Here is a 67,591-nt window from a genome sequence, read left to right on the forward strand (position 1 = left end):
TATCAGTAAAAAAGAGGAAATGTATTGGGATTGGGGGAAGGAAAGGATAGAAAGGTGCTGGGGAAGGATATTCACCAAATTATATTGTTATATTGCGTGCATGTACTAATATGTAACAATAAATCCCACCATTACATGCAACTATAATGCACCAATGAAAATATGGAGGAAAAAAAGAGATCATGCACCAAATGATCACATCGATTTCATTCCAGGATTGCAAGGATGGTTCAACATACACAAATCAATTAACATGCAGCATGTTAATAAAATCAAGAATAAAAATCACATTACCATCTCAATAGATGCAGAAGCTGTCTTTGATAAAATTCAACATCACTTCATGATAAAGGTCCTGAATAAATTAGATATAGAAGGATAATAATAAATATATATTTATTTATATATATGAAAAATCCATAGCTAAAATCATACCGAATAGAAGAAAACTAAAAGCATTTTCTCTAAGCTCAGGAACAATATAGTACTAGAAATTCTAGGCAGAATTGCTCTAGGTGGACCAATCAGACAAAGGAAGGAAATAAAAGACATAAAAGTAGGAAAGGAAAAAGTCACATTATCCTCATTACAGATGATCAGATTCTTACATAGAAAATCTGAAAGACTCCATCAAAAGACTTTTAGAACTGATTAACTAAGTAGCAGAATACAAAATCACCATAAAAATCAGTAGCTTTTCTATACACCAATGATAAACTTAGAGAAATCAGGAAAGCAATCCCAGTAATAACACACACACACAGGACTGGGGTTGTGGCTCAGTAGTAGAGCATTTGCCTAGCTCGTGTGAGGTGCTGGGTTTGATCCTTGGCACCACATAAAAATAAATAAATAAAGGTAAAATAAGAAATTTCTTTAAAATAGTAATAATAACACACACACACACACAAAGAAGAGACATAGGAGTAAACTTAACTAAAGATGTGAAAGACCTCTAAAGAAAATTACAAAGCAGCGAAGAAAGAAATTGAAGAGGCCATTAGAATGTGGAAAAATCTTCCATGTTCATGGATTAGGAGAATTAATATTGTTAACAAGTCCACAATGCTGAAAGCAATTTATAGATTCAATGAAATTCCCATCAAAATACCAATTGCACTCTTCAGAGAACTAGGAAAAAACCCTACAATTCATATGGAAGCACACATGAATTTAAGTAGCCAAAGCAATTTTGAACAAAAAGAGTAATTCTGGAGGCATTACAATACCTGATTTCAAAATACACTACAGAGCCATAGTGACAAAAAACAGCATAGTATTGGCATAAAAACAGACCCATAAGCCAATGGAACAGAATAAAGGACTCAGAAATAAAACTGCATACCTTCCGTGAAATGATTCTCAACACAGGTGCCAAAAACCTACATTGGAGAAAGCGCAACCTCTTCAACCGTGGTGCAGGGTAGACTGGATATTCACATGTAGAAGACTGAAATTAGACCCTGTCTCTCCCTCTGTTAAAAAAAAAAAAATCGCTATTTAAGGGGCTGGGGTTGTCGCTCAGCGGTAGAGCACTCACCTAGCATGTTTGAAGCCTTGGGTTTGATCTTCACATCACATAAAAATAAATAAATAAAATAAAGGTATTGTGTCAAACTAAACCTAAATAAATAAATAAAGCTACTCAAAATAGATCAAAGATCTTAACGTAAGACCTGAAACTTTGAAACTACTAAAAGAAAACATGAACACTCCATTGCCTGTTGACACAGGCAATGATTTTCTGCATAGAACTCCAATAGCTTGGAAAACATAATAAGAATTTACAAATGGGATTACATCAGTTAAAAAAGCTCCTGCAAAGCTAAGGAAACAGTCAACAGAGTGAAAAGACACCCTACAGAATGGGAGAAAATCCTTGCCAGCTATTCATCTGACAGAAGATTAATACCCAAAATACATAAAGAACTCCAACAACAACAACAAAACAAATAATTCCACCAATAAGTGGGCACATGATCTGAAACAAAATTTCTAAAAGCAGTACAAATGATCAATAAATATATGAAGAAATGCTCAACATCTTTAGCCATCAGGGAACTCCAAGTCAAAACTGCACTGAAATTCTAGGTCATCCCAGCTAAACTTGTTATTACCAAACATACCAAAAAAAAAAAAAAAAAAACTAGAGGAAACAAAAGAAATGTTGGTGAGGTTGTAGGAAAAAAGGTAGGAATGTAAATTAGTTCAGTCACCATGGAAATAATATGGAGTCTCCTCAAAAAAAACTAAAAATAGAAACACCATATGATCTAACTATACTTCTCCTTGGTATTTATCCAAAGTAAAATAAGCATACAAAACAAATATCCCTGTTTACTGTAGCACTATTTACAATAACCAATATATGAAGTCAGTTCATGTGCCATCAACAGATGAATGAATGAAGAAGACGTAGTATGTATACACATGGAATACATAATGGAGCATTAGTCAGAGAAAAATGAAATTCTGTCACTTGCAGCAGAGTGGATTTAACTGGAAGACATTCATATTAAGTAAAATAAGCCAGACACAGAAAGACAAATACCACGTTTTCTCACATGTGAAAACTAAAAAGAGAGAGGGGGGAAAATGACCTGATATTAGAAAAGGGACTATTAGGGAATGGAAAAGGGTCAGGAGGAGAGAAGGACAGGCAGGAGAGAGTAGGAGAAGGGAAGTGGACATGATCAAAGCACAATATATGTGCATATGGAAATGCCACAGTGAAATGTATTAATCTGTATAAACAATATGTGCTAATAATTATAATAATTAAAAAAGAATAAAAGTATAAAGAACTCTCAAATAATAGTGACAACCCAATTTTTTAAATGGGCAAAAATACAAACTCGTCACAAATGGACATACATAAATAGCCAGCAAGCACATGAAACGACACTAAAAAGCATCAGTTATCAAGGAAATGTAGGTCAAGACGCCATTAGAATGTCTAAAGATAAAACAGTTGATAATACCATGTGTTGGTGAGACATTGATGGTCTAGTTATTCATACCTGAATGGCTGTACATAATTTATAATAGACCCAAACTATAAACAACTTAAATGTCAATCAGCACTCGAATAGATTACAAGGTATGAGACATGGTACAATGGGAAGAACAAGATGCTGGCATAAGCAACAACATTGGTGAATTTCAGCACATTATGCTGAGCAAAAGAAACATGACCCCAAAGTGTAAATCACTGCAGGACTCCAATTAAGTGAAACTCAGGGAATATTCAGTGTCATCCATAGTGACAGAATGCAGATCAGCAGTCTCCTGACTGTGGAATGGGAAGGGTCAAGAAAGGAAACTTTTGGGATGAGGAAAACATTCTACATTGTGATATTGTTGGCAACATGGGTGTAGACATTGATCAAAACTTTTCAAACTCTACATTTAAAATGTATGTGTTCTATTGTTAACAAACTACACCTCCATCACGTTGATTTAAAAATATAAAATTTTCCTGTACCCTACTCTTAATTTCCTCTGATCCACCCACACCCATGTTATCTCTAGGACTGATTGAAGGCACTGGGGTTCGCCATTATTTTCAAACCTATTCTACAGAAATACTGAGGCCTGGAATATCCCATTACGTATAGTCAGTACTCACCTTCAGATGGTAAATATACTTAGTTGCTTCTGAGCTCTGTTTAACCAAGGAAATATCCCCAGGAGGTAACCATTTTGTAACTATCATGAAAAATCCTAACTCATATTGATTCCCCTCCACTTTCAATCCAGTGTGTGTTTTAGCATGATTTCTGAGGGTAGTTCTATTCTACCTTAATGCAGACACTATACTTTCTACCTGCCCAGGAATAAAAGTGGTACCTAGAAATGCAGGTACTCTCTCTCCGTACTTCTTCTAGAAGGTAATTTTCAGATCAATAGGGGAGCTGGTGAGTTTTGTTTTGTTTCATTTCCAGTTTGCTTGGCCAACTTCACTTGTGGACGAAGTACATTCATCGTTCCCTAAGATCATGCCGATAGAGAGCCAACATGATTCCTTGCAGAGCGGTTTTATTACATTGAAGAATAATGATCTTTATTCTACTAAGAATCTTTCTCTGGATCAATAGTGTGCTCAAACTAACTATTCTTCACTTGCTAAGCAATAAATTCCAATAATTGAACCCCTCTTTCATTTAGCGGTTTGGATTGCTAACTGGAAATTTCTTAGCAGGAAAATTGTTGGGCTTAGGAAACTATTATGGAAACTGGGAAGAATTTAAGTTACTTTCTGGATAAAACAAAAAATAATAGAAAAAACACAAAACCAACCAAGTGAGCAGACCCATTAGACCATAAGTTTCATAGGTGTTTCTATTGTTCAGCCACCAGCTATCTTCATCCCAGTACTTCTTTCAGTCAAACTGTAAGCAGAAAACAATTCAAGGTTTATGTGACAACTTTGAACTTCCTTTCATCATTAAATGATCATAAAGATGTTTTGAGCTACCGGCAGCTGGTATTGATGATCTTGTACATGAGTGTTCCGCTCCAGGTCTCTAACAGCTTCAGACAGGGTACTTCGTGCATGTAATTGCATCTACTTTCATATTTTCCAGATTCTATCCTTCAAACTATTCCACTTCAACACTGCTGTCCTTGTCCTTCCTGAGGTTTTTCAGAATCTTTTAGGATCAAACAAGATGACTTGTTAAAAATCTTTTGTAAACTCCAAAGTTGCAAACAGAATTCGATGATTTGGGGAATATGTATTAAAAACCTGCCTGATGATAAAAGATAAGATATACAAAAGACCTTAAAAATATGAATAATGATTAATTTTACTCATAATAAGAGAAATGGAAATTAAAATTACACTGAGAAAATTATAATTATTCAATTTGCAAAAATCAAAATCAAAAACTTGACAATACACTGTATAGGAAAGCTATGGGAAGAAATTATTTTCTTGTTACTGGTGGGAGAGCAAAAGGGTGCAGTCCACTTGGAGAGAAATTTGGCAATTTCTAGAAAAATTGCATATGAATTAAACCTCTGACCCAGCAATCCCACTGCTGGAAATTTACCCTGAAAATACTCTTTTGCAAACACTGAAAACAAAAACACAAGTTATTCGTTACACGATTTGTAATAACACAATATTAGGAATAATCCAGCTGTCTGTCCATAGGGTATGAACAAATAATGGTTCATCCACACAGTGCAGAACTATGCAGCCATTGAAAATAAGGAGGAAGATCTCTATGAACTGAGATGGAGTAGTTTTCAAGATACACTGTCAAGGAATAAAAAGCAAAGTACAAAAATGTAATTAGTGTAAGCTATCCTTACACAGCTTTTCTGTGTAAAAAAGAGGGGGAAATGTGTATATGTATATATTTCTTAATTTGTGCAAAAATAAAGCCAAGAAATATTTTAAAATACAATGACTATAGCTGGCCGATAGGGGATTAGGTAGATGATGTGTAGGGAATAGGGGTGTGAGTAAGACTTTCTAATTAGAACTATTTTATAATTTTAACTTTTCAGCCACGTAAATATTTTATATAATCAAACCATAAAATCAAATAAAAATAAGGATAAAATAAAATCTTAGTGTTGAATAGAGGAAAAAAATGAATCCTACTTTTTACTAGATAGATAACATAGCTACATAGAAAATGAGTTAACTAAAATAATTTATAAATGATATACTTAAACTATATGTTTTTAATATATCTCAAGATAAAAAGAATTACAAAGAAATCTTGACCCTTACTTAATCGGCTTATTACTGACAGTGTTATTATTTATTTTATTTCTGAAACTATTTTTTATTATAAAAATTATAAACAAGTAATTAGTTTGGTGTTGGGAACTAGGGTTTTCTCTGGAGAATAAGAAAATATATATGTAGGATATGGGAATAGAGGTTTGGATTATTTTTTTATTTGAATTCATGAATCCATCATTTAATTTTTGGTAGCTCAATCTATAAAAATCCCCTTAAGCAATGATACACTTCAGTAGCAATTATCATAGCTCCGACGTAGTTTTTTGTTTCTAAATTCTATTTCCCACTCAACCAGGGCCTCTTAGGGATATGGCTGACTGCAGATCTGGGAGAGGGAAATGAAAGGTGATATTGAGACATCTTTGTGTCAGATAACAAGGAAATGCTCAAAGATTAATGGGATTATATCAATTTTTTTAAAAAAGTATGAGACTGTGTGATACTAAAAAAGGGGGGAGGGGAAGGTCTGCTTCATGAAGAACACCAGGGAAGAGAGACAGATTACCTTCCTGTTTTATTAACTGATTAAGACAAGTGTTATCAATAGATGCCAAAACCCCTGGGTGAAAGGTTTTTGGGAGATGAGACACACTCACATTCTCAAAGCATGGCCCCACAGATGACTTATTCCCAGGGGAGAGTAACCTTAACAATGAAGAGATTTGTGGTCACCATGTTAGCTGACAATCCACCTGCATCCATGTGCAGCTCCATGGTGTGTTTCAGCCAAAAATATCTAAGCAGAATATACTCATAAGCAATAATTAGACAAATCCAGAATGTGGGACCATCTATAAGACAACTGGGCCAGACCTTCCCAAAATGTTGAAGTTGGAGGAGGGGGGAATCGAGTAATTTCCTTGGTTTGAAACAAACTAAAGTGATATAATAAAGAAGTATAATGCATAAACCTTGATTGGATCCTAGATTTAAGAAAATTAAACAGAAATAAAAGACATTCTTGGGCAAAAATAAATAAATTTAAATACAGACTATATATTGGAATATGCTAGAGAATTGATTTTCTTTCATGCAATAATATTATAAATATAGGTGAATGCCTTTGTTCTTAAGAAATGTATGCTAAAGAATTTAAGAGTGAAATGTCATAACAACTGCAACTTATTTTCATATAGTTTAGAAAAAATGAATCTGTACATAAAAGAGACAGCATACACGTGGCAGAATTCTCATAATTTGTTGAATTTGGATAAAGGTGTTCATCACACAGTTGCTTCAACTTTTCTTCTGTATTGAAGTTCTTCAAATAAAACATTAGCAAGGAAAGAAACAACTCCACCTAGTATCTCTCAGATTCCCTTTTGTGTTCCAGAATGAAGAATGAGTTCCATACTTTCATAGTCTAAGGTTAGGAAAAGGAAGGGTGCCCTCTTCAAATGCAGAAAACTCTCTTATCTAATCAGTGGTTAAGTGCTTGGGTTTGGGAATCAGACCCAGGCTAGGGACCTAGGCAAATTCTACTCTCTAAGCCTCAGTTTCCTCAACTAAATGAGGTTCATTATAGTACTTACCTCAAGGGATTGCCGTATGGGTTCATGAGCTATTACCCATCCAGTGTTTGTTTAGCATAATGTCCTGGAATGTTCCACTACTCACAGAAGCCAAATCTAATTTTTACAGGGTAATGCTTTAGGCTTGGTCCAGTATTTGCATGGGGGAAATAGATTAGAGCAGAGCTTCTCCAGCTTAAATTACGTACAGGTCATCTGGCCTCATTATGTAAAAACACAGATGCTGATTCCCCATGCGTGAGCCAGGGCCTGCCCGAGACTCCTTATTTCAAGTCTCCTGCTGCTCATCTGCTCTTCACGTAGCCAGGGATTAGAGGAGATTTCTTGCTCCATCTGTTCTCTACTTTAGCTTAAATACAGCATACCTTCTCTCTGGTGAAAATTACTCTCTCCTATCTGCATATTGATTTTTTGATTAATTGGCTTTACTTATTTTTTACTAATTAAAACTAATCTTAGTGACTTTTCATTAACACTTAAATAATTTTTACACAAAATGCCCTAGGCCCAGATTAGAAATATTCATTTCAATACTTCCATTTATGCATTTGCCTATTTTCCAAAGAGTTTTCTCTGCAAAATCCAGAATTAAAAAAAAAAAAGTAGTAAGAAGATCATTTTGAAAGAACGTGGAAGAAATAAAAGTGTAAGAATGCCAACTGAAAAGAAGGATTAAAGGAGGTTAGTCTTGGAAGTCCAGGGCTTTTAATTTCCAAAAGGTAGGAACAATTTCAGCAGATTCTAATTTTTAGAAGGTCATAGACTTCCTTCAAAATCCAACAGGATTACTACCTAGAAAACTGTGATATGATCCACTCAAGGTAGGAGTTTGTGGACTCCCTAAAACTCTTCCACAGACTAATAATTAGTTGAGTATTATACCTTCATGAATAGGGACATAATGGAAATGAAGAGCAAGACCCTCGCCCTTCAACACTTCCATGCAAGATGTCTGAATTCTATAATTAGAGAAGAAAAATGAGAAGAACTTCAGAGACAAGTGTGGGTTTTGCAATTTTAACCTTGGGAGCAATAAAACAAATTCAAAGCAAGTGATCTATATCAAAAACACTAGGACCTTGAAATAGATTCTTGTAGGGAGCAGAGAGATGTGAAGGAGAACAGAACCAGGTTGAAATGTCCTGCTTATGTAATACAGGGACAGGATTAGATCTCTGTTGAGAAAATTCTGGGATGGGGCTGTTTGCCTTGTTTTCCTCTTATGGAGAACCCTGACTCCCATCCTTTCACAGGGTCCTCTAGGTCGGAAGTCTGTTTTCAATGAAGCAAAAGAGCTTCTTTAGCTCAGAAATTTGTGTAGTTAACAAAGTAATTTATTGGGAGTAACTGAACTTGATCTGCTAGGAGAACTATTTATAGTTGTGGTACAAACTTACCATCCATACTCTACAAAGGATGTACAGTGGTTCTGATAAGAGTTCCCAGCCTTTCCTCCTAAGGATGTGGTAAGTAAGAGAAGTTTCTCAGGCAGCTTTCATCCATCTGTGTACCCATATTGCCTTGTCACCAGACACCTTATTGAAAAGTCTTAGACTTCCCCACCAGCACTTGCTCAAATTACAGCTCTCATGAACTCTAAGTCTCTATCCATGGATTCTTGTAAGAATCACCATGTCCCTCTGACATGCGCTGCAAGATGCTGACTGTGGATTCACAATAGTGGAGCTTTCTATCTCTCTTGAACCCCAGTGTTCTGTCCCTGATTCTCTGTAACTATGATCTCTCAGCTCCAGCATTGGTGTTCTCTGCAATTTGTCAGCAGGAGGAGCATTAGAAACTCTTGTTGGCCAGAAGAGTCACTTGCTACTTGTGGTCTCTCTGAAAATGTATCAATTAAAGAGAATTAGGAAAGTGATGACACTTCCTATGTAGCTCCATTAACATCCCTCAGAGGCCATAGGTCAAGCTGCTATCTTTAATCACTTCATACCCAACATCGTGAGTGCACAAGGCATTACGCTTGTTCTGGAACGGTATCACCATAATTGCAGTCAAAGCTATAGAATATGGGTATTGGGGAGGACAGTAGGAGACATCTTGCACTTTGCCTGGAACTTTTATTAGGCTCAGTTAAGTGTATCTCACAGGTATGCAGGAGCTAGCTCGTATAAACTCACAAGGGCCGAGAATTAATTTCTCAGGAGTTTTGCAATCCAGTTGGTGAACTGTTGATAGCTTGAAATTGGCCTACAGAGAATATGTAAATCAGCAAACATTAAAAATCAGAGTTCTTCCTCTTAACCCCAGCTAGTTAAATATTGACTATTAATAAAAGTAACCTAGTATGCTATGGCAGAGAGTTTAAACACATAGGTTTTAGAGTCAGAATGATTTGAATCACAGTCATAGTTAGTAGCTTTATAGCTAGTATATTACTTAATTTTAGTTCCCAAAGTAAAAGTGAGATTTTAAAAAATACTATTACTGGGTAATATTGATTTCCCATTCCCATGTTTCCATTTAGAGAACTTCTATTAGAGTAACACTTCCAAATTTTCTGTGACCCTTGGGGAAGAAGGAGCTAGTCATGGTTGGGAATTTAGGAGAAGCTCAGCATGGTTGACTGACATTCCAGCACACAGCACCAAAACTCATGCTCCAAGATAGTTATTTGAGTATCCCTATCACATACACAGGGCACCTAGTGAAAGGAGGAAGGCACAAATGACATACTGCCTTCCTTTAAGGACACTTCCCAAATGTTACATATGGCACTTTGAGTTGGCATCCCACTGGCCAGACCTTAACCCTGTGACCACTTGAACAACAAGGACAGCTGGTAATATATTTTTCTTTTAGCCAGGCACATGCCCATCTGACAAACAGGATTCATGTTAGTAAGGAAGAAATAAATTGAATAACAGATATTGGGAGGGTTAATAGGCTCTGCTAAAGCATATAAATATTAGACTCAGAGTTTTGCTCATAGTAAGCCTTCTATGAGTATCACCCATAATATTTCTTGTCAAAAGTATTCACATTGCTGGGCTCAGTGGCACACACCTGTAATCTCAGGAGCTCAGGAGGCTGAGGCAGGAGGATCTCTAGTTAATAGCCAGCCTTAGCAAAATCAAGGCCCTAAGCAATTCAGTGAGACCCTATGTCTAAATAAAATACAAAATAGGGATAGGCATGTGGCTCAGTGGTTGAGTGCCCCTTAGTTCAGTCCTCAGTTATCCCCCCCTCCAAAATTCAAGTTCCTTTGTACATCCCTGCCTATAATTATGTGGAAAGTTCAAATTCCTTTGTCTAAAGGTTTTTAAAGTCCTCTGCTTAAAATACAAACATGCTCTTAAAAGGGGCAACACCCTGAAGGGAAAGAAAGATTGACATATTGGTATTCATTACTCTCCGATGTGTAAACCCTCACAGGATAGGAAGGAATGATTAACATATTAGTATTCATACTCTCCTCTGTGTAAGTCCTCATGGGAAAGAGGGAAAGGGCTCAGGTTAACTGGAGATTAGAGACATGGATTTGGGGAATCAATGTCCAAAGTATGCATACACAGAAGGCCCTGGCTACAGGGGAGGGTGAAGACCATAAAGGCTGGGTATTGAAGAGAAGGGAGATAGTAGGTGCCAATTACAAATACCTTCTGACTCCTAATTTTGCAAAAAGTTGTCCCTGAGTGTTTTAAAAGAAAACAAATCTGTATCTTTGCTTTCTTTTTTATAAAATGAAGTCTTATCCTCTTATCCTTCTCCTTCTATTCACCTAAGACATTTTCTAGGAGTTTTCTTGACTTGTTCTCTACCAGCCTTGACTATCCTTACCTATAGGGAAGGTCTGCCATATGCTATCTTTGTGAACTAGATTAAGTTAAAACTTCTCTCTCTTCCTGTTTTCTCTATGTACCTGGAGATAACTGTAGTATCTATCTCATAAAGTTGTCCTGAGGATTAAATGAGTTAATACATGTAATGCACTTGAAACAAAGCCTGGAACATACTAAGTATCATATAGATTTTGTTATTATGATACTTAATTCTGGCCCATATCCCATGGCATTATAATTTCCTAAAAGCAAGGATTTTTATCTCATCCACAGAATCATGTCAAAATTATAGGTATGGTCAACTTAACACTTCCTCTCAGAAGATTATGAAGATGAGTCCTGTCACTCCATCATAGGAGAGGAGTTGATTTCCCAACGAAAAGTGGGGCACCATTACCAGAAGAAGGAAAACTAGACATTGGGAAGCAAACACTGGAGATGGCCACAACTATAGACCAGCTCATTGATCCTAGAGGATGAGAGGGGAGATGGAGTTGATGTTTGAAATAAGTTCTGAAGGGCATTGAGCATGCAGCTGACAGGCTAGGGAATTCAAAGCAAAGGGAAGAACATGTGTAGAGACCTAAGGACATGAGACTGGGTGGCTTATTTAGAAATGTGTAAGGTAGGAGACAATTCATGGAAACATCACTAATGAGGTAAGGAAGATGGATGAGCATGAAGCAGCATGAAGGGCTGTGTGTGCCCAGGAGACAACGTGGACACACATGTCTTCATGTATAATGGAGACTTGTCCATGCTACTTCATTTACATAATATAATCTAAGCTAATACAAAAGAAAATTAAAGATAGAAATTGCAATTGACTTATCTTTGTATATCCATTGTCTGGCACAAGGGCCAGATAAATACTTATGGATCTGAAGTTGAAATATATGTTGAACTAAATGAGATCTTTTTGTCAACCATACCCACATGGCATAGTGCCTGGTACATTTTAGCTGCTATTATGTCTTAGTGATCAGTAAATCCATCTTTGATAACATATACTTATATTTCATCATATCCCAAATTTTGGCTAAGTCATTCTTACTGAATCTCTGAAAATTGGAAGCAAGACTTTGAGATATATTTAACTCAGATTTTTTTAACGGACTTGTGCCCAAATCAGCAAAAAAAAGGGATAAAAAGAAAACTAAAAGCTCAATACTACTGCCTAGCAACTTGCAAAATAAGTATAAATCAATTGTTTGTATTTGGAAACTCTAAGAGGAAAAAGTACTATGAAAACCATGGAGGAAGTGGGTCTTCAAAATTGGTAAGGATTATTTTTCATTTGAGTGCAATGGAAGTCAGTTCACCTTTTGACAAGTTTCTCAGTTCATTAATCTCATGTCCTTGCTCGTCTACTCAACCCACTCTCCCAGAGTCCCTAGGAATATACAAAATAACAGATAATCATGTAGGCCACTCCTCTCGGAGTTACTGATGTTATTTATATTATTCTATATTGATATTGTTAATGTAAGAATAAGATTATTAAACTAAACTTTAATTAACAGGAAACAATCAAAACCTGGAGAGAGTGAAATGTTATATGAAAACTGAAATCCCATCCCTCCTGAGGATCCCCATCTGCCTGTGGCTGCCCCTTCATGGGCAGTGATTGAAGGGGCAGAAGGTCACTTGGTTTATTTCCATAGAGGTCTCTCCTGCATGTACTCTGGCCCCTCTGTCTGCCTTGATACCTGTTGTGAACTTGTCTGAGTTGTTTTGAAACCTGACATTCGCACTGCATCACAGTAATAGAAGAGAGAGGGGAGAAACCATTATTGTTCATTCAGGGAATATTTATCAGTCACCTCTCACACGTCAGGAACAATTGCAGAAACTGGATTTACAGAATCTCTGTCCTCATGAAACTTAAATTCTCATGAAAGGAAACAAATAAATATATAAAGTTAGGTGGTGATAATATCCAAAGTAGATATAATAAAGCAGAGAAGAGGAAGAAAGCAGAGGGACTGGGTGGTCAGGGAAGCCACCATCTGTCTGTTTCCCCTTCTCTTGCCTTTTATTCACTCAGCAGACATTTCCCTTTCTCTTCCTAAGTCACACTTGCTATTTCAACTGCGCAGAATTCTACCTCTTCCAGAGCCAGCAAGGTGGTTTGTGTTGGGGAAAGCTTCTCCCTCTCCACTGCCTGTGTTAATCCACAGTGCAGCCAGTCGAACCTTCTCTCGGCCTGGAATTAGACTCTTCCCCAGGATGGAGAATGATTGAAGATGCAGCAGCCTGACTATGGTACCCAGAAAAGACTGACCCCTAGTCTCTCATTCCTGGTTCCCCAAAGAGGCCCCAGATTCCATCCTTTCTGGAAATTGTCAGTTGTGCTTTTCTCTCAATCTCATAATCTTGCCAAGGATTCCCTGTAAATTCATTTCTAACTTAATAAAGAAACACTAACATCATAAATCCACCTTAGCCCTTCTTCCTGTCATGACTCATATCACATAGTGTCCCCACCAATGCTACGCTGCAGGCTTGTGGGAACACATCCTTTCACAGCTATAATAAATTTGTCATTATAAACTACAATTTCAATCTGGAAAAAATTGCTAGCGTTATCCAATTGGGTCACCAGGATAGGCTTTTGTAAATTTTTAAGCAAAGCAACCATTTGTTATTGTTGTTGTTACTATGATTTGACACATGAGAAAAAAATGATTTTATTACCATAGAAATATAAAGAATAAATAAATAAACAGGAGGGAAGGATTGGGATATGGGGACTAAGTATACAGGCTCTGGACAGCTTGAGTCTGCAGCTCAGTTTTGCAGCCTGGTAGCTATGCCGTCTTAGGCATAGGACCCTTCTTAGTGTGGTTCTCTTAGAAGCACATCCTGAGATGAGGATTCCAGCCCATTTATTCCAGGGGTGATCCCAGCAAACAACAGTAGGGGGAGTGGCATGGGGGAGTGAAGGCTGCCAAGAGAAGTTACCTCATCAAGACAGGCACTGTGGGCCACTGAAGTGTAGTCCTACCAGGAATCTTGGGGAGCCAGTGCAGAGCATGTACCTCAGTACTCTCCCCTACAAGAAACAAAGGAGTTGGCATATTTATACCCCAATTCCCATCCATTAAAAGCTGCTGGGTGTGTGGTGGGTGGGGAGTGGGCTTAAATTTCCTGGCACTTCTGGCCTGCTGTGGTGACCAGAGAAGGCCTTGAAGTAAACACACGCAGGTCCCAGCAATAGGAAGTCAGCCAGCACCCACTGAAATGAGGCCCTGAGGGACCTGGACAGGGCACTGGCAACCCTCACATGTAATGTCCCCGGTGTAAATTAGGAAAGATCAGAGCTCCTTGCAGGGTAGTTATGGAGATGAAATGATGTGTGTGAACCACATAGCACATGGAACACACGGGGTGCAGTAGATGCAGGCATTGTGAAAGAGACAGAGGGGAAACCCAAGAGGAGTGAATGGGGGAAAAGAGGAGATGGCAAATAGGAAAACAATGACTTTTATATTTTAAACATATGCTTTGGTCATATTTTTTACTGCTGTGACCAAAAGGCGTGACACGAACAATTAGAGGATGGAAAGTTAATTTGGGGGCTCATGGTTTCAGAGGTCCCAGTCCACAGCCAGCCAGCTCCATAGCTCTGGTCCTGAGGTGAGGGAGAACATCATAGTGGAAAAGTGTGGTGGAGGAAAGTGGCTCAGGACATGGCACCAGGAAGCAGAGAGAGCTCTTCTCTCACAAGGACAAATATATACCCACCAGGACTCACCTCCTCCAGCCACACCCTATGTGTGGTAACTACCACATCAGGGGATGAATGCACTGATTAGGTTAAGGCTCTCATAACCCAATCATTTCACCTCTAAGCTTTCTTGCATTGTCTCACACATGAGCTTTTGGGGGACACCTCACATCTAAACCATAACAACATAAAAAGCCATTCTTGTGAAGCAAGAAATGGCCTTTAGCACCTCCCAGCAGCAAATAGGCTTCCCACAAAGAACCCTTAAAAGATCTCCTTCTCTGAGAGTTGAGAAGGTTGATAAACATGTGGAGAAAAGATAAGAAATCTTTTTTTCTAAAATTATGCTTTGGCTTTACCATCTTTACCAGTGAGGCGGGTAAACAGTTCTTTCAAATTTCTGCCATTTCTAAAAAAGAGAGAAAGGAAGTTGTTTCGTACAGCATGCATTCTATTTTAAATAAATAAAACAAAATAGAAACTATTAACTTACCTTTAATGGATCTGGGTTCTGATGGTTTGGTTTGGTTTCCAACAAGCCCATAGCTCATCTGTTTCCCTTTGCCTCTCCTCAGGCATTTGTGTGGATGACTCCCGCACTTCCTACAGGTCTCAGCTCCTTGTCTTAATTCCCTAAATAATACATTATACCAACTATTTATATAGCATTTATATTATGCTAGGTATTATAAGTAATCTAGAGATGATTTAAAATATATGGGAGGACATGCATAGTTACATGCAAATACTCATTTTATATAAGGAACTTATGTATCCAGAGGGCCCTGGGATCAATCACCCAGGGATACTGAAGGACAACTCTATTTAATTTAGAAAGAACATACAACAAATGGGAAGTCCTGAAGCTTAAGATTCACAGTAAATTGGCCTCTGAACTCATACTCTACTTTCTGCAGTGATTGTAGGTTCTCTTGCTATCTCCATCTTTAGACGGTGAGCTCCTTGGGGACAGAGAACATACCCAGTGCATCTTTGCATCCCAGGTACCTGGTACATAGAAGAGGCTGCATGAGTGTTTGCTGATCCACCAAATGAATGGTCTGGTTGGGAGTGATGAAGAACATGATTCTTTGAGTCAGATCCCTGTATTAGTGACATCTGCACTGACCTATTGTGCCTGTTACTTTACACTAAGGATGATCTCAGAGATTGAAGGACATTAGTTGAGCTACCTGTATGGAAGAGCCAGGTAGGGTGCCTGCCAAAGTAAGTGCTTGATACTCTTTTTTTTTCTTCTCCCACCTGGAAGTTCTTTTTGTCTTTCATCAGTCACATCCCCACAAGGATAGAATATAAGCCAGGAAATGATGCTATTCTCTGTAAATACATGAACTTATTTAGCTCAGCTGACTTACATTTCAGAAGTAAGATCAATGTTTTAGCTGAAATATTTTCCCTACCACTCACGAGTTAAAATTACTTAATTGATCTTTTGACCCTCATATTTGTCTGAAGGTCAGAAGGTACATCTCTAATGTGCCATTGTGTGCTTGAACTGAGTCCAGGGTCTGTAAATAAGGATGGGAGAGTGCTGTTTCTGCTATTTAAGCCAATCAATGTTATTATTTTAAAGGAACCAACTTCCTTCCTTGCACATCCAAGTACATAATAAATAAATAATTCAGCTTCCCTAAAATATTTATTATGGGCAGGTGGCATTCTGCATTCTGAGAAAAATGAGTTGTCTAAGAATTGAATGTTTGGGTAACAATAAGTACCAATAATCACAGCCACTCTGTCCCTTGCTTTCTGTAATTTGTTGAGTATCTACAACCTTGTGGGTTAGGTAAAGCATCTCCATTTTAAAGATGAAGAAACAGGAGACATATTTAATAACTCAACCAAGGTTACAGAGCCCATAAGTTCTAGAAATGATATTCTGGTCTTTCAGGCATGCCACCACTTTCTCTATAGAGGAGAAATCACAGTCCATAGTGTCAACTCTTTCAAAGGATAGCAACCCCTAGAACTTCCAGATGAACCATTCTGTTTCTTGGTAGTGACTGCATAGCACTTTTATTACACCATGCACCAGGTCCAACTTGCTGTGCCAATTCAGTGACTGGCTCCCCAAACCAGTCCCTGGACTCACAAGATGAGTCATGTATTTGGACCAGTAAAGGGCTTCAGATGATATTCCTGTGCATTTCTTTTGAAAAATCTCTGCTTTTGAGATTACCTAGCTCACCTTGGTGTTTGCTAAATGTTGTTCAAATGGCTGTTACAGGTAAGCACAGCGTTTTGTTGGGTAGAAATCACCTGGTGGGGAGGAGGAGTGATGGATAAAGCTATCATTTATCCAGTACCTACTATATCAAGGACTGTGCTAGAACTTTAGAGAATCTCATATAATTCTTACATCAACACTATCACAGGGGTTTTTCATATCCTAATTTTTAACTGAGATACCTGAGGCCTAAAAAGTAAGGAAAATAACTAGTTCTCTATCACCCAGGTAGTAAGTAACCAGCCAGCCAGCCAGGATTCAAACCCGAATCTAACCAGTCATACAACACATGTCCTTAGCCACTGTGACACTTCTGAGACAAAATAAGGAAGGCCTGGTTTCCCAACCACATCATCTGTCTTTAACAGGAAGCAGGTTTTTACAGCATAGCCCAGGTTTTTACAATCAGCTCACCTGATTCCTTTTAAGTCCCCCAAACTTGACCTTGCTGGGTGGCAATAGTGAGCACCTCTGTCATCTTCAAACCAAGTGCAAATGGATTCAAGGTGTGGGAGCAGATCACCATGCTGAGCACAGACCCCTGCATCAAGAGCAAAGGTGTGGAAATCCTGAGCTGTGTGCAATGTCTGCCGTTAGGACTGCACCACAGCCTGTCAGATATATAAGCTTTGTTCCTCACTTCCTTGAGGAGCCAGCGCACACTTAACTGTGCACTGCCCCCTTATGTGCAATCACAGGCCCAGTAAAGGCTCATTTGGATGGATTTGCTTGCCTCTTGGTGATTTCTGTCTCTAACTGAGCAGAAGAACTCAAGGCCAAGGGGGTAACACCAAAAGCTGGGCTAATTGGTAACATTTCCAGTGGAAAAAAAAGATTCATATTATTCACTAACTAGCATAAGTTCCAAGCAGATTTTGGAGGCAAATTTATTTCTAGGCAAAGGCCATTCATCCATCCATCCATCCACACAGACTGGTCCCATTTTCTGGAAGGCTGAGCTGCTCTCTTTCTCTCTCTGTGGAGTTAGCCTCCTTATGATCCTTTAGATGTCATTCTTAAGTTTTACTTCCTCCTGGAAGTCTTCCTAGCCTGACATGTTGTCTTACCTCTAGGCCATCTTGGTACTCTGTGTATTCTACCCAGGAGGAGAGTCAGGTTTTGTGGGAACTGATCCACAAAGTGTGGTCACCAACAATGACTTAAAGGGTAATCAAGGGTGGAAATTCAAATTAAAGAGGGAAATAGGGCTTTACTTTACCTTTTCTGATTGTTTTTTAGAATAATCACAATCCTTTATTGCTTTATGCCTAATCCAAGTGTTCAGGCTTTATTTCTTTAGGGTATTAAGCCATCTTGAAGTTCAAACAATTTGAAACTATAATTGCTATAATTCATATTTGAGTTGCTGAGCTTCACATTCAGCATCCCCAGAAGTTGTAGCCAATAGAAAAGTCTAAACAAACAATGTTGACCTACACTGAGGCTTCAAATGTCAACACCTGCCATTACTGTTTTGGTGGTCAGCTTAATTTACAGTGTGTGTTTGAGACCTATTTTTGCTTATACAGATTTGTTGAAATCATATCACAACAAATATTATTTTGTTTAGGGATGCTTATTCCTTGCACATAGTAATAGGAAATCAGCAGGATGTTATTATTCACATTTTATCTGTAAGAGAACTGAAACCAAGAGGTGTGATCTCCTTAAGGTCACTCAGGCTAGTAAAAGGCAGAACAAACCAGGTTGTGGTCACAATGGAAATGTCCTTTGTACTGTGCTATACCGGACCTCCCAAGGACCAAATAAAAAATGTAGAGTTTAGGACTTCAGCAATCAAATTATATATTTATACCTCTGTCTACAAATTAGTCTTCCTAGAGTATAAGAGATTTTACATGGACAATCCAGTACAGTCATTATTTCTGCAAATGGTATTTCCAAAGAGACCATATTAGAGATACATAAGTATTATTTCAATTATTGGGGCTATTGATACCAGTGAGTAGAAAAATACCCTGAAATCTTTCACAGATGGAGATGTGGTTATTCATCTTGCTAATATTCAGCTCAAACCTCCCCAGAATTTTTGCCTACAAATCCCAAGATATTTCTAAAATGAACTCTAGACTCTTGGTCCTCAGGAGGAAATAAAGAAAAGCTATGAGTTGGCATTCAGACATCCCTCTGTGATTCCTTGATATTGGTGCCAGGTACCAGGGCACCACATCAAGCTTCCTCCAAATTCTGCTTCTTTGCCAATTAAGTGAAACAACCTTGCATCCATTCTCATTTCTCCTGTGGCACAAGGTATTTATCATCCGAACCAGTGTACTTTAAATTATGGGTGACACCTATGACCCCTCTCTCCCTCTACCCGAAGTCACATTTCTCAGGAACAAAAGATAACAGTGGACAAACCAACCCCTCACTGCCACAAGGCCACGAGTACTTGTCTCAATGTTTTCTCCGATTCCTTCTGGGAAACCTGAAGTTGGGGCTCACCAGTACATCAACTTCCTGACATCTCCATCATGGAGGTCTTTGCCAAGGTCTAAGCCTCAGCAAGCATGGCCAGAGCAATGCTCCCTCAGGTGCCCACCAAGGGAGCACTGTCTCTTACAGCAGCCTTTGCCTGTCTTTGTTCCTGCAGGCCCTGGGGCTGCCATACTGCCACCCTCTTGTGGCTACTTGTCACCCTCCCTAATATGTTCTGCATGGATCCCTGCAGTCCCACCATAATGCACACAGCTGCTCTGCTAGAGAATGCACTCTTTCCATGTCTTTTGGGCCCTCCCCAAAGCATGGCCCAAAGCAATGCTGACTTGAACTCCATATATTCTCAGAGGTGAGATTTGAGAGAAAAGCTCTTTATTTTTCACTTGTACTGATAGAGTGCCTGGGAGGTAGGTTGCACTGTACTCAAACTACACTTGCCTCAGACACCAGGACATTGCGCTTGGACTGAATTGTGTGCCAGGATCACTGTCCTTAGGACAAATACTCTTCTCCCCTTCTCAGAGGATCCAAAGCTCTTTAAGCAAAGAGGTTCCTGCCAGACCCATCCATCAGTCCCTGCCCTATGAAAGTGAATCCAGGTGTGGAAAGAGATTACTTTTCAACCAGGAACCTAAGTACCAAGGTATCTGCTTCCAGCACTCAACTCTAGACCATAAAGGGAGTCTCTGGGAAACTAGGTTGGTTGACTTGCACCAAGTAAGCCTAGCAGATTCTTCTCGCTTGACAGGGATTTTCCATAGCTACACACTTGTTCCTCATTCCAAATACACCAAGGTGGGGACAGAAAATCCAGGCCAGCAAACACCCAGGCCATGCTAGCAATTCTGTGCTACCTTCACCATCATCTGAGCCTGAACTCTCAGAACCTCTGCTTGTTCCCATCTAGGATGGGCTCTTCTTAATGGCTGCTAAGGTACTTAGATCAGGAGTCAGAAAAAATGCAGCAACTGTGAGAGTCTTTGTAATTCAAAATTCCTGTGAGATGCTTAAGTCATGAAGGTGTAAATGTAAGCCTCATGATTTCTTCTCTGGGAATTTGGCTTTTCTGAAAAACTGTCACTGGCTCCTTTGACAGCAGCAAACAGGAGGATATTGTGGGCTCTGACAGAACAAATTCCCTTTTGGAAACCATTGCAGAAAAGAATAAGTGAGACCCAAACGAGTACAAATGGGTAGCAGAAAATCAACCTACCATCCTGAGGTTTCTTTCTTGCTTCTCCTTCTTTGGGAATGTTTGCTGCCAAAAAATGTCACTGAAATTCAGTTCTGTGTTGTCTCACCCATGGCTTCTCTCTCACCTGGAAAACATAACAATAATTAGACAAATGCTGAATACCCTTCAGACAAGTTAGTGCTTTGTTCATGATGCTTATTGGGCAAATGAAGAAACATAACCAAAGTGTTGACAGTAAGCAATGAAAACTACCTGACGAAGCACTGCTCTCAGCAAAGTCTGACTTAGTCTAAGCAGAGTGAGGGAAACTTCAAGGGCACAGAGCAAAGGCAGAAGCCTGGCAGGAGCCCTGAACTTCACATGTGTCTAGCATTCCTCAGTTCCCTAATGTGCTCCAGGAACTGTGAAGCAGACACTTATTTACCTCCTTAATTTGCACAACAGGTATCTCCCTGGAGGGGGTATTATATTCCTTACTTGTAGCCAAGGAAACAGGCTCCTCTGTAAGTTGCCTTGGCTTCCACAGTAGCAAAGAAAAATATCCCTAAAGGAGTTCTAAGCAAGTCTTTAAATTATGAGCATATTACTCAAGATTCAGTTGTCAGAGACAGAAACCCAACTCAAACTAGCTTAAGGGGTTAGAAAATTTTAAAAGGAATAATAACTAACTTCAGGCATGGCTAGATCCATGGACAATAAAAAAGTCATAAGGACTAACTTTATGTCTTCTTTTACGTTTTTATCTCAGATTGCCATAGCTTTTATATGTGAACTTTATTTTCTTCTCCTGCAGAACATTTCCCCTAAGATTGGGAAGATTGCCACAAACGGTTCCAGCCAACATTATCATTTATCTCATCATCCCAGAAAAAGAGAGAGATTTTCTTTTCCAGAATCCATGTGCAATTTATCAGGAAAGGCACTAGTCCAATTTAGGTTACAACAACCCTCCATGAGCTACTCACCTGTGGGGAAGTTGAGTCTCATGATTGACAACCCACCAAGGTCACATGAAGACAAAAATGGAGGCTCTTCGGAAAAGGGTTACTGGACAAACAACCCAGGTATCTGTCAGAAACAAAACTTACTAGAACTATTTAGGGTTTAAACAAGATGCAATTTATGAACATGGGTCTTCCTATTTTCATGGTGTTGATTTGCTATTGTTCTAGAGCATCTTTATTATCTGAAATATTTTTTATGAAAATGGATCAGAAAGATAAACTGGGAAGCAACAATAAGTTTTCTGTACATGTTTCAAAATTAATTTAAGAGCCAGTGATTTGTGATTTTCTTTCTAGAATAAAAATTATATTGTTAATATAGAGTTTATGGAATTTTTTAAAGCTGATTTTAAGAGAGTACAACATCACATATATGGTATTACCAAAACTGTTTAACCCAAATTTAATCATGGGGAAAGAATGAGACAAATGCAAAAAATCTGTCCTGAACTCTTCAAATATGTCAAGTTCATAAACGGTCCCTCATCAAAAGACTGGGGAACCACTCCAGATTAAGGAGTCTCAAGAGTCATGACAACTAATCACAGTTTGTGATCTTTGATTATATCCTGTATTAAAACTGTATATAAAAATGGCATTATTGGGACAATTTAGGTAATTCCATACTAATAATCTGTGAATTAGATAATGATATTACCAATGTTACATTTTCTGTGTGTGATTGTGATTTCACAACTGTCCTTGTTCTTAGGAGACACATGCTAAAGTATTCAAGGATGAAGTGTCAGGATGACACATGATACATCTTGTTCTCAAATGACTCCAAAGAAAAAAAGGGTTTTAATATATCCATATACATGGAGAGAGAAAAGAGAAACAAGACGTGGAATCAGTGAATCTGGGTAAAAGTACATGGGATTCATTATATATTGTACCATTTTTTTTTTAATCTTTTCTCTAGGTTTCAAATTTTCCAAATAAAATATGGATGAAATACATATATGCAAAAAATATGGATAGGAAAAGGAAAAAATATAGGTATTGCTTCATAACAATCTAAAATTTAATTCCACCACTCATAATACAAAATTAAAGTGCAAAAAATTCAATCATGCAAATGTGGAGTCATTATTCCTAGGTTAATTAACTGTCAAGTTTTAACAGTCAAAGTTGCTAAGATCCATTAATGTGGCTGTGTCCCTGTAATATACACAATGGAATGTTATTCAGCATTAAAAGAGAATAAAATCATGGCATTTGCAGGTAAATGGATGGAGTTAGAAAATATAATAAGTGAAGTTAGCCAATCCCAAAAAACCAAATGCCAAATATTTTCTCTGATTTAAGGATGCACTGCATGGGAAGATTAGATGAACTCTAGATAGGGCAAAGGGGAAAGAGAGGAAGGGAGGGACATGAGGGTAGGAAAGATGGTGGAATGAGATGGGCATCATTACTCTAAGTACATGTATGAATACACGAATGGTGTGACTCTACTTTGTGTACAACCGGAGATATGAAAAATTGTGTTCTATATGTGTAATGTGAATTGTAATGCATTCTGCTATCATATATAACAAATTAAAATTTAAAAATATATTCTTTTTTTTATTGGTTGTTCAAAACATTACAAAGCTCATGACATATCATCTTTCATACATTTGATTCAAGTGGGTTATGAACTCCCATTTTTACCCCAAATACAAGTTGCATAATCACATCGGTTACACATCCACATTTTTACATAATGCCATATTAGTGACTGTTGTATTCTGCTACCTTTCCTATCCCCTACTATCCCCCCTCCCCTTCCCTCCCATCTTCCCTCTCTACCCCATCTGTTGTTATTCAATTCTCTCCCTTGTTTGTTTGTGTTTTTTTTTTAAGTTGCTAAATCCAAGTCTATCCAGGTCTGGGGTGGTGCAGTGGGCGCCACCTGGTGGTAGTTCTCTGCCTAAGAATGGGGATCGTTCTGGGTCCTATCAGTAGCTTATCAGTTTTCAGCTTCCAACAGGGTTGCGTGTTGTGGGCAGGGGTCAAGAATAGGCAATCTGTGTCCAATTTGGTGGGAATCGCTGGCATCCAGAGGAATGCCCAGCTGTGACAGTAAATAGCAGGCTTTGCCAGTCGCCCTGCAACAATGTCCCTATATATGGGACGTAATGACCCTTCATTAGTTTCAATGAGAAAGAAAGTTTCAATGGTTGAAAGGAAGGGTTTGATGCTGTTCTAGGTGTAAAATCACGGCTCAGAAGTGACATCATTTAGTCATGACAGCTAGATCAGATGAAAGATCACATCAACCGTGTCTAAAAATCAACCAACAATTTAGGAGTTATTTGATGATTTCTTTGCATTCCAACTTATGTCATTTAAAGCAGTCTTAATGAGAAGTTATACTCCATATATGTATAATATGTCAAAATACATTCTACTGTTATGTGTAATTTGTAAGAACAAAAAAAAGCAGGCTATTAGAGACTAAAATGAAATTGTTTAAAATTTTTCTTTATGTGATTATTTATATATTAATCTAGATTATTATATTGTTTTAAAATATATTTTAATATCACCTATGCACACATATAATATTTTGAATACAAACCTGTTCACATACATATATATGGCTATATACACATATACGTAAGTATACACACACACAGTGATATACACACACATAAATACCCAGAAAGTTTTGTTGTTTTTTTTTTTTAATGAAAAACTGGTCATACAGTAACACTTTTAGATGCCTTTCCTCCACTGCTTCATCTTTTCTCTTAAATGTTGTTAATCTGTATAGAACATCCCTAACCCAAAAATCTAAAATCCAAAACTTCTTGAGTGTCAATATGACACTCTGAGTGGAAAATTCTACTTCATGAAACTTTGTTTCATGAACAAAATTATTTAAACTATTGTGTAAAATTGTTTTCATTCTATGTGTATAAATTGCATGTGAAACAAATGTATTTTGTGTTTAGACTCAGGTCCCATCTCCAAGATATCTGATTATATGCATATCATATGCATACGCAAATATTCCAAAATTTGAAAACATTTGAAATTTGAAACACATCTGGTCCCAAAAATTTTAGAGAAGCGATACTTAACCTGTGCTATATATGGCATGACTTATTTAATAGTACTATTTGCTAATGATTTATATCTTGCTTGCTTTAGGAAAAGAGTTGAGATGGTTTGTGATACTAAATCATCGATAAAATAAAAGAATTAAAAAACTAATAAAATTGAGAAGACATCAAAAAAGGAGAGATAAGCACGGAGAAAGTTAAGTATTCATAAGCTTAATTTTAAATTTGGAGAAGAAATAGGCTATTGCTTCTGGGTCCTCACCTGAGGAGAGCCAAGGTTTGTTTGGAAGGACTCCCAGGCAAGCAGGACAAATGGAGAAGTGTTTCTCCTGCTACAAGAGGTTTCTTAAGGACCTAGGTGAGAGGCCGATCTGTATAAGCCATGAAGAGCACTCTGGGTGGGTTGGTGAAGCCAAAGGATCAAAAACAGGAACTGGAACAACAGGGAAACAAATCAGGAACAGCAGGTGGGGGTCAGAAAAGAGCATTCTTGAGCAACAGCTGTTGACAACAGCTGGAATTATAGGGTGGCCTTGGGATAGGCCGAAAAGCAGTATTTTCTCAAAGACAAGGCTATAGAGGACATAGGTTTATCTCTATTATAAAAGAAATCTATCCTGTGTTCATTTTTTCATATAAAGGGCATTGAATAACATGGTTGCCATGAATTTTGTAAATGATACAGAAACATTCTTCTCATGAATGCTTCTCCTAATGCTCTGCAAGGAGAAATAGATTGTGTACTTTAAAAAAGCAGGGAGGGAGGGCACATAAGAGCTAGATGTATTTCATGAAAACCAGCAGCATTTCTGCATACCCCTGAGAAGCAATTAGGAAATATAATGATAAAGAGATTCCAGCTCAATAGCAAGAAAAAGATAAAGTACCCAAAAGTAATTTTCATCCAAATTTTTACTGAAAGCATTAAAATGGTTTCCATTAGTTCTCTCATTAATGGAATAGCATGCTATAGTGGAAAATCAAATATTTTAAGATGTCAGTTTAACAAATTTGACACATTTATTTATAGATGAATGACACCCAAACAAAATTCCATAGGATAGTTTTTAGGGGAAAGAAAGAAAAGGAAAATAGTTTAAAGTTCATGTGAAGCAGTATGCAAAAGTGAATACAAACTAATTTCCAAAACCTCCGTGCTGGTGCTGTTGGGTGACAGAGCAACACTGAAAAGCTGTAGGTCCCAGATGATTCTAAAACAACATATAAAACAGTGTGATGCTCCTTCAAGAACAGGGAGGACCCTGCACTAGAATAAACATAAGAGATACAGACCTTATCATATATGAGAATTTAATATTTGATCTTTCAAAAAGGCACTGCCAAATAATGTGGATTAGTTGTGCAAGATCTCTCTTGGTTAGCAATCTGTCAAAAAAAATAATTAATTAAATATTTATGTAACACATGCATCCAAATACCTTTCAAATGAATTAGACCTGATGAAAAAAAATCAAAGCATGAAAAAGTAGAAGAAATATTTATAAACAGGAGACAATGCAACTTTCCAAACTTGGGAGAAATTGAAGAAATCCCCAAGAGTAAGAGAATCTACTGGATGCCATTTGAAACACCTTCACATAAAAACTATAACCAATCAAAAGATATATCAGGAAATATATGTGCCCAATGACAAAGGCAAGGGTTGAAACATTTTACTTTTATGTAATAACAGTTATGCAAATTAGCAAGAAGTTCATCAAGACTGCTAGGAATGAAAACAAGCAAAGGACATTAATAACTAACTCAGTAGTAGTTAAAGAAATGAGGATGAAAGAACAATGAGCTAGCATTTTTTTTTTATTTGTGAGTTTTAAAAAAGAAAATTACAGGGTGGGATTATAGCTCAGTGGTAGAGCGCTTGCCTAGCCTGTGTGAAGCACTGGGTTCGATTCTCAGCACCACATATAAGTAAATAAAATAAAGGTCCATCAACAACTAAAAAAAAGTTTAAAAATAATAATAATAAATGAAAGAAAAGAAAATTATTACCCAGACTAGGAGAAGGGGAGAGGCCTTGGGAAAGACAGATCTTCGGCTCTGCCAATGGGGCTGGAAACCAAGAAGACACCTTTGAAAGCAGGTGGTGAGACCAATATCACACATTTTATCTTGTATGTGGCATCTAGAAGAAGAAGAAGAAAAAAGACACCATTAATGTAGGAGGGAGACTTAGTGAAAAGGAAGGGGACCCAGGGGAGGAGAAGGGAAGGGCAAGGGTGGTAATGGTATGTGAAAATTATCAAAATATGTTATATGAAATGTACAAATATCTATTCTGTATAACTAATACACACTATTTTTAAAGCCATTGGTGCTATTTACCAAGATCTATAAAAACATTCTTTAATATTGGTCAGAATTTTTTTTTAAATTGTGATATTCTGATAAAACTATTTTTAGATTAGTTGCTCTAAAGAACTTGTATTTTGTTTGTAGCCACAAGCATACATTTTAAAGTCAACCTACAAACTTCTAAAATATGTAGAGAAAGTCCTGTTGCTGGATGTTGCTCTGCTCAGCACATCTGTGGAAGTTAGAGTTCATTGGTACATCTCTGGGTGGCTTTGAGTTCTTCTCTCAGCGAAGTGCCTAGTCCTTCATCTAACAAATATTTACTGAGCACAATCTGTGTGCAAACCCAGGGAGGGCTACATACATTTATAATCCTGCTCTGGGAAGCCTCTAGCCTGGTAGAAGAGTTTATACAGGATGTTTAGCAGCATGCAAGCACAAATCAAAACAGAAAACCCCAACCACTCTTAGAAGCACCAGGTGCTTTGTAAAACTTAGATTTTGAAATCTGTTCTGCATGCATATCACAACAACTTGAATGCAAGGTTCTAGAATGATATATAATGCTGCTCTCATATTACTCTATTAGTAAATGAAACAGCAGCAGAAACTCCAGTAGAGATTCCTTGCAAATAGGGTGAAAACCCTTGTCTCAGGGCTCAGACAATGAGAAAGAGATGAGCCATTCGCCCCCATGCTGACAGTTCTTGTAGAGAAGCAGGAGAGTTGGAAAGTTGGAGAAAGATACTGAGATGGTCCTCTCCCTTCACTTTGTTCCTAGTCTGACCTGAACAGCGATGCCTTTGTTATTGAACCAGAAATCCACAAGAAGGAGGATCTGCAGCTACATATTCATAGGCTCTCTAACCCTGATCCAAAGTGAAGGCTCCCCTCTTTCATCAAAACTTCATCATTATTCCCAGCTGAGAAGTTTGCTAAACTTCTTTCTTCAACAAGGAACCACATTCTGCTTTCATCCATATGCTTGTGTGTATTATGCAAGTACATGTCTGGAATATAATAAGCACTAAATAAAAAGGGGAAATAAGGTCAATCTGGGAAGGCTACATTTTGAGATTTTTTTAAAGAAGTAAGCTCATGAGTAAGCTATTTTTATATAAATTGTTTTTCCCCAAAACCTATGCTTCACCTGAGTTTTCATTTCTGGTGCTATTTCTTAGAACTACTGCATACTTAGTACATATTGATTTTATTTTCTCCTAGTGCCTTAAGCACTTAACCTCTATGGTTAATTTGTTATCTAGTCCATTGATTTTTTCCCCCTTAAAAAATGGGTTTCATTTTCAGTATTTCCATCTATTAATTGCTACTTCTACTCTAAATGTGTTCTCCAAGTTCACTTCTGTTAATGTCTAATGTATTTTCTCAGTCATGGAACATTCCTGTGGTTATTGCAGTATGTGGCCATGATTGTTGGAACTTTATTCTTATTTCTAAACTCTCCAGAGTGTTGCAGATCTGTAGAGATTTCCAAGGGAACCCCCAATAAATAGTAACCCTCTTATCTTCCAAGGTGAAAGATCAAAGTTTAGATTGCTGACCAAATGGACCTGCCAACAGAATTAGTCAGATTGAAACACCAAATTCCAGGCAGAAATGAACCAGAAAAGTCACCCCTCTATCCTCACTCCTCCACACTCTGCCTGGCTTACACCTCCTGGAATTGAAGAGCAGAGAATTTTGCCTGGTCAGGCAGGCTCCCTCCATAAAGAAACCAAGGCAGAATTCTCCCTGAATTTACTTACCCAGGAAGTTCCTGGGGCAGAGGGAGAAAAAGGAGAGAAGACTGCTGAACAAGAGCCCTTCATGGGAGGGAAACATCTTGAGATGTGCAGAAGGATCTCCACTAATAAGATGCATATTGTGAAGCAATAACAAGAAAAGAAAAGAGTAAGGAAACAGTAATCAAAATAGTTGACATTAGTTCTGCTTTTGTCAGATTTTTTAACCATGAGAACTTGAACAAATAACATCTCACCGAGCCTCCATAAAAATGGAGATAATATCTGTTCTTTGGTGGCAAAGCTATTCCAGTGGCATAAAATAATACAAGCTAAAAAAAAAAAAAAAAAAAAAAAAAAAAAAAACCTCTTAGGCACAAGGGTATGATATGAGCAAATAGAACTTACATAAAACCCAAAGTGAAAACCGTGGGATCGAGAGATTGATCCCTTGTCTGATGATTTCTTTCCCTCTGCTTTTAAGCAGGTGTGGCTATTTATAGATTTGCTTCCTAAAATGTTTCCGTTTCCTTCTGTGCATTTCTGTGACTTTGAAGTGACAAGAGATTCCCCAGGGACTCCTAGACATTTCTGTGTCAGGCCCTACACTTGACTCCCTGAAGTGGTATGTCTATACCATGAAGCTCTGGACGAGTTTGTCTAAGGAAGCAGATGCCCACTCTTTGAGTCCGTTATGCCTGTTCTCTCACGATAACTTGATTCTTCCTATTTGATGGACAGGAAGAAAATCTGAGGCAAATCTGTTCTTTCTCGAGGTCTCTGTCTCCACCATTGCAGCAGAAATCTCTGAGCTAGAAACCTGGCTACATTGCTATCCCTGGAGCAACCCCCATAACCAAGTCTTGAATATTTCCCAAAGGCCAGTGTGTTTAAAGCATGGTCCCCAGTGTGACACTGATGTGAGGTAGTGGAACCTTTAAGAAGTGGGGCTAATCGGGGGAGTGTCCTGAAGTCACTGGGCATGTACCCTCAAAGGGTATAATGGGACCCCAGCCTCTTCCTCTTCCTCTTGCTTCATGGCTCTGAGATGAATGGTCTTGCTCTACCACAGGCTCCCACCATGATGCGCTGCCTTACCACAGTCCCAAAACAACAGAGCAAGCCAATCATGAACTGGAACCTCTGAAGTTGTGATTGAAATAACCTTTTTCTCTTCATAATTTAACTGTTTCAGGTATTTCAGTATAGTGACAGAAAGCTAACTAACACAGTTATCATTTATTGAGACTCTGTATGCATTGAGTACTCTTTTAAATGCTTTATGTGTCTTCTCTCTTTAGTTCAATACAATAAAATCTCTTGGTTTACCATGAGCTTCAGATAAACTTTTTCCTCCTCTAGAATTGTTCTTGTCAGGTCTTTTGGTCACAGTAGAAAGAAAGCTGACTAAACAGTTATACATTTTTAAATTTAAAAATATACACAGTCATGATAAAAATGAAAGTTAAAGGAAAAGGTACAGGGAAAGAATCCTTCCTGGTAAATGAGTGAGGGGCTCGGGCCACAAACTTACAAACTCAGGAGGTAATCCAAATGCATGAGAGATGCCCAAAAACCCAACGAGTAGGAAAACCTATACCTGAAGAAGTGGAAATACAGTCCTCCTAGAAAGACTTGTTGACTTATGTTTAACATCTTGAAAGAAATAAAGGCAAGAATTACAAGAATGGAAATTATAATCAAGAACAATGAGTTATGATAAAGTACAAATAAAAATCCTAGGAAATAAAAAAATAGTCCTTTGCATAAAAAAAGTATCCATACATGGGATTAGATTCAGTTAAAGAAAAAAAATAGTGATTGAAAGTGAGGACACCACCAAAAACACAACATATGGAGTAAAAGTGAAAAAAGATGCAAAAGTGAAGTAAAGTGACACAAAACATGATAATGTTCTTACAAGTCTTCAGAGTAAAAATGTAAGTCTAATGCTGCTGACCAGGATGAATTCCAAAAACACTCTCTTAGACACACTGTAGAAGCAGAAGAGGAGAACATCAAAGAGAAAAGGAAAAATTGTTAATGCCACCAGAGAAATATGAAGAGTGACAGACTGATGCAAAATTTCTGATCTGCAAAAATAGATGCCAGAATAAATAAAGGGATTTCTCCAAACTGCCACAAGAAAACAATACCCAATCTCAAATTCTATGCCTAACCAACATTTAACTCACTTGAATTTTTGTATTCCGTGAAGACATCCCCAATTCACTAAAGTGCAATTAAAAAGAATGAACCAAGCACAGTAGTTTACGGCTGTAATCTCAAGTGGCTTGGGAGGCTGAGGCAGGAGGATTGCAATTTCAAAGCCAGCCTCAGCTATTTAGCAAGGCCCTGAGCAACTCAGTGAGACCCTGTCTCTAAATAAAATGTTTTAAAAAGGGCTGGGGATGTAGCTCAGTGGTTAAGCACACCCGAGTTCAATCCCTGATACAAAAAAAAAAAAAAAAACCAAGAATGCAGATAAAATACATTTATTCATACAAAGACTAAGCTAGTTTATTATCCAAAGATCTTCCTGGTAGGGGAAGAAGAAAAATAAATCCCTGAGAAAGAGGAAGGAAGCAATTGTTGATTATAATGTAGAAATAATTACTGACTACAAAAATAGAAATAATAATTATTTTTTTCTTACTTAAAGACATGAAAGAGAAACATGCTAAATTCCTAGGTGGTTAGCTTTTTTTTTTCCCTTGAGAGTTTGTATCTCTATTAAAAATTTTAACTGTTAAAACAACAGAAATAAAATGTTTGCAAGCTGTTTATAAAGAAGGGGGGAAGAGAACAGAAGGAGAAGAAGCAAAGACAAACTATGAAAATAAACTCAAGAGTTAGAAGGAAAATACTTCAAATCAGTAATCACAATAAATGTGGATGATTCAAATTCACATTAATAAATGTCTAGATTGAATAAACAAAATAACACATTTGCATATGACACACCAAGGTGGAGTCAGTTCCTCTGAGCTGAGCGTGTGTGTGTGCTGTGTGTGAAAGGGTGTTGTGTGTGTGATTGTGAGTGTTGTGTGTGTTTTGTGTTGTGTGAATGTTGTGGAGAAATACAGACACTAATGCAGTCTACATGCTCCTTTAAAACATGTTGGTGGCACTTGAAAGTTTTGTAAACCCAATATCACAATTATAACCTTGGCACACAATCTTTTTAATTGTAATTCAATTAAATTTTTTTTTTCATTCAAAATTCCTCATCTAAAAAGTGCAGAATACTGACTATCAAGCAGATCACGATGACTGTTCAGAAAAGTGAAATCTATGTGAATGATTAAGAGACATCACCAAAATGTTAGCTGGTTTGTGCACTGTACAAGAAATAGGTCGACTCCATCCGTTTGTTCTAGACGAGGCCATTAAAATCCCAGCAAGGAAAAATTTCACAGTCACTGATTATTCATTTGACAGTTTTAGCCAGGGGATCGCCTTCATTCTTTTCCCAGGACTGTATAAATCAATTGTACCAAACTGTGCAATTATCACTCTTGCAACTGACTGCTTGTGGCAGATTTAAATTCCATTTTGCAAGAAAGACAAAAACCCCTTTCCTCTGCCTCCTAAGCTCAAAAGCCAGAAAGCAGCTGAAAGATGGTCACTGCTTTGTTCTTGAATGGAGCTAATTACAGAGTTGTCTACAGCGGGAAGGGCACTCTACAGTCAGTGTGTAAATAGGAACAATTAGAGCTCATTTTAAGCGACATTATTTCCAAAAAAAGAAACAGTGCGTCAGATTTTAATTACTCTCATAGGAATTGCTACATTAAACAGAACCTAATGATTTTTTTTTTACAATTCAACTCTACGAACATGACAATTCTCTGTCATAAGAGTGTTCTAATTTTAACACTTCTACAGATGGTTTGGTAAGAATGTGAGGTTTATTCCTCTTGTCTTTCATCACTAGGTTTATTTTAATCCTATATCGCAGTTTAAAATAATTTGCACAGTATTGAAATATGCATGTAATGTATTTTGTTCCTACTCTGTAGAATTATTATTCTTAATTTTTAAAATTTAACCAGTCACGCACATATTAAACTCTTAATATACTTTCCAAGCTCTGCACCTAATGCTTTGGAAGCATTTTCTTGCCCCGTTTTTATACCTACCTTAGGAAGAGCATTAACCTCGTTTTATACTAGAGGAATTGAGATGTAGAGAGTTGAACAAGGTCACACAGCAAGTGGTGGTGTAGTTAGGGGTTGAGTTCTTTGTGCCTGAAAATGTCCCATGTCCCCCTAGCCAAGTTCCCTGAGGGCTGGCAGCATGGGCTACTAATTTCTAAATTCAGCAAGCAGCAAAGGGGAGTGGTCTAGAGTGTGGGCCCTGGAAAGGGCTTTAAATCATGGTTCTACTGAAATAGGAAAAAGGGTTAAAATAGGCAGAAAGGAAATTTGGTCCTCAAGATCAGGTCTCTGTGTAGGAGGGCTGAGAAACTACAGACACCAAAACCCAGGCCTGGTCAAGTTCAGACTGATTCCTATGTAAGTATAAAAACAAACTGATAGTGGGACATCTGCTGACTAGTGCCCAGACCCCTCCTCAAAACAGGCAGGGTAACCTGAGGACCATATCATAATTTGTGAATTGAGACATCACCAAAATATTAGCTGCTTTGTGCACTGTAAGAGAAATAGGTCGACACGGTCCACAGGATCCATTTGTTCTAGGCGAGGCCTTTAAAATCCCGAGCAAGGAAAAATTTCACATGTCACTGATTATTCATTTGACAGTTTTAATCAGGGGCTCGCCTTCATTCTTTTCAAATTGTGAATTCAAAGAATGAAATCCATAGATACACAGGTGAGAACAAAGAAGAAAGGAAGGAAGGAAGGAAGGAAGGAAGGAAGGAAGGAAGGAAGGAAGGAAGGAAGGAAGGAAGGAAGGAAGGAAGGAAAGAAAGAAAGAAAGAAAGAAAGAAAGAAAGAAAGAAAGAAAGAAAGAAAGAAAGAAAGAAAGAAAGAAAGCTTCTGAAGGGGAGAGGTCCCAAGAGAGTAGGGAGAGTGGCTATTGTCTAGGGATTTATATGAATCTACAGGGTTAAGGAAATTAGCCCCTCACCCAACCCCTGGATATGGTACTCAGTGTCTTTGAGCTCTTCATGGATCCTTTGGCCCAATCAGGTTACCCTGCCTGTTTTGGGGTGGGGTCTGGGCACTAGTCAACAGATATCATTTTGGTTTTCTGCTTACATAGGAATCAGCCTGAACTTGACCAGGCCTGGGTTTTTGTGTCTGTAGTTTCTCAGCCCTCCTACACAGAGACCTGATCTTGAAGAGGACCAAATTTTCTTTCTGTCTATTTTAACCCTTTTTCCTATCTCAATAGAACCATGATTTAAAGCCCTTCCCAGGGCCCACACTCTGGACCACTCCTCTTTGCTGCCAGCTGAATTTAGAAATCAGTATCCCACACTGCTAACCCTCAAGGAACTTGGCTAGGGAGGCATGGGACATTTTCAGGCACCATAGTAAACCACTGTAGGAATATGCCCGTATGTGTGCTCCTACGTGTATGTGTGTGTGCATGTGTGTGTGTCTCTGAGGGAGCCCTGCAGTCTGGGAGTTTGCAAGTTATCCAGGCACAAGGGGGCAGGAATGGTGGTGAGGATGTAGGAAAAAGCATTGAAGGAAACATCTCAGACCAGGTGGCGCTAACTTTTGTCAGTTTTTAGGTTATGGTTGAAGATCAAATAATTGCCCTCTCTCCACAACCTGTTCATCTTAGGGATGGATGAATGCTTGCAGATGTCCCTTCTTTTTCTAATTTAGTCTTTTGTATCCACATTCTGAACCTTACCGCGTTGCATGATCTTACCCACATACTCATAATTTAGTTGAAGAAACAGAACAAAATGAATTCAGCTGGTGCATACTCAGTGTCCTTTTCCCCTACCCCATGTCCTTCCTTCCCTCAAGAAGCAACCACGCATCCTAAGCTTAGCATTTATCCTTCTCAGATAAGGCAACCAACCTGCTTTGTCTTTCTGGGACTGAAGTGTATCCCAGGACACAGGACTTTTGGTGCTAAAACAGGGAAAGTCCTAAGCGAACTGGATGTACATCTTTATCTTTACTAGATAGCTGGGAAATTGTTCTTCAAAATGTTTTAGCAATCTTCCTTCGAGCCATGCGTGAGGGTCTTGCTGTTGTGCCACATCTTCATCAAGCTTTGTATAACGGTTGGTGACCCTATCAGGCACGTTTTATACTTACAATACATAATATCCATCTGTAAGTTATATATTGTTTTACTTTCTATGTTTAAGCTTTATATAAATAGGAACACATTCTACAACTTGCATTTTTTTAGCTCAATAAGTTATATGGATAATTATAGCTAGATTTCTTTCATTTTTGTAACTCCAGAAGATTTCATCATTTGGATTCAACCATAATTTATTTATCCATCCTGCTACTGATGGGACATTCTGGTTCTTTCTAGCTGTTCACTTAAAATAGGGCTGCAAGGAGCATTGTGCACGTGTCTCTATGTGCACACGTCTGAGGGTTTCTCTATGTAGGACTGGAATTGCTATTGTCTTGTATGTACATCTTTTTTTTTAGTTGTTGATAGACATTTATTTTATGTATTTATTTTTATGTGATGCTGAGGATCAAACTCAGGGCCTCACACATGCTAGACAAGCACTCTACCATCGAGCCCCAACTCCAGCCCTTGTATATACATCTTTGTCTTTACTAGATAGCTAGTAAATTGCTCTCCAAAGTGGTTTAGCAATCTTCCTTCTCACAAGCCCTGTATGAGGGTTGCTGTTGTTCCATATCTTCATGGAGCTTGGTATAATGAGACTTTTTAAATGCTGAAATCTAAGGTATATGAAATTCTTATTTTCTTTTCAACAAAAATTTACTGCTTGTTACTGTTCCCTGATTTATGTATGTGTGACAATGTAAATATTCACCAGATTTTGATTCTGTGGATAATAAATTTGTTCTCACAGTGCAAGCCTTGAGGATGGACTCCAGGTCTAATTATTTTTTAAAAACTCGGACCCCAGCATAATGTTTGCCACATAGCATTTACTTAGCACCTGCTTGTTGGCTAAATGAATGATAGGATTCATTAAGCATTCTGTTCTACATAGTTTTTCTTAAGTTTTTGTAGAAGACCCAGTAGTCTTTGCTCATTCATTCATTCAACAAATGTTGATACCTATCACCTTCCAAGTACTGCTGCAAGTGTGCAAATATTGCAGTATACAAAATAGAAAAAACTTCTCCCTCATGAAACTTATATTCTCATGTTACATGCATAGCTCCAAGTGGACCAAGTAGACATGAAGTGACCAGAGAATGCTGCATGCAGGTGAGGCTCTAGTCAGCCCTGCAGGATGGTGCACGTCAGGTATCTGTTGGGAAAACATCAAGCACTCTGAGATGGGAGACTGGAATGCTAGTACAACAGTGAGAAGAGGAGCGTTAAAGTGAGTAGAGATTTTTAATTGGAACCATGGAGGAAACCCAATGAAAGAAATATAAAATGGTCCATTAAGGTCCACATGACCTGACTCTGCCCACCTGCTCCCACACCCCCAGAGCTCTACATCCCAAATCATGATTGATAGTTCACATTTCTATTCCTCAGCATCATGCAACTCTGTCTACCTAGAATACATTGCCCCAAATATCTGGAAACTCCTGTTCTCCTGTTCCCAGATACTGTTTAACTTCTTAAAAAAGCCTTTTCTGGAAATCACCACTCATTCCCAAGGAAAACTGTCACCCATTCATCATAATGTCTGTAGTCGCACTTAGACTAATCTGTTTTTCCTGATAACCAGTGAGCCTTTTGACAGCATGGTCTTCCATGAGTCTGTAAGCTCCACAAGAAGTCAACCTAAGTCTGTTGTTTATCATTATGCAAAGTTAAACACATACAAACATTTCGTAAATCTCTGTCATATTCATGGAAGATAATGAGTGCTAAACAAATGGTTAATGAATGAATGAATGAACTGTAAGTGTTAGCTTGTGGGGTAGAGGGTGTTGGATGGACTACATGTTCCAATCACCTAGGAAATCATATTTATTAGCCCATTGTTTACTGATTAAAAATTAAAAATTATCCTTCAGCAGATATCCAGTTTATATAATTTATAGTGCTCCTCTGTGACATGCCTAATGTGTATATCACAGTCTGGCATTTAGTTAGTGTACCTGGTTGTTGAAGATGGCAGTAATATGCTTAGTATTAAATAACAAGTATCTGCAGTTCATGATTTATAAAAAAAGAAGAATGCATCAAGGGGTTTAATTACTAATCATTCTTACCCCCATGAAAGATGCAATATCTCCCAGTTTAATGCCCTCACTCGGAGACAATTTCCTTCTTTGCCAACACTTCTTTTGTGTGTGTGTGTGCACATTCTATCAATATCATTTGCAAGTGAGGTTAAGCCACTTAACTTTAAATAAAACCAATCAGAGCTATGACCTTGAGATTTAAAACCACAAAGTGAATACAAAGTGAACAACCATTTATGTACTCTCTGGACATCAGATCTCTTCTCAGACCAAAGGTTATTCCTGGGACACTCTCCTACAACTTCAAAAGACAAGGAAAATATTGGAAGAGCCCAACCAATGACACTCAAGTTGACATAACTCTAAACCCCAGCACAGTGCCCAGTTCATAGTAGACCCTCGAATGAATGAGGAAGTGTTCAGTCCTAAATTCTGTTACCAATATCAAAGTTAGCAACCACCCCAAAATTAGAAAAAAAAAAATTTGTTATTTATATTCATTAGAATTATTTCACTTTGTATCAGAATCCTCATATTTCCTTCCTGCTTCTGACCTTTATATAACTATAGATTAATTACCTTAACTCTGTTTTCTTACGACAACTTCCCTTTTGTTTCCTGAACAAAGGCCACAGTCTTCAACTGGGTCCTACAGGCTTTCTGCAGCATGGACCCCTGTTCCACCTGTTCTCCTGTTAGCACCTTTCCCTGCAACTCAAAGAAACTCTGCTATTTGTATGCACATTCCAGAATTTTCCACCTGAATCTTTGCCCACACAGATGCCTCCAGCTGGAATGCTCTTTTGTACCACCTTGCAGCATAGGATAGCAGGATTCAGAGCTCCAGCTATGATTTCAAGACCAAGTTTCATCACTTACTGTCATATGACTTTGCTCTAACAGTTGGGTGGGGATGTGGTTGTGAGAATAGTAGTGCCAGGGACTGAACCCAAGGCCTCCCACATGCTAGGCATATACTCTAGCACGGAGCTATATCCCTAGTCCTGTTGTGTGGCTTTAAACAACTTGCACTAGTAGATTGCCTAGCTGCTCTCAGATCCACCTCTCTTCCTTCCCACGCTGTGCCCTGAGCCATACAGGCTGAGTTCCCCAAACTCTGGAGTCAATCAGGGAAGGCACCAGTGGGCCATTAAAGGACAGGAAAAGGGAGAAACCAGAATATTTCTCTTCCTCTCTTGCTGCCTTGAACAGCATCTCTGGCAGCAGCTGCCTCTTCTCCTTGGCTCCAGCTCCTGCCAGACAGGCCTGCTGTGGTTTCAGCTTCCTCAAATGGAAGAGAGGGAGGGGTCCTAAAAATCTCAGTCAAGGCCTGCATCCAGCTACGCCTGAGACAGTCAGATGAACTCTCTGTAGTTCTCATCGATATGAGCCAAGAGAGTCTCCTTTTAAGCCATTTAAAAGGATAGGTTTTTCCATCATTTGCAATAAATGGGTTTTTATTAATTTATTCCCTCAAATCAGAAGTAACTTCTCACTCATCAAGTACGTGTGTTCTTAAATCAGGATAATGCAGCAGAATAGGTGCTACCTGGTGCTATGTGAGAGGTGTGGAAATTCAGAAAAGGAAGAATAACTTCCATGTGACCAGCAGGAAAGAGTTATGGTAGTGTGGCCCTTATTCAGTTTGAAACAGGAAGCCAAGGAAGATATTGCAGCAGTCCTTTATTGTCCCACTTTATCCATTGTCACACATTATTATGTGTGTCAGGATTCAAGTTGAACTACAGGTGGATTACCATGTGCTTTGCATGTGAGATCCTTTAGGTGACGAATGCAGAGCTATTACACCTTAAAGCTCCAGAGGATGCCATTAACCCAAAATCCCTTGTGAAACGTGCCCCACTAACGCCCTTCAAGGCTTTGAATCAGAGAGAAGTTAAAAGTGGAGCTGAGGACTACCGGGACACTATTGTCTTCCAGGAGAGGGGTGAGAAGACCATGACTTGAGCGGTAACAAAAAGAAGCAGGTGAACTTGAGACAGTCTAAAATAACTTGAGAGTTTCAATGTGGGGAGAAAAGGGGATGTGGACAGAAATAGAGAAGTCAGGAAGAATCGTAGATTTGGTGAATATAGAAAGTTCTTAGTAAAAAAGAGACTTTGAAATAGTTACAGAAGGACAATGGATAAAGGACAATGGAATTGGGGCTCAGGCAAATTGGGCTGCAAAGATCTGGAAACCCTTTATAAGAAAACAGTACTGGAAACCACACTTTGGAATAAATTGCCAAGAGGGAGAATTATTTGCCAGAACATGGCCAAGGAGTGGTCCTTAGGGAATAGCTACATTGAAAAGGCAGAGAAGGAAGACAAGTCTGAAAACAGAAGTAAGGGATCAGAGAAAAATCAGAAGTGTGGCAGGAGGACCACACTTGTGATTTCAGAAAGGAAAGATTGGCCATTCCAATACCCACTTCTTCCTGCCAAGGTTATTGCTGAAGTATTTGTCAAAATGGAATTCCCCTCAGTTTGAGTTCCTGAACTTCCTGAGAGGGACCCAGAGACCCTAATGGTTGCCTAACATGAGCTACAAGTCATAAATATTTTGTTTTTGCAGCAAAGCCCAGCTTATCCTAACCAACACATTGTGGTAACTTAAGGTTGGGGGAGTGGGGTGAAAAAAAGTATAATAAGAGGACAAAGGATTAAGGATGAAATATGGGAAAAGAGAGAAATCAATGATGTAAGAGAGCCTGTAGTTGGTTGGTTTGGGCTCTGGAGAAGCCTCAGGGTTAAATTACCCCATGCATGCTGGCATACCACATATCAGGCACACTAGATAGGAGGTCACCCCACCTAACTGTAAGATGTTTGCAACAGACATCACCAGCATATTTTTCTTCCCAGCAGAAATCACTTCTAGAAAAATTAAAGAGCTCATAACCAAGTCTGAGATGAATTAGTGTCAGGCTGTCTTCAATGAACAGAATGTCTTAGTCCATTAGTGCTGCTATAACAAAATATCATATACTTGGTAGTTTATAAACAATATAAAATTTCTCTCAATTCTGGAGGCTAGAAAGTCCAAGATCAAAAAGCCAGCAGATTCAGTATCTGGTAAGTTTTCTCTCTCTGCTTCCAAGATGACATCTTGTTGCTCTGTACTGTGGAGAGGAAGAATGCTATGTCCTCACATGGCAAAGGATGAACTCACTCAGTCATGCCCTTTCATAAGGACACTAATCCCATGGATGAGAGTGGAGCCATCATGGCCTAATCACTTCCTAAAGACTCCACCTCTTAATACTGTTGTATTAGGGGTTCAATTCCAATAAGAATTGTGAAAGCACACAAACATCCAAACTATAGAACAGAGGCATGGAAGAAAGAGCTTCTAGGTACCTCAGTCTCCTCATCTATAAAACAGGGGTAATAAAAGAACAAACCTCATAAATTTGTAAAAATTAAATGAGTTGCTACACATAAAGCACTTAGAACAGTATCTTGTGAAAAGTGAATTCTAACAAAGTGTGATCTCAGAACCCCTTCTGGTTTTGGAAACATCTCTAAATAATAATGGTGAAAACTGCTAATGGCTCTGTTGCACTCATTTGAATAATAAGGATGTAAAGAATGGCAAAGTTTTGCTGGATAAGGAGGTAAATAGGCATGGTAAACAATGAATATATTTTACATCTCTACCAGCTTCAAAGCTAGTGTGGTTAAATAAAAACCTATCTTAATTACCTTAAGCAGTTGTGTTTAAATTAAATTTAAAATTAAAATTCATCTATATTAAAAATTTATCTAATAGGAATTCTTGGGAGGAAGAAACAATCAAAAATTCAGGATAGCTAAGAGACCTTTGACACTTTCATGGAGTCCTTGAAAGTCATATTGGAATAGAATTAAGGGATAAGAATGATTATGTCTAACAAAATAAACTCTGTAAACCTCAGAATATATGTGTAAAATACCAAAACACCAATAGAAAAATTTAACCAATTCATTGTTTTAACTGGATGATTCCCAAGTACTGATGACTGATAGTTTTAACAAATTGAATCAATAGCTATTTTTGACACTGTAGTGTGAAAGTTGGAGTAGCACCACTGGAAACTGGGAATTGAGTATGTTAGATTTCCACTGCCATAACAAATACCTGGCAAAAATCAATTTAAAAGAAGCAAAGGATGCCAGATACACTGGCACACACCTGTAATCCCAGCAGCTTGGGAGGCTGAGGCAGGAGGATCAAGAATTCGAAGCCAGCCTCAGCAAAAGCAAGGTGCTAAGCAACTCAATGAGACCCTATCTCTAAATAAAATACAAAATGGGGCTCTTCCTCTTCTGGTGTCAACCGCTCCAGGAGCAGCAGCTTAAAATGCAGACATGACCAAGTCCAAGAACCACACCATACACAACCAATCCCCAAAATGGCACAGAAATGGCATCAAGAAATATGGATCACAAAGATATGAATCTCCTAAGGAGGTAGACCCCAAGTTCCTGAGAAATATGAATTTTGACAAGAAGCAAAACAAGAAGAGCCTAAAAAATATGCATAAAACAACGCCAAAGCCATAAAAGCATGTGCCAAGGCTGTCAAGGCCCTTGTAAAGCCTAAAGAGGTTAAGCCCAAGATGCCAAAGGGTGCCAGCCACAAGCTTGATCAACTTGCCTTGCTTGCCCATTCCAGGCATGGGAAGTGTGCTCGTACCCACATGGCCAGGGATTGCAGGCTCAGCTGGCCAAAGGCCAAAGCCCAAGCCCAAGCCAAGACACAGGCTGCAACTCCAGCTCCAGTATCAGTTCCAGCTCTGGCTCCAGCTCCTGTTACCAAAGGTACAGAGCCCTCAAGGGTGCCCAGGTCCCTGTGAAGGCTCCACAGTAAAAGCCTCTGTGAATGTGAGGACAGGCCTGGTGTGACCCCTGAGCCCCTGTCTACAAGAACTGGTGTCCTCCTGTGCTATTTGTACAAATAAATCCAGAAGCAGAAAAAAAAAAAATAGTGCTGGGGATGTGGCTCAGTGGTTGAGTACCCCTGAGTTCAATCCCTGGTAACTTCCTCCCCACCCCACCCCCCAAAAAAAGGCAGCAGCAGCAGCAGCAGCAGCAGCAAAAGCTTATTTTAGCTCAGTTTCAGGGATTTTAGTCCATGGTTACTTGGCCTTGTTGCTTTGGGCCTGAGATGGCACAGCACATTACGGCAGAAGCAGGTACTAGAGGAGGAGTTTGTACCTTATGGCATCCAGGAAGTAAAAGAAAGAGAAGGTTCTGGATTCGCTATATCCCTGCAAGGGTATGCCCCAGTGACCTACCTTCCTTCCACTAGACCCCCACCTGAACCTTAAAAGTGGTGGGACCTTTAGAAGGTGGGGTTACTAAAGTACCACAGGATAAGGACCAAGCTTTTAACACATCGGCCTTTGGGGGACATTTCAGATCCAAACTATAGCAATGAGGGCCTAGAACATTTTATCTCCCACTCAGAAAAAGGCTTTGGGTGATCCCAGTGTTGGCCATTTAGGTAAGATTTGTGATTTTCCAGGATCCAGAGATAACACAGCCTTGCAGATGTAGATACTAATGACAAGTAACATCCATGTATTTGAGCATTTCTAGCCACAAAAAGTGCACATTTGAATTTGGGATGATCCAGGGGACATAGCCATATCATATTGGTCTCAATGACCTAAAAGGTCAATGCTGGAAATAGAGGGCTCCTTGATACAAAAGACCCCCTTAGGTAGCGCAGACCAAATTCAGGACTTGTTTTCCTAGAGTACAAGACAAAGCAGACATTCCCAGACTTTTAAGGAAAACTATGTGGGTTTGGGTCACCATGGTCTAGACTATGTGACCTATTAATCACAAGCTGATTGGCAAAGGGTGGGTTTCTATGATCTAAGGGTAGTCAGTTCCTTGGTTGACCTAAGCAGTGGTCTGATAATCAGATTCTGTCTTGAGACCTTGAACTGGAAAATGGTATCAGTATTTTGTTTTTTTGTTTTTTAAGAAAATACACAAAGCCTGAAGGTTAGCAAGTGTTTGTGGCAGAACACCAGAAAGAAGAGGTGGTATGAACTTTAAATAAGGCAAAGGGGAGGGAGAGGAAAGGAGGGGGACAGGGGTAGGAAAGATGGTGGAATGAGACAGACATCATTACCCTAAATACATGAATGATATGACTCTGTGTTCAACCAGCAACATGAAAAATTGTGCTCTATTTGTGTAATATGAAGTGAATTGCAATCTGCTGTCATATATAACTAATTAGAATAAATTTAGAAATTTTTAAAACAAGAGGTGGTAACTCAGGCTCAGATGAAGAGATAAGGTGACCCTAGCCCTAGAACTCCCTGGACTTCTGAATGACTCTTTTAATTCAAATTTCTGTGAGGCTCATTGTCCAGGTATTTCTGAGTTGCTGCCAGATTCCTGTTGTCCTTTTGGCTGTAGCCATAAAACCACTCACTATAAGAGAAGGCTGAAGTGAATGCTTCTCCAAACCAAAAGAACTGAACTAAATACACAAGTAATCACAGGATGCCTTTGGTTCCTTTGGGCTATGAGCCATCCACGAAGATTAGAAGCAGTTTCCTCTGACATCTGCTGGGGCAGCAGGACAAGGCACTGGGATGTCAAATCACAGGGAACATCTGCTGAAGGCTGTGCTTCCCTCACTAACTGAAATGGCTGGACAGAGTTCAGCCTACCACAGGGCAGGTTGGAGATTCCTTCTTTCTCATTGTGGTGCACTTGATAAGACTGAGGTGCAGCTTAGTAGAGGGGGCTGGGGCTAGTGTCATAGGAAATAGAGAAGCATCCTTGTATCAGAGATGTTTCCTGATTTTTAAACTAATGGCTTACCCAGAGAAAGATCAGATTTCTTTGTTTCAATAACATATTTAGGTTTTGTCTCTGTTCTATTTTCTGAGTAATAAGCCTTAGCACTAAATGACTCTTGTTCTTGAGGCTTGAACACAAATATCAGTTATTCCTCCCTCACCACCACTACTTTGGGGTCCTGATCTGAAAACACAAGCTATTTTCATGGAGGTTTTAATCCCATGAGTAAAATAAATCACAAAGAAAAACTGAGTGGGTACAAGCTAAATAAACTTCATACTTTTTTCTTAAACTACCTGAATGACAACTAATTTCCTTGAGGGTAACAACTGGTCTTACCACTATATACCTAGCATGGAGCATGTAAGTTGATGCTGAGCGTCAAGTAGAGTCAGAAAAACTGTTTGCTGAATGAGCAAATTAATAAATTGGTGTTTAGTGCATTTTGGCCCAAGAAGACTGCTTTAGAACCTATTATAAATAGAGGGAACCGGCTGGGCTAGACAAATGCATTGAGGACCTATTGGGACCACACCCTAGATGCCTCATATAGCCTCCTGGGATGGCTTCCTCTACCATTTTGACTTTTTGTTGCTCCAAGGTTGGTCTTAAAAGAATTAAAACTAATAGACTATATAAACAAACTACCTGGCCTGAGTTTCCTCATCCGTTCAGAGTGAGTACGAAATTAGGCAGCAGCAGGCACTGGCTAAGCTAAGTCAGTATGTTATGCTCTGAGTAGTTTTTCACAACCCTGAAAACAAATCTTTTAGAATAAAAACGTGGGGACTGGGGTTATAGCTCAGTGGTAAAGCACTTGCCTCATATGTATGAGGCACTGGGTTCAATCCTTAGCACATAAAGATATTGTGTGTCCATCTACAACTAAAAAAAAAAAAAAGAATCTGGATGGTAAATGGGGATGTTTCCAACCTTTTTATTTGTTCATTTTAGATATACATGACAGTTAAGTGTATTTTGACATATTATGCATACATACTTTTTCTTCTATAAATGTTACAATCTCTAGTAAGTATTAAGGTACTTGAGTGAACAAATCCATAACCTCAAAGCTTCTCTTATTAATGCCCTCTTTTCTTCTCCTCTCAGAAAGTAAGCTTTTTCAAATTTTACCATGACATCTTCTCAGAAAAATCCTTGCACTGTAGGTGAATCAACAGAACTAAGCTAGAGGTTCACTTTACATGTACTGAGGGCTTATTTCTGCCAGTGAAAGGAGATTCCCTTCCCTCCTGAGTCCCATAAACACTTAGGCACTATCTGAACATAGCAGATGCAGTGGTGAGACAGTTTCCATTCTAGGTTTGGTGGGAGATATAGATAAGTTAATGGGTTATTCTAGTGTAAGAAACAATGCAATGATAGAAAATCAATATAAGGCAGGAAGAAAGTACACTGGAGGCATCCAACCCAGATTTGGAGGATCTGGAAACTTTAAAGTAAGTGATATTTAAGCTGAGATATGAAGGATAACTGTCAGCCAGGTGATAGGATCCACAGGAGGAGTGGACAAAGTCAAAGGAACAGCACCCAGCTCCCAGCTCCTGCTGGAATATCCCCTTAAATCTCCAAACTATTATCCCTCTAAACTTGCCCTTTGAGCCTCATAGATTTCAAAGACTGTAATTCTCAGCAGGGTTGATTTTTTTTTTTTTTTAACCTGTAAGGAGTCCTGAGGCTTCATGAACTTCAAAAAATGCTTTTGCTGAAGCCTGAGGTAAACAGAAACTATGGCAAACAGCAGTTTGAAGACACTTGCCTCCAACATATTTCAATGCTTGGGAGTACAATAAAATTGAAAACACCACATTCTACTCCTTTTTCAATATATACCACAGTTTGATCTATGCTTCAACAATTATTTATTGGATTCCTGAACACAGCATGGTGCAATGAATAATTGAAAGGATCTACATAACACAACTCTGTATCACATTCTCAAGGCTGTGTGAAAATTTTAATTTATTCCCTTTGGAAAAAGCTGAAACCTGCTGGCTCAGAGGACAATCATTTTTAAACATTTTTTTAAAGAGGAAGTTCTAGGACCACCTACATTACCGTTTACCAACATCTATCTCCATTGCATTGTCATGAAATTTATTTTATTGTACTGACCTAAGAATTGAGGGCAACTATTCCATTGTTCCAAGAATAATCCAGTAAACATTGCGAGGTGCTTTATAACCACCAATTAAACTAAAAACATAACCACTATTAAACTAAAAATATGGTCTTTAATCTCTAAATTTTTACATCTACAATAATTAATAAACAATTACATCAAGATTTTTCTAAGAAATAATGAAAAAATAGGGAATGATATTATAGATTTTTTTTTAAATGTCAAATAAATCCTATTTTCTGAATCACATTAACATGCAGCAACTAAACAATTTATGGGAAAGTATAAGCAAAGTCACTAAGATTCAATTAATCAATTCCAATAGGTATTTTTTGCATTCACTGCCAGTTCTCTTGAGGCTTAGTTTCTCCATTTATAAAATGTGAGTTCATTCATTTATCCATTAATAATTATTGAATGCCTATTATATAACAGGCATTGGTTTAGACCTTGGAAACACAATGTTAAACAGAATAGCTGTAAATCCCGCTTTATATTCTAACAAAGATAATATCTATCTCACTAAATTGTTGGGAAGATTCAAGTTATATAATTAGAAGTGTTTTGTAACTTGTGAAGCACCACATAAACCCAAGTGTCTTAAATATCATGACTGTCCTATTTATCCATCTCCCAAAGCATCCTCCACACTAAGCAATCTGAGTAGATGCAGAAGCATTTCAACACTTGCCACAGTTGACTATTGGACATCCTTAGTAGTCACATCCAACTTCAATTCATTCACTTTATTTGTTCCTTTCCATATGATAATTTGAGAAACAATTTAAAGTAACTTAAGAAAATCAGTTGTTTTCAATAAAATGTATTATAGAAAACCCTAAGAGACTAGCCACAAGAGGTAAATTATAACAGATAAACACTTAGGGAGACTATACCCTATAACAGGCAGTATGCTATCCCTGGCCAAAGGCAGAAAATTAGAACTATTATGTATTCATGGTTTATCACTGCAGTCTTTCAAAACAAATTACTTCATTTCCAAATGTACTACTTTAAAATAAATTAACATCTATATAATTTTCAATAACTGTATGGTATTTTATGGCTATACCAATATTAATAATCTGTTTATGATTAAATTGTTTATAGATTAAATCTTTAAAATGTATTGTTTCATCAAGATAGAGTCTTTTGTGTTTTTATACAAGGACAAAACTGTATGTCTACTGTATAACAGCTTAATGTAATAACATGAATTTTTGTATTTTCAGATTTACTGGAAAATGCTTTAATATTTTATAATATTCTCCAAAATTTTATAAAATGAATCTAAATTTAAAATGTCTATATTCTCCAAAAGGTTAGGAAAATAGGAAAATTCTGTGTAAGTTGTATGTTTTCTTCTTGAAAATATCATAGGAAATACATATTAAATCAATGCTTTTTATAATTGCTGTCTTGAATATAGGAAAAAGATGAGTTTTTCCGGAATATTCTCACTTCACAAAAGTGTGAAATTAAAACAGGATTGGAAATCTGGAAATTTCTATTATCAGAAGACTTCTGTGAATACAATGCTAGTGTGACCTAAAGAATTTAATACAATAAATTTATTAAATAAGAGTCTGGCCTTTCTGGAGCAAACTTCTAGCAGATACAGAAATTTGGGGGAATAATACTGTTGCTTAATGGCAACATCTTATAATCTTAGGAACCATAAAATATATTCGATAAGTATAAAGGGGGCATTTTAATTAGCCAAAGAGCTATTCTCAAATTATGAATGCTTCATGTATGCAACTTCACATATGAATCAAGTGATTAGAATGTATTCAGAATACATCAAAAAAAGTAAACTGAGACCTTGGATTACGTTAAAATTTTAATACTTGAGAAAAATATAAATTAAAATCATATACAAATACTGCTGGCACAAGAAAAGAATATATGCAAATGTGAAGTCCCATGGATTCAGTAAGTGAACCTGGATGTAAGAATACATCATAAAAATCTGCTACTGAGCCTTTTAAAAAGAAGTTATAGATACTAACTAAGTCAGACCAAGATGGAAAGATTGGAGAAGGAACAGTAGTTTTTCTTCAAATAATTCCTTATTCATTGAGAACTGTAGGCTCAGCATGGAGAGGAAAGTTCAAGGTCATCTAATTTATCAAGCCATTTTGAAGATATTAGCTTTAAACACTTACTTAAAGTCCAAAAAACATAAAAATAAACAGCCTTTCATTTCCCCATTAAGGTTTTATTATTATTTAGTTGTAGATGGACACAATATCTTTACTTATTTATTTTTATGTGGTGCTGAGACTTGAACCCAGTGCCTCACACTTTAGGCAATCTGCCACTGAGCTACACCCCCAGCCTAAGTTTTATATATTAAAAAATTATAGTAAGAAAAAACAAAAACATTTCATTTTTAAAAATAAAGCACACATTATTTCTTCTTCCAGGTATGTAAGTAATTTAAGTTTAATATTCATTTTATTCAATATTAAATACCAAAAGAACCTATAAAGTCTCACACTAATATTAAGAAGAAATGGAAACTTTATTCTAACTTCAACAATGTGAAACTGTTTTAAAAATTGTTAAAGTGATTACAAACACAGCTCTCTAGGAGAACTTCAAAATATATTTGAAGAAATTAGTTGTCTTTCAGCCGTTAGTTTCTTACAAAACATTTATTTTGGAAAGGAAGGCTGTATATAAGTACAAATTCATCTGACATAAATATATCTAGAGAAATTCCCCATTGCTGAAGAATATATTTGTAAATTGACTTCCAATTTTTGAAATAAACAATTCTTTGGTTAATTCTGGAATTTGTGTCAGGTGCTTCTGGAATACTGTTATTTTTTATTTCTCTCAACACAAAAGTTAATGTTTACAAGATTGTAAGACCTACTTGGTTCACAGGCTAGCCATAATACCATTTACTTTTTTCCTCTCAGTTCTAAAAGTTACTGATATAGAACCATTGTTTGGTCTTATATGGAAAAAAATTCTGTGAAGGTAAAATTCTTTCTCTTTGAAAGATGCTTTAAATATTTCTTATTACTAAAAACAATGCTCCTGTCACCTCTTGAACACTGACTTCTCTCCCCAAGGATGTAAATATTATCCCTTTCAATGTCCAGAATAGAGGAACTAAACTAAATATTTGGTGGCTGTCTCTTTTTTTAAAAAATCATTATTTATTTTATAAATAAAATAATCATTTATTCAAAAAACTAACCTGACTTTTTAACTGTGATCCTCAGGCAAAAGATCACTTATTTTAATAAAAAGACCACTTACTTTAAAAAAAAAATATTATGTTATAACCTATAGAATATTAGTAGCCAACTTAAATGCTTATTCCGTGATTGTACATAATTTTGTTCCTATAAAAAATATACTTGAGTTTAAAACAATAGAGAAATACAAATCTCAATACTGAACATAAATGCTGTGATTATACTATAAAGTTATTAAAAGTGCCCTTAAAATTTCTCAAAGTACATTAATAATTTTTAAATAGTCACAATCCCTTAAATAAATTATTTACCACTATCACTTTGGGTGGATGAGTCTATACACTCATACAAAATCTGGGTAGTTTCTTGAAAGTATCTGCCTAGAGAACAAAGTGCAGCATACATGCTGTCTGCTTTAACTTAATTAAAGAAAATTAACAGAATTGGAAGAATGTAATTAAACCTGGTTATGTTATCAAAAGAAATAACATTTGATAGAATTTATATACAGTATCTCTCAAAGATTCTTTTAATATCATCTTAATTTTAAGATTGTTAGAACATATTTTAATGTAAAAATTCATACCTGCTTTCATAGGGAATTGCATTTAAAATACCTGTAACATGATGAAAGCCAATAAATCCATTTCTGCTCTAATACTGCACAACATCCATCTAAAATTAAAAGGTATCTAAATTTTTACAGATGATGTATGTAAAATCTTGTTTTGTTTTTACTAAATTTGCTTATATTTCAATAAGCTTATTTAATTGTTTTTAACCAAAATATTAGTGATAAAATATCATTGCCAATATAAGCCAGATTAAAAAATCAGTTCCTTCTGATTTGGAAAACTTGAAAATATTTAAATAATAAGAATTCTACCTAACCCAGAGTAATGCCATGCCACTCAGCAGCAGCCATTAGTACTTAGTATTGCTGAATCAGGTAATCCTGATGAGGAAATTAAATTAGGTGCCTTTTATGGGACAAACGCAAAACCGTTGCTTTCTTACTGAAATGTAGTAACTCTAATGTAAGCACCAGTGTTGCCATTAGCAGGTATAAAACCTCCATGTTTAATACCCATTCAAAAATATAACAACTATAGTTATAATTCTAGTAGTGTTATTTGACTTTTACATTTCCCTTAACAGACAGACATTAACAAGATGCTATGGCTTAAAAATTACCTGTATGTCTATAATAATAAGAACCCTTTGGTGATTCTACACTTGTTTGCCTCAGAAGGATAGCTTCTAGGTGAATTCAGACATGTGACTTCTGATGAGCCTTCTCCTCATCCCAGCCTCCACCTCTATCCCCTACCTTCTTATATTTAATGTCTGCACCTATTTGAACAAACACAAACAGGAAAAACCTTTAAGATTTGAAGCTAACTCATTCATTTTGCTCCTTTCTTCTGACTTCTTAAAGTGACCCACATGTATTTATTTTCTAGGTTTCTTACTTCCAGTCATAACAAAATAATGGTCATCATCCTCCTTTTTCTTTGTAGTAGGTTTTTTTTCTCCACTATCTGTTCCCTTACCAGATGAGGGTGGTTTCCTGGTTGAAGCTTGGGGTTTGCCACTCTTTGGAGGCCCTTTAGCTGAATACTGGCCCTTAGGGGCAGGGTGTGCTGACTTTGGTGCAATTTGTGTTTTGGCAGCAGACTGGGGAAGACTCACAATGGACAGTGGAGTACGACCAGGAGACTTTGAGGAGCTGGATCCTGTCTTCTGGCATGTACTTTTATTCTGAGGCTGCTTTTTGGCACCTGAAACTATCTTCTTATCTTTCAATTCTTGTGCAGCTTTTGCAAGACAAACTGAAGATACGGAAACTGGTTGATTTAAATTCAAGGCAGATTTAAGTTTCTGTGCTGGGATTGCCCCTGTTTGTAGGCTTCCATTAGATGCTTCAGTCTGTGTTCCTAGATCTGTAGCTGTGGTTTTAGAACTGGGTTTTGCCATTTTTCTAGGGGACTGAAAAGAAGGAGAAGGTTTAGGCCTTACCTGTATATTTGCTTTTGGTAACTGTGGACACTTTGATGAACTTACAGGTGCAGGTGAGTGAAATAATGCATCATCCCTAGAAGAAATGTGACTGTGTTTCAAGTACCTTGATTGAGTTTTTCCAGAACACTTATTTGGCAAAAGTTTAGGCTCAAGAACACCTGTAGCTTTCTGGCAGGGAAGAGCCTTGACCTTTTTGGGGGATGTGACACATTTTCTCACTGACTCAGATACACAAGGTCCAGTTCTTGATAAAGGTGGTGAAGAAGTGTTTTTATCTACAGGACTTAAAGAAGCAAGGGAAGATGAAACATTGTTTGAAGGAGCAAGTGGTTTCTTTGTTACACCTTTTGAAGACTTGAGCTTGAGATGAGAAGATGCTGAAGAATCTGGAAATTTCGAACGGACTGACATGGAGCCTGTATTACCTTTTAATGAAGAAGCAGGCAGCAATACACCTGTTGGGTGAACCTGCTTTTCCTTGCTCCTTGGAATACCAACTAGCGTGCTAGGCTTTAAGTTTTGTTTCTGAAACATGTTAACTGCTGACAAAGGATTCATTTCAGGAAGTTGAGGTGTTCTGCTGGGTGAATCAGGAATACTTTCATGAGAAATTCCTTTTTGAAATGCTAGAATTTTTTGTTCTAGTGTAGCAAACTGTAATGTTCGACATGGATCATATTTAAGCAAAAATCCTTGAAGAGTATCCCAGCCTCCTCCAACACGGACCATGACATGTTTTCCATGAAGCATCTGCCCCCCAAAGAAAGTGGAAAATAAAGCAGAAAAAAACATGAAGTTTAGAGTTACAATTTATTAACAGCCACAAATTGTTACAGCTATGATCTATGAAACTCAGTATTTGTCAACAGCTTGACTATAAATTGACAGTCTCTTTCTTGTTTTTCTTTCTTTCTTTTTTTTTTTTTTTTTTTTTTTTGGTGGTGTTGGGAATTGAACTCAGGGCAACCACTCTATCAACTGAGCTATAACCCCAACCCTCTTATATTGTTAATATAATAAATTTAATGAGTCTTAAACTATGCAAATAACAACTGAAGTTCTCCAATTTGTAATGAAAATATTTACATATTATTTATGTGCTAAAAATCTAAACTGTTAATATACAAAACTGCAAGAGCAATACAATGAAGAGTTGAATACTGAAGGAAAGAAAGAGGAGTGAGGGAAGAAGAGGAAGAGAAAGAGAAATGGTGACTTAAAGTGAAAAAAAATGCTTCATACTAAAGAAAAAATAATTAGGGGAAAAAAAGATAAAAATAAACGAAATCTTGTATTTTATAAATTAATAAATTATTTTCATATATTAGTTTAATTTTAATCTTCAAAATACGTGGATTTAATTTATTATTCTTTCTTCCTTGCAGATAAGAAAATTATGGCTTTAAGAGGTTAAGAAATTTGAACCTGACCTCAACATGTTCTGGGTTGCCAGCCCCTAACCCAAATGACACTTTTGCAGGGATAAGACCAACTCTGATTCTTACAGACCAGGCTGAATTTCAGGCCCCTGTCCACTCAGCTGGTAAATCTGCACAACTGCATGAGACTAGCCACAAGTTTTAACTCTAAGTCCCATCCTCTGTGCACCATTCACCATATCATATCGCCTTTAAAAAGGAAGTTAATTAAAAGATAGAAAGAGGTTTGGGCATGTGACTTGGTAACAGAGCATTTGCCTAGCACACACAAGGCACCAGGTTCAATCCCAGCACTGCAAACAAACAAATAAATAAATAAAATTGCAGGGTTTTTTTAAAAAAGAAAGTATATGTGGGTGTTTCTGTGAAAGCAGGACAGTGGGTGGAAATGTAATGAAAACACATGAAAGAGAAGAAAATATGGATGGTGAAGTTATATATTTAAATCTTTTATGTTCATAGATCAAGGAAAAATAGCTCTTGTATCAGAAGTAAAAAGAATGCTAAACAAGTGAAATTTCAATCTGTTAATCAGAAAAGGGGACAAGTAAGCAATTGCAGACGGGACAAAGAAAGGTAATGAACATGTATATCAACAGATTGGTATGCATACTGATGCTATGTCAATAAGAAAAAAGATCCTATGCTTAAGCCCCAAAGTATATATCATTATAAACTGTAGTGTTTCTGTTTTCTTTACTTACTATGGATAATAATCTTATTAGACATTTTGTTTCATCTTATGGTGATGTACAGTGAAATTCTTCCATTAACAGCATCCTTTATTCCAACTTTTTTAAAAGCAAAGGGGGTGCAAAGGAGTTGGTAAAGCAATAAAATCAATTCTAAAACAAGATCTATGTGTTTATAGACTGTAAATAGTAGACTTACCCTTATGAAGAGTATTTTATCCCCTAGTCGGTATCGTCCTTCAGATAAGTACTCAATAGAAAATCGATGAGAACAACTACAAGGAGGATCTTCAGCAATATGTTTAACCTAAGATTTAAAATATGTAATAAAATTTGGTGCTAGCTATACAAAGTATTTTGTTTAAAGTTAAAATGCAATGTTATTTGATAGGAAGATAAATCACAAAGACAAAAGTTTAACTATATAATATCTCTTCTCCTTTACTTATTAACAAATACTGAGATTAGACGTTGCCAATCTAACACAAAAGCCAACAGTGATGGAATCTAGGCCTCCCTCTCTCTCTGCCCAAAATGCAGACAGGCTTGCAGTGAGCTCTTGACAGCTGAAAAAGGTCTGCAAATGTGGAACAGGGAGGTCAAGTCAAAACACATTTGGTGAGACCATTATTAAGCTTGACTTGTGGAATTAAGCATTTGTGTCAAATCAAAAACTGGCCAGATAAAGGCTAAGGAGGAATTTTAACTTCTCCCTTAATATTGTACTAAACTAAGATTTATTCAAAGTTATTTAAATATACAAAGACATATTCCTATCTATTCACCCATGACTAGGTAAGATTCTTAAAAGTTTCAATCCAAGAAGCATTTTTCTAAAAGTGTTTATTCTCTTTCAATAGTCTGCTAAGGAGAAAGGAATCAGGGGAAAACTCCACTTCTATACCTCAAGAATTATTTTTATCTCAGTAAATGAAAAACGAAGATGGTAGAACTATAGTAAATATAAAAAGAAATTCAATAACTCCATATTCAAGCTGGGTACACACCTGTAATCCCAGCTACTCAGAGGCTGAGCCTGGAAGATAGAAAGTTTGAGGCCAGCCAGGGGAACTTAGCGAGACATTGTCTCCCCACAAAAAATAGGAAAGAGGGGCCATGGTTGTGGGTCAGCAGTAGAGCGCTTGCCTAGCATGTTTGAGGCACTGGGCTTGATCCTTGGCACCACATAAAAATGAAAAAAAAAATGTATAAAAAAAGTTGTATTTGTTTAAAAAATAAAATAAAATAGAAAAGAGCTAGGGTGTATATAGCTCAGTAGTAGAGTGCCCCTGGGTTCAGTTCCCATTACAGGGGAGTAGGGGAGATCTATACTTAAAACATGGAAATTAAAATAAATTAATTAAATGAAGACTTTTTAAAATCTGTCTGAAAAAAATGTCACATATATGCTACTATCAAAAATATTTGACTTTTCTCTAAAATCACATTTTGCAAAAATAAGATCACGAATATTTTTCTCAATTACTTGTCACACAGAGGATATCTAAATAAATTAATTGATTTAAGTGGGTTATGAACTCCCATTTTTACCCCGTATACAGATTGCAGAATCACATCGGTTACACATCCACGTTTTTACATATTGCCTTACTAGTGACTGTTGTATTCTGCTACCTTTCCTATCCTCTACTATTGAACAACCAATAAAAAAAAAAAAAAAAAAGAAAATGTAAAAATGTTAACAATAAAATTAAAATTATCTATAGTTTTATTATGGGAACTTTTAATATGTATATGTATATAAAATTATATTATTAATAAACTAGAAGGAATTTTTTTAAAAATTTACAAAATTAATTAATTAATTAATTAATTGAATTTAACTTAGGTATGATGTTAAAAAAAATTCTCTTCAGGTAGGCCCAATTTAGCTGAACATTGAGGAATTTATTTGATTGCCTTAATTATCTACCCAAGATCATATATTTATAGGTGGACGATAAAAATATTCATATAGCACATATGTAAGGAAATGTGTTCATTTGTAGTTTCCATAGCAAGAACGTTGATCTCAGAAGTCCCTTTCCTTGTTTAAAATATTGAAATAACCACTGAGTAGTACAATATTGCTAGTGCTAACCATCAGCACTTACCCATAGCTCAATAAGACAGTGACTCTAAAATAAGAACTGTGGATAAGAAGTGTTTGCTTCTGGTTTTATTTATTGCATAATTAATATCAGAATACTAAAGGAAATAGCTAAAAAAAATTATCTCCAATGATACATCACTATTATTTTCATTCTCTTTGTTTCTATATATACATATTTTTCACAAAATAAACATTTTTTTGTTGCTACACAGTTGTCATGATGACCACATAAAATTATTATTCTGTTAAGATAATGAATCCTAATTCACTAAGCCATTTCCCCATTGGAAGTTTTTTATACTATTTACAATTTTTACCAATATAAATAGTGCAATAAGCATTTTTATTTGTTTTTCCTGTTTTCAATCATAATAAAAATGTAAAAGGAATATTTTTGTAGCTCATGATATCTGTCAATTTGTTTTTTAAAAGTATGCCTCATTTTCAATTACTAATAGCAATCCCGTAGTTTCACCAGAATTTACGGGTACTGTTTTGTTTGTTTTTTCCCCCTGCAACACTGGGAATCAAACTCAGGGCCTCAGCTATGCCAGGCAAGCACTCTACAACTGAGCTATATCCCCAGCCCAAGTTTCATAATTTTGAGAAATTTTGCTATTGGGACAAATGGTTTTTCAGAGCTATATTAATCTGATTTCCTTGATTATCAGCAAGTTTCAACATTGTACTTTCTGTTTGTGTGACCATAGTCTCTGCCCATTTCCCTACTAAAAATTTCATAGTCTTTAAATAATAGTGAAATTAACATACTATATTTCTCACTTAATAAAAATACTTTCCTGATATTTCCTTTATATTTAATTATAGTCTTTAAGGTTACAAAAAATTTTAAATAAATTTTACTTTTCACTGGCTGTATTACTTCTGCATTGATTACTTATGGTCACCAAATGTATCAATAAAATAATGTAGGTAAATATATTTTGATCTGATAAAGGCATGGCTGACATAATCTTAAACTTGTTTTGCAATGCTATCTGAATGTTTTATTATTGACTTTTGTTATATTAAATAAATCAATCAAAGCAATACTTTTTAAATGTTTATTAGTAATGATTTATTCATTATTTTAAAAGAATTTTGGACATTAAGCATTTCTATAAAATGCTATAAACTTTTGAATTACTCTAAAGAACAATCAGTGGAATATGTTTGATACTCGGTTTACCTCTGTCACTTACACAGTAGTCATTGCAGAAGACCCACAGCCTAAGGAATGTAATTCTATTAACTTCTATAGAATGAACAAGTAAAGTTAAGAAAATCTTCCATTGTAACCCATTGTCTAACAAATATGTAAAGATTGTATCAGGGGGAATATTAAAAAAAAATTGATTTTTCCATTACAATTTTTCTTCTTCCTATATTGTCCAAGTATCAGTATATCATCTACTTCACCTTGGAAATCACCTTAGATTTTCTCCTTCCCTCATAATCAGTCACTAATTCCTGTCAATTCTATCTCCTAAACCTGGCTTATAATTGTTCCTTTGGCTCTATGCCCATTTCTGTTCAAATTCAAGTTCTCAACATCTTATATTTAGATTATTACCATAAAACCAATTTAACCTTTATATGACCATGAGAGTAATCCTTATCATTTGTGAGATTATAATACTATCATATTTTTTAAAAAGAATTAATGAATTTTTGCAGCTTATAGTACCCTTCATGATAGGTTTCAGGCTGTTTGCCCCATGATTCCTCAATTACACATTCATTCCTCATCATAAGCAAGAAATGACAAATCTCCTCTAAGATAAAGTACCCATCAGAGAGTGGGGATTATTAACTGGTATGTATTCTGAATAAGAAATATTTTCTTTTAAACACAGTATAACCAGTGGCAGTATAGGAAAGCATGAAATTACGAGACTTCAGGTAGGATAGTCAAAAGAAAATATGGTGATTACTTACAGCTTCATGTAGCTCTTCATGCTGACAGCACGATTTTGGTATGTTGATAGAATCTTCAGGTCCAGAAGTATTAAGCAAGGTCTCTTCTAACTCAATTTCTTTCTCAAGTTTTACTAACACTGGTGGCTCAACCCCATATCTGAAAATAAGCCAGAAAATCTGATCATTCAAGCAAAGGTAGACCAAGAACTTCCTTGTATATCAAGATAGATTGCCTTTTATTTTTAGAACAGAGATCATATGATTCTCTTCTACCAATTGTTTCACTGGGACATCTAGAAGTGCCTTTTTTAAAAAATATTTTTGTTTTTTAATATTTATTTTTTAGTTGTAGTTGGACACAATACCTTTATTTATTTTTATGTGGTGCTACAAGTGCCTTTTTAATGTCTCACAGATTACCAAAAATCCAGATTACAACTTTCACATCATTGCATGTATTTGGTTACTATAGTTCTCTATATTCTTCCTGAGATCCTGAACGTTGGCTTTAAAATCAACCAGAAAGTAAAGAAGGTTTAGGGCATACCAAAGCCTTAGCCTTCTTGTCAGATCCTGTGTTCAGAAATTGCTTTGCTTTGGAGTGCTTTAGGACTACATTCCTTTGCCCTATTCTTAATCTAAACATTTTAAGTAATCACTTTCACAATTTAATATTAAATGAAGCAAGATACGTGAGGGAACAAATGTTGACATATGCTCACGCAAATAGAACAAATAAAGACACAAAAAGAAAGATAATATAGGAAATTAGGTTACTTCATTTCAATCAAGAATCACTTTCTTTCATTTTAGAAAACCATGTTCTATCTAAGCTAAAATTAAGTAACTTAAAAGAGCTTATGACACTGGAATTCTGAAATATTGTGGAATACATACCTTGACACAATGCGGCCAATTTCAAGCAGACAAAGATATACTTGTCTTGGATCTTTGTGTAAAACTGTGGGAAAATAAAAACATATTTTAAGGAGGAGAATTAGAAATTTTTTTGACATGGAAGAGAGAAAGAAAAGAACAATGGAGACAGTGGGTTTACTTGTTTGGAAAAGACTTAGAAAAGACATTTTTATTTTCTCCACATATTGTTATTTTCTATAAATTATTTTTAAAAACTGGCTAAAAAGAAAAGGATTAACATTTACCATGGATCTGATTTCTATATCATTTTAGTTTTTGAAAACTATGGGCTTAGTAATATTACACTGTTTTTATTTCGGATCTCTCAATAGGAGATACCATTAGAAGAAATATATCACCTTAATTTTACCCTAAATTATCTTTGACTATATGTCATTATCTCTTAAATGTCACAAAAACAGAAGAGGAGAATATAAAGGTAACTCAGAATATAAAGGTAAACAGAGATACTGTTTATAAAAATTTTTTTAAAAAGTCCTGATCACAGAATTCATGTTAAATGTACCAATATAGTAATTGTAAATCATCTTCTTTCTGTTCTGGTCCTTATTAGAAACTCTAGGAAATTTCTGAATCTGAATCTAATAATGTATAATGTGTGGTGAGTTTTATGTACACTGATCCCTCCAACAGAAATGGCATTTGTTCTTTGATTTCTGAATAGCACCTTATAATATACCCAAAGCACAAAGTATTGTTTTTCAAAGCAATAAAAAAGCCTATATTCAAGTTTAAAATTCATACCAACAAATGAATTTATCCTAATTTTTTAAATCTGTTTTTCCAAACACTTAGGATTACCTAAAATTAGCATTTGTTTCTCTTAAATTGCTTTGAGTTACTAGCAAAATGTAAACATTTAAGAGGCTCATTGCTGAGGCCTTTAGAGAGTAAAAAAAATTAGATCATCAGTTCAATGCCTAAAACTGAATTACTTACTGGTATTGACAGTGAGCTTCAGGATAATCAGAGATATCTCTTACTGATATTGAAAAATACACAACAATCTTATATTCTTTCAGAGCCAGAAAACTAGAAACTAGAGAAGGCAAAGCATTTCCTTTTCCCTTTGATTTCTACAAGCTGGATGTGCCATCAAATACTGCTACAGTATTAGCAGTGATCAACACACCTGGACTAAAAGGAGGGTGTATACTAAGGGGTGAAAGAATAACCCACTTCCTTCTACCCTAGATAGGAGTATCCAGTGGTGCAGGTGATAAGGATGTGCACTGTCAGAAGTAAATTTAAAGACTATAGTAACATCAATTAAAAGTCAATTTGCCTTTTATTATCCCCACAAAATTAGCAATTGTAAACAATGTCAGTGATAAAACTTTTCCCTACCAGGGCAGATTCCCACCATGCCTACCCTTGATAGGCTACTGTTCACATCATAGCATTGTAAATTCTACTTGTGTATTGTAGACATATATACAGATGTATGTACATATATAAATGCTTTGAAGTATGTGTGTGTGTGTATCTATGTGTGTATAGTCTAAAAATAGCTACCACTTTAATAACTATACTGATGCTTCTGTTGACTTAAAGGAAATGAGAAAATGTCAATAATTCTTCAGTAAAGCATGACTTTTCAAAAATGAATAATCAAAAACATTAATCCATTTGGATAATCAAATTGGCAGCTGTTGTTTACAAGGTAAATCTAAACACTATAAACACACACCATTTGGCTTTCTATTATTTATGTAATTATCCGATTAAACAGAAATTACTAGTAATTTAAACTTAGTAAAGTAAACTTGATGAAAACATTAATTAGTAAGCATTAGTCCAGAACTTCCCACAACCAATTCATTAAATAAAATATGGTTGGGGCATTCTAAATATATAAAATATTTAACTATAAATGAAAAGCTTAATGTATTTAATTTAATATATGATTCTCCAATTGTTCAACATAAAATTAAAGTACAAATTTTTCTAAGAAACTGAGATATGGCATTGTAAGTCACTATTTGGAAAGATGAAATTTTGAATCCTTATTTGGAAAGAAAAATTAGGAGGGAAGGACACAAAATACCCTAACAAACATTAAAAACTCTAACAATGATAGCAATACCACTTACCTAAACCTTCAGATTCAAAGAGGTAAGTTTCATCAACCCCAATGTCTCTACACCAGTGAAGAAAATTGGCGGTATTGTCTCTGGCAAAGAATGAACCTGATGCAGCATCTTTCTTACAAGGCACTTTTCTCATTGGAAAATTCTAGAAAAGACATAAGGTTCTTTTTATTAGACATCCATTTCAATATTATAAAATAAATGATTATTGCTTTGAATTTAACTAAAAAGTACACAACTTTAGGGAGAAAATATCTTTTTTTTAAATACTTAATTTTAGTTGTAGTTGACACAATACCTTTATTTTATTGATTGATTGATTGATGCAGTGCTGAGGATCGGACCCAGGTCCTCACACGTGCTAGATAAGCACTCTACCACTGAGCCACAACTCTAGCCCGGGAGAAAATATCTTTTTTTTTTTTTTTTAATATTTATTTTTTAGTTATCGGCGGACACAACATCTTTGTTTGTATGTGGTGCTGAGGATCGAACCTGGGCCGCACGCATGCCAGGCGAGTGCGCTACCGCTTGAGCCACATCCCCAGCCCGAAAATATCTTTAAAAATGATTTTATTTCACTTTTAGTATACTCAGAAAATGATTCCTTAGAAAATAAACTGGTCAAAATTATCAGTAGGATCAGACTTCTTTAATCTCTCTTTTTTTTCCTTTTAGAAGAAGGAAAGTCTGACAATTCCAAAGTACATTTCTCCATACAAAATTCAATACAAATACAAAATCATGGCTATGCTCAAAGTTAACAAACATACTCATTTTTTTTTTAACTTCCTTTCATGGAAATTCATGAAGTCAGTCCTGAGTTTCTCAAGGAGACTAACAAAAAAGGAAGTAGTTGTACATTCTTAATTCAGGTTCATTGAAAAGTCGACAGTCTAAATTTCACAGATCCCTAAGTTTTTATTATCAGGCCCAAGAATATTTATTTAGATAATCCTGCTGAAGCTGAGGTGGAGGAAGTTACTTTGCTTTAGTTTAAATTTCTACTTGAGAAAACAATTCATGAAAATGATTTTTTAATGTAATAGGTACAATATGCACCTCCGCCCCTTAGCTCTCTCTTCCTAGAGATAGTCACTATGACCAGTTCCTTATATACCCTTTATATAAGGTATATCCTGTTCCTATTATCTTTCTGAGGTAAGGCTTTTTTTTTATAGACTATGTAATCATTTAAAAAATAAACAATACAGTAAATACAAAGGTAAATAGTATCCACTGAAATTCTCCCCATTTTCATAGGACATCTCTAGGCATAGCTATTTATGCAGCTGTACCTACCAAATGTCACATAAAGATGCTACTCCGCAATTTGGTGTGTATGTATGTGCACATGAACTCTTATTGAAAGGTTGCAGGAATCTTTAAGGGTTGGAAATAATAGATTTAAATAATCATTTCTAATAGATGTACAATATTCTAATGTGTTTAAGAACCTTAATTAATTTTAACATGTTTTTATTGAAGAGCATTTAGGTTGTTCCTAATTTTTTTTACTAACATTTTTATAAATTGGTAATTTTCTTAGACTAAATTCCAAGAAGTAAAGAATTATACTGATGGATGAGGTTTAATCTCAATGTTTTACATGTATGTATATATGTCTTGTTCACTGTCCCCCAAAACAGTGATACCACTTTATATTTCCACTTACAGTATATGAGTGTCGAGATCTAAAACTTTTGAAAACACCTACATCTGATGAAAATAAAGAAAATCTGATCTATTTCAAATCATGACCTAAGGGTCAATGAAGGAAAATTTTATTAAAATTATTCAATCTTTGGGGCTGGGGTTGTGGCTCAGCAGTTGAGCGCTTGCCTAGCACGTGTGAGGCCTTGGGTTCAATTCTCAGCACCACTTAAAAATAAATAAATAAAATAAAGATATTGTGCCAAATTACAATTAAAAAATAAATAAATATTTTAAAAATTATTCAAGAAAGGCAGCAGAACACAACAGACACTAGTATGGCAATATGTAAATCAATGGATGTGTAACTGATGTGATTCTGCAATCTGTATATGGGGTAAAAATGGGATCACTTGAATCAAAGTGTGAAATATGATATATCAAGAAATTTGTAATGTTTTGAACAACCAACAATAAAAAATTAAAAAAAAAAATAAATTAAAAAAAAAAAAAGAATTTACTACCAAGACACTATATAGAGACTATAAAGAAGATAATAATAGTGTTGATGATGATGGTAGCTACCTGTGTGCCAGTAACTATCACAAGCTCTTTTCTCACTTAACCCTTATAAACATCTGGCCCTGTAAGGAAGTACCCTATAAGGAAGGTATGATCATTGGTCTTAAGAAGAGTTAGCCACAATGCATCAAGCACTATGCTAGATATTATCTGTATATTATCTCATTTAATTTCAATGAATGCTCACTGCTATGGTTTAGATATTAGGTGTCTTCCAAAAGCTCATGTGTGATACATTCCAAGAAGGTTTAGAGGTGAAATGATTGGGTTATGAAAGCCTTGACCCTATCAGCGCATTAATCCCCTTATAAGATTAACTGAGTGGTGACTATACGCAGACAAGGTACGGCTAGAGGAGGTGAGTCCTTAGGGGTATGTCTTTGGGGTTTATATTTTGTGCTTCCCAGAACCATGTCCCCAGCTGCTTTCCTCTGCCATACTCTTCCACCATGATGTTCTGCCTTATCTCAGACTCTGAGGAATGGAGCCAGCTGTCCATATACTGAGCCCTCTGAAATCATGAGCCCCCAAATAAACTTTTCTTCCTCTAAAATTGTTCTCATTAAATTATCAGGTCTTTTGGTTACAGCAGAAGAAGAAGGGAAAAAAAAAAACTGATTAAAACACAAATAAATCCCACAGGGCAAATGTTAATATCTCCACTTCACAGATAACATCTTTTCAGATGTTCAAAAAGATTAAGTAAATTCTTCAAAATATCATAGCCAGTTGAGGGATAGAAGTTTACAAACTTGTAAAGATGAAAAGAAACATACATAAACAAATTAAATTATACCAACCAAGGTATAATATCACCTCTATCAAACATTTACTTACCCCTGATTCTTCAGAGTTGCATGCTTTCACCATATTTTGAAGAACATCAATCAATTGGCATAAGAGCACTCCATTATCAAGTTCTTCCAATAGTCTTTCTGCCTTAACTTCAATACCTAAAAACAAATTTCAAAGGTAGGTTCTTCTAAAAAGAGTAAATTCAAATAAAATGATTAAAATTTAATTAAATAAAATTAGATTACAGCTAAAAAAACAAAACAAATTCTGATCATACTCAAAATATTCCCTCTTAGAAGAATAGTTAAAACAAATAAGGTCAAGTTAAATGAAAGCCAACCGAAACAAAAATATCTGTGATGTATTACTGCAGAAAAAGATAAAGACAATTGACATGTTTCATTTAAAATAAATTCATTGAATATTAATAGTTTTCATAAGAGGATTTTTTATAAATAAGATTGATTTTGTTGTAGTTTAAAAATTAAATCTAGTACCATAATAGTCAGACAATGCCAACTTTTCACCTTTAAAAGCATTATTATTACATAAAAAACTTTTTAAATTATCCAAATCATCAAACTGTTATCAGATAACCAGATCCAGTGTTTCATGTATGTTTAATTATCTTAGGAAGACCATAGATGATCTTGAAATGCCACATAAAATTCTGTACTTAAAGCGAATTTTTCTGGTAAGAAAGTTCAAAGAATTCATCATACTCTCTAATAGAGTAAAATATATAAATGACAGATATTCTCTAACCTGACATTTCCTTTTGTTTCATATGTCTGTAATCCTCAATGTCTCAGAAATAGTAATTATTTTAACTACAATATAAATTTCACTCAGAATCTAATGATTTATACAAGACTGTGGAAAGATCAGTTAAAAAAATAGACCTATGTACTTTTAGAAAAAGATTTTAATATAAACAATGAAACGTTGATTATTCAAAAGTACTGACCTCTTCACTTAAATCTCAAATTTCCTACTATTCCAGACCCAAGGTTCAGGGTGAATCACAGTATTTCCCCTGAACTTGAGGGAATTTAAGCTTGGTAAGAACAAGCAACTTAAACATTTAATTTTACTAGAGAATCCCCAGCATCTAGAACCAATATTCCTTGACAAAAAGTAAGGTTCTAAATAAATATTTATTGAATAAGAGATTATAATTTGGGGTCTCTTGGCAAGCCTTACCTAATAGACCAGATAACCAGATAGACAGATCTTCTTGCATAGGCAACAGAGTAGCTTCATGCCTCACAGCTATCCACTCATCATACTGACAAACATCAGCCAACCCTGGTCCATGTCTGGGGGTCAGAGGACTCCGTGGACTTAGAGGCAGATCTTCTCCAAACCACACCTAGAGAAAACACCAATTGGCTGAATTAATGCAAACTTGCTAATGGTTACCATGATTCACATCTACATTTAAATGGCAAAGTATAAGCCAGACACAATATACTCATGCACAAAACTGTATCAACTCATTGAAAATACATAAATTAGAAGCAACTATTAGTTTGGATACTTGAAACATTTTCAATATTTAATACAATAGTGACAAGGTAAACCCCTAATAAATGAATGGATTTTACTATTGAGCCAAGAGGATAAAATTCAACAAATATTTTTCCTCCACTTGTTAGCTGAATAAGTTTAACAATGACTTAACCAGAGATTGAGAATTTCAGCTGTGAAATGGGTTAATGATATCTGCTTTTCAAGAGATATCTTTGCAGCAACTGGCATTGGGCTTTGAAGATAGAGATTAAATAAACATTTGTTGAATGAATGGACAATTAATAAAAATGTAAATGGCATTTTAAACTTTAAATTATAAAAACAACGCTTTTTTAAAAAATTAATTTCTAAATATTTGATTTAAAATAAGGGAGTGGGAACTACAGATGTTGCTCAGGGGAAGTGTCTTGCCTAGCATATGCAAGACCTGGGGTTTGATCCTCAGCTTTAAAAACTAAAATAAAGTGAGAGGGAGAAAAACTAGGTCCATGAGGCAAATCTTCTCTGTCATTTGATTTTGTATGGCCCACAAGTTAAAAGAGAATTTTACATTTTAAAATTGTTGTTATGTAAGTACCTATTTCACAGCCTTGATTTTGCCTACTGACCCACTAAACCAAAAATATTTACCCATAAACAATCCTTGGTTTAGAATAAAAATTGATGTAACCATATCATCAAATTAATACTTACAACTAGATATGCTTTAATATAAGATTATTTATAGAAAAGACTATTGATTCTTTAAGTTGTAAAAGAAGTAATGATGTCATCATGAAGTCGCTTTTTACAAAAGTGACAATAGCCTTTGTCCTTCTCCTTCCTGAATAATTCAGGAAGGGGTATTAGGACCCAAGTGAAGTGACCAGAAGGTTCTTGGAGGGCAGTTGCTTAGAACAACTGAGAGGTCATCCACATATGGGGATAAGATTATGCAAGGTGTCAGATCCTGAGCAGGATAATAAGGGAACCCAATGGAAGCCAGATTTCTCATTGCCAGAGAAGAAAGGACAAATATGGAATTGGGCGGGGGGGGTGGGGGGGGGAATGAACCCTATGACCTTTTATCAGAAAGCAAAGAAGCACTCAAAAGATATGGGGACATGAAAAGAGAACAAAAACTAGCCTGAAGGGACTTCTATTGGCTAAACTGGGGGTAAATTTAATAAATGACAGAAATGGATTATACCACATTGACTAAAATAGACAACTATGAGTCCATACAAATGTAAATAAATAAATAGGTTGAAACTTTTACAAGTATTGGGATGTCTATAACATTATTTACCCTCAAAATACTTACTTAGGGAGAAAAAGAGTAATTTTATAGTAGAGAAACCTGACAGTATCATAACCAAGTGACAAGGGTGAACACTGTCAATAATCATATGCCACCGATAGAATGCAATGAGAAAAACCATCATCTTTTAAGTAATATTTCTGCCAAGATGCACAACCTGAACCCAATCATGAGAACACATCACGCAAACCCAAATTAAGGGACATTCTATAAAACAGTTGTTCTAAAATATTCAAAAGTGTCAAAGTCATTACAGACTGGCAAAGAAAGATACCATTCTAGACTGATTCAGACTCAAAAAGAAACCAGACAGCAAAAGGTAACACAAGATTCTGAACTGGATATTACCAGGACAACTGGCAATATTTGAATATGACCTGAGTATAAAATGGTAGTATGTGATATCAGAATATAATTCTGATTATTTCACTGTGATTTTATAGGAAGATGTCCTGGATTTTTTTTTTAAACACACACTAAAATATTTGGAAGTGGTAAGACATCCGACTGTCCACTTGATATTTTTTAAATATAGAACATTTTCCCCTTAAAATACATTAAAATTCATTTGAGGTAGGTCTTACTATACAAAATCAAAAGCCAAAGCAATACTATATGTAATCTAGATAAGTTTGGAGGAAAAAAATTAAAACCTGCTTTCAGTCTCCTCTGATGAGAAATAAACATGTTTGAGAGAGAGAGAGAGAGAGAGAGAGAGAGAGAGAGAGAGAGAGATCCCAAAGGTAAAGCAAGAAAATTAGTAAATATAAGAGGTATGCAGGAGTAATGAAATCCAATAAAAAAACCCAAAGACAAAATGAAACTTAATTTGAGGAACATTATTCTGGGAATTATAGGTAGAAACTGGGGAATGAATTCCTAAACATATGAGGGTTCTATAAAAATTTAGGAAAAAGATGTCATTTACTTTCCTGAATTCTCTCCAAGCAAAAAGGAGTACAGCAAAGATTTACTGGTTCTTCCCTTCATAAATGTGTTATTTCTGTTTGTTAACGGAGAACTCAGTAAAGTAACTTAGCATGCAATATTCAATCAAAAATATTTGAATAATTGAGAAAATAATATTAGCAAATGATTCTAAAATCAAAATCAAAGTGTATCTTAAAACCAATCATATTTTATTATGCTATTTGTACTTTTAAATCATTGGCTGAGCTGAAAACAGGCAGAGTAGGTACAAGTGT

General features: G+C 36.4%; 1 protein-coding gene and 1 pseudogene across 1 annotated transcript; one reads left to right on the forward strand and one right to left on the reverse strand.

The window, feature by feature from the left end:
* Positions 1-41,490: 41,490 nt before the first annotated feature.
* On the forward strand, positions 41,491-41,992 carry LOC124075712 (large ribosomal subunit protein eL29-like; annotated as a pseudogene).
* Positions 41,993-48,601: 6,609 nt separating this feature from the next.
* Positions 48,602-60,668, reverse strand: Gas2l3 (growth arrest specific 2 like 3). The gene is made up of 5 exons (XM_046419332.2): positions 60,527-60,668; positions 58,392-58,455; positions 57,513-57,651; positions 53,661-53,768; positions 48,602-52,080 (listed from the first exon to the last, which is right to left on the reverse strand). The coding sequence occupies exons 1-5, from the start codon at positions 60,657-60,659 to the stop codon at positions 50,761-50,763; spliced, it is 1,764 nt and encodes a 587-aa protein (XP_046275288.2). The 5' UTR covers positions 60,660-60,668; the 3' UTR covers positions 48,602-50,760.
* Positions 60,669-67,591: the final 6,923 nt, after the last annotated feature.

Source organism: Marmota monax, unplaced genomic scaffold, assembly GCF_021218885.2.
Source record: "Marmota monax isolate L192 unplaced genomic scaffold, Marmota_monax_Labrador192_F-V1.1 WCK01_AAM20220418_F8-fsc00036, whole genome shotgun sequence".
In the NCBI taxonomy this organism is placed as follows: Eukaryota; Metazoa; Chordata; class Mammalia; order Rodentia; family Sciuridae; genus Marmota; species Marmota monax.

Bases quoted from the DNA above. Each gene is read 5' to 3' on its own strand.
- Gas2l3 (XM_046419332.2), bottom strand. From the start codon at position 60,659: ATGAGAAAAGTGCCTTGTAAGAAAGATGCTGCATCAGGTTCATTCTTT. The intron at 58,456-60,526 runs GTAAGTGGTATT...ATTTTCCCACAG, and splicing joins CTTTGAATCTGAAGGTTTAG to TTTTACACAAAGATCCAAGA. The intron at 57,652-58,391 runs GTATGTATTCCA...GCTTATTTTCAG, and splicing joins ATTGGCCGCATTGTGTCAAG to ATATGGGGTTGAGCCACCAG.